This window comes from Thermobia domestica, chromosome 13 (genome assembly GCF_964235325.1).
Source record: "Thermobia domestica chromosome 13, izTheDome1.hap1.1, whole genome shotgun sequence".
Lineage (NCBI taxonomy): Eukaryota > Metazoa > Arthropoda > Insecta > Zygentoma > Lepismatidae > Thermobia > Thermobia domestica.
Genome location: NC_137466.1, coordinates 142511751 through 142579401, shown reverse-complemented (window position 1 = coordinate 142579401; position 67651 = coordinate 142511751). Strand labels below are relative to the sequence as shown.

At 35.7% G+C, this 67651-nt stretch overlaps 1 protein-coding gene across 1 annotated transcript; it reads right to left on the bottom strand.

Moving 5' to 3' along the window:
* Positions 1 to 6957: 6957 nt before the first annotated feature.
* Positions 6958 to 28501, bottom strand: LOC145667800 (cytochrome P450 6l1-like). Its single transcript, XM_081735233.1, has 6 exons — positions 28400 to 28501; positions 22192 to 23152; positions 21512 to 21724; positions 15498 to 15683; positions 8913 to 9082; positions 6958 to 7107 (listed from the first exon to the last, which is right to left on the bottom strand). The coding sequence occupies exons 1-6, from the start codon at positions 28499 to 28501 to the stop codon at positions 6958 to 6960; spliced, it is 1782 nt and encodes a 593-aa protein (XP_081591359.1).
* Between the last annotated feature and the right edge of the window lie 39150 nt (positions 28502 to 67651).

The window sequence follows — 67651 nt, the reverse complement described above, 5'->3', positions numbered from 1 at the left end:
TATTTTAAGAAATACACGGACTGTGGGCTGAAATTTAACGTAAAATATATGTATAATATAAATTGATCATTATATTTTAAATATACCTAGTGGTTCCAAAATACGTTATATTTTAGATGGTGTTTCTGCCCGGGACGTTACACACGTAATTGGAAATACTGCTGAATCACTTTAAAACCACCACACATTGTTAGACTGAAGAGCGACCTGAATAGGGTATGGTTCCGATTTTGACCTCTGCAGGATTCGCTGAACACGGGAAGAGTTTTCACTTCTTGTGGAATGTAGTTATCTATATAATTAATCAAAAAGCTGCAGACTTCATCAAGTCTTTTTCGACATTGGCCTTCGTGGTATGTATCAAATACAGCCTTATCATCTGTAAGATTGTGAATAGAAAACACTATGTACCATAACTTTCTACAATAGAACATTTCCTGAACAAGTATTGAGAAAAATGAGAGGTTCTGCCTGAAGTAGAAAACTATACCTCCAACATCCGTCCTCTCTTTGCATAGTGAATTGATTTCTTGAAGTTTAGAATAGAATTTTTTTGCTCGACGTTTGTGAATTAGAAGTTCAGCAGTGGCAGTTCTTTTGGCAACATCATTTAGAACAGGCGACTTTATTTCTTGATCTAGTTCTTCGCATTGTGAGCAGACATCAACTTGGGGCCGATCAAATCTGTAATCAAAGTTATCTTTAAAGAATCTCAAATAATACTTGTACTTTACTGTATCCTTAAGATTTGGATGCTCATTCAAAAAATGGTCATACATTTTCTTACACGTTAAACACACTCTCCAGGTAAGTTACAGGCGAGGATGTGTAATGAGCAACCGTAATGGAAAGAAGAAATATATAGTTGGATCTTGAAATTCATATCATCAGGTATATGTTTACGATTGTTATGCTTATCTCGTAAGTTAGTGGGGGAATTTTTTCTTCTCAACAAAATGTGCTGAACGAAATAATACTTTGCTTGAAACACCATGCAAACTGAGAAAGTCTTTTCTACATACTTCAAATAGTTTATTGCTGTTCTCATTTATAGCAAAATACTTTTAACTCTATGTTATTTGTCTGGATGATTCTTTTTCAGACCGATGTCTCTGAATGTCGTATCGCTCGATGAAACCCATTAAGTAGGTGTCTCTTTCGTTCTTACTTCTATCACTATAAACGCGCAGAATAATATTGTCTTTTTCTTCATGCGTAAATAGCAAAGTACAGTTTTTCCTACAACCACAACATTCACCTGTTGCCTTCCTTTCAACTAGCCTGCCTTTATCAGTAACAAATTCTTTCCCTTCATTCCTAGCTTTCTTCATTTTCCTCTAAGATTTCTATTGCTCCTACTCGTTTTCTTTACTGGCTGTCTACATCTGATTGCGCCATGATGTAAACTGTATTCTTTTTAACTCGTCAACAACTAACCGCTAGTTCATTTGCACACCAATGCACTGCAAAGAGGGAGAAAGGGAGGTGCAAGAAACACTAGTGCAGGCCTACCATCATACAAATAATCCTACAACATGCAGGCTTACCAACATGTGACAATCACACAGCAAAACATTCCCCTTTTACTTGGCTATTCTAAAGTAGATATAATCAGTGCAAGAAGGAAAATATTCTCGAAACTTTTCCTTTTGCATGTCATTGAAAATTAAACTCCTCAGTTTAACAGTAAAAAATAAAGGAATGTTTTCCTTCTTTGGGATACGTACAAAGAGAAAAATGGCTATCTCAGTTTGAAATGTCCAAATTATGGAATGTTTTCCTTTTGCATCTCACCGGTTCAATTTGGTTTAATATATATGATTTACTTTTGTATGTTACGGAAATGTGATATAATTTTCTTGCATCAATAAGTGATGCATAAATGTCCTTTGGAATACCAAACAGGATTCGAACTCATGCTAAAATAAGGAGCTCTGTATAGGCCCGTAGCGTTAACTATCAAATCGTTAAAGTATGACTTAGCATAAAGTAGTGCTCCTTCTGTTTGTATCAAAACTTTCTTAATGGTTCCGTCCCTTAGAGGTTTGAATCTCATGTCAGCTACTATACTACGTATTGACTTTTATCTATCTATATATCATTTATATATTTTTTCTTTTGTAAGGTGATATGACTGTATTCTGTATGTCTGTTATATAGAGGTTTATTTATCCTTGGCGGCAACGTGATTAGTCTTCCTTGTGAAGCTACGAATGTTACTGCCTGTAAGAATGAAGGAAAAATAAATTGCTATTCGAGCATCGATCGCGAGGGACGTATATACATAATGTATATACCAACCTGGGTGTAAAGAAAAACTTTCGGTGTTATTAGTATCCGAAAATTTGTTCGAGGAAGAGAAGAATAGCTATAGCTGCAAAATGAGATATCAAAGTCACGAAAAGGGAATATTCACAATGTTTAATTGTAGGTCCGGATTTAATTACTACTAGATAATCTCACTCATATGTACTTAAAGGAAAGAAAGAAATACATCAACATACTAAAAAGTAATTTCGTTAATCAGTTTAGTTTATTTGTGTACATAATGATGAAAAATTTTAGCAATACAATATAATAAATATGTGAACATTGTTTTCCATAGTGATATTTGAAAACAAAACACTGAAAAGATGTTTGTGGAAAGCCATATAAAAATGCTAAGCAACAATGCAAATACTCACGTCCGTATACAAGTATATATAACGGAAAGTACACATGTATGTATATTTGCTTATTAATGGTAAAGTAATACATAAAATATGAAGTATACGGTAGTTGGTGTATATGAGAGTAGTAAGTTAAAATAAAATCTCTAATTAGCAGCTAATAGGTACATTGTATTGGAACAAGTTATAATTTTGTACTTAGAAACGTAAACATGGAAAAGAATACATTTCTTGTATTACTAGCAAATAGAATATCTGGAAGAAAATAATAGTTTAGTTTAATTACTCTCAAATATTGTACTAATACAATTTAGAGATTTAGCGAATCGGTAGAGTAATTGAACTAAACATAATGGAATTTAGTTATAAAAAGATATTAATAAATTTAAGAAACAGAACTTGAGTAAAACAGAAGAATGAGTAACTCATTACATTTTAATAACAAAATCATCAGTATTTTATACTGATCATATCGTATATCTTCTAATGTTAAAAGTCCACACGTTAGGAACATCCCTTCATGTTTTGTACTCAAATACTGCTTTCTTGTTCACAAAATTAATCACTTTGAGCTTTCTGTTTTCATGTAAATGAAACATGTACACTTCTACAGGTTTATTAAGTAATACTAATGCCTACTTTACAAAATATTTTTACTGCTGTTAATATTTTACTAATAATTAAACACAGTTATCAGTTCAAGAAAAAAGTTTATTAAATAATATAAGCCTGTTTTTCACACACTTTGTTGTTTCAAAATGATATAATTTTGTTGTTATAACGTCTAAAGCTATTCAAAAAATTAGTCGTAACATGGTAAGGCAAATATGCACAAATCTATTGATAATTGTATTTTTCAGTGTGTAAATGTGATTAAAAATGATTTCAATCATAAACTCTTTAGTTTTAAGATGTAGGAGCCTGAACGTTCATTGACACAGATACAAAACCTTTCCATTTGATCATATCTGTGCCGACCCAATCAAATTTTTATTGTTATGATCGTATTTCTTTCAAGCTCTGCTACATATTATACTTCTACTTTCTTATTGAACTACCCAAAGGTCACTCTCTTCGCTGTTCCGACGAGAAATGGCTCACGTCTTGCACATAAAATGCGTCCTTCAAACTTCTCTTTTTAAATCAGAATGACATATAGTAACTTATGGCTACTATAAAACTCAGTTTTGGGTAGTTTTATACACTCACTCGTTTGTTAATCTTATCCCGTATCAAATAGCTTCGAGAAAGTGTTTAGTTTCTCCCCCACCCCAAAAAACTCTTTCTGTTTTCTTTTAAATTATTCAGTTTCCCTTCTTAGAAACAAATTTACAAAGTCAAATTTTAATGTTAATCAACATTTCGTTATGTTAATTATTTAACAATTGTAAACATTTTTACATAATCATTAGAATGCACCTTACAGCTTTAAACTAAATATCCGAAAATATAACAGGCAAACTGATGGATGCAGATTTTATTCGCGTTGGGAAGCTAAACTTTTAGGAAATGTAAGTCTACCATATATTTAGCTCAATAAGAGTAGGAAAATAATTTAATCACCTGGAAAAGTATTACATTATCAAGAGTTCGACATGACAATTAAACTTCTATATCACATATTTTAAGAACTACGATGTAGTAAGAACAAAGATTTTCCATACCGTGTTTGTTTTCTTTTCTATTATCACATATTCCATTGGCTAGTAGTAAATACATTTCGAATTTTTCAAAATAATAATAATAATAATAATAATAATAATAATAATAATAATAATAATAATAATAATAATAATAATAATAATAATAATAATTATAATATACTTATAATAAATTCAGAATACCAATACTTTTTTTTACACTCACTGTTTGGCTGTTAAGGTTGTTTGAAGTTTTTGACCCTTTGAGCTCCGGGGCTATACGAGACAAAGACCAGAACTGTTATTATTATTTTGACACAAGCTCTCAAGTTGTTGTCGAAAATAATGCATGAACAATGATGTTTATTCAAAGGAACGAAATAAACTGGAAACGGTGATACTTATATTTAAATCTAAAGGAAATATTTAGTTTAGTGTCTCACTCTTTCTCCTTTAGGCGAAATGATAAGGTTAATTAGTGAAAAGTGAATAATTAAGAAATTACTGGAGAAGTAAGACTCTAGCAGTAAAGCGGAAGAACATCATGAAAACTCACAGATACAATGTTGTACATCATAATCTCAATAGAAAGGAAACAGAAACACGTATTCTAGGGGTTTGCTTTATTATTGTACAACTGTAGTATGCCGCCTAATCTCTTACTTTATATGAGAATAACTTGATTGAAGTTTTAAATTTGAAATTAGAAACGTTGTTGTATATTTAACTACCTATCTGACGGACTTCTAACGTAATTACGAAAGGTTACTTGATTAGAAAGAGAGTTAGGATCGTTTTCTTGTTTACAATATGCAAGAAATTTGAACATACAGTAATTTTGAGATGAAGTATAATGCTTCATTTAATTTTGATAGATAAATAAAAATTAAGTAGAGCTATCAGTTTGTTAACTATAAATGCCTAATGAAATTTAAAAATTAAGTTTATAGGAAGGTGTAGATACTTCTGTTTGATATGTGAAGCAATGACTAGTGACTTGTACAGAGTGACTTGTCCTTGTAACTTTAAACAAGAACGAATGTAGTTTTGTTTTCTTACTCTACGTTAATACAACAACATTTCAATTTGTTATTGAAATCACCATCACTAAAGTCTCTTCTCATTGTCCTTATCCAAATATGATTTTTAATGATTCTAAATAGTTATTTCTTCAAATGCTATGTGTGAATAAGAACTACCTACTCCTTGTTAGAGAAGTTTACACAATTTTCTCACAATTAGTAATGGTTAATTAAGCTTTTATTTATTCTACACAATCATTTTCAATTCGCCTATGTATGACGCAGTGACGGTTAGAATAAAGCAGCCTGAATTTCAATTACTAAAGAGGGGAAAAGTTGAGGTTAGACAATGGAAGAAGCGAGTGTTTCAAATATATGCATAGAACTGGATCTGTCAGTACAGTGCTTCCAATTGTGACTCCTAAAGGTTTAATAACTTTTAGAATGTCATATTCTGTATAGAATTATTTGCATCAATAGTGTAACAAGTGGGAGTTTATAGACTTTGTACCGTACTGAAGCAGGTACACGTTTCAACGTAGAGGGAACTACAAGTATAAACAAGAACTTAATAATTATAATAATTGACCCTTCCTTCCACTACAAAGTGGCTTTAAACAAATTTCAACAAACTGGATTTTCATGTATGTGTACGATTCTGTGAGAAGATGTTCTCTACTTTATCTCTATATATTGTCAACTTTCTGTATCATAAACATGCATGGTTCCGTTTGGGAAATTATAGTGCTTAGGTATATGCCTCATCTCAGTTGTGGTTAAGAAAGTAGATATATGGGCTCCAATTTACACTGATTTTACTTATGGGTCCCATGTAATGAAATGTTTGGTCTGGTGACTTGAAACTGTTGTTTTTGGTTTAAGTATGAAGATAGTTGTTAACGTAACGTTTTCATTTAACACATTCGAGTCGGAGGCCCACTTTGCGCGGTTTCTCCCTCAGGACGGCGGTTTTACCATGCTTTTGGATTTTTATAAAAAATCTCCTACAAAGAATACAATTATAAAATCTTTTATTTCTGAGCATATACACTTAGAACTATTGAATACACAAATATCAAACCATTTGTTCATTTCTATATATCTTTATTTATTTGTTATAAATGAGCCTTTTTGCAATTATAAAAAAAGTCAGACGAACAATACAATTGAATATTAAGGTACATATAATAACTTTTGCAGGCAGTTACATCATTGATAAGGAAACACAAGAACCTTACAGTGATTGGATATCATGAAATTGCATAATAATTAGTATACATTAAGAATTTAGTGCAAGGCTGATTTGTACTACAAATCAATCAAACCGAACAACCAAGATATAGACGTTATATATGTTGATTAAGTCGAATCTCTATATGCCCTATTTTATGTTGATAAGATCCATTCTGTATATAAAATTTACGATGTTTTCCTTACAAAAAAGAAGTAATTCGCTTTCCACTAAAATATTACATTCATTGCATTTACAAATATAAGGGTAATTATTTATTTGGAGTATACTTATTTTTGTTCTATTAGTAAGCAATCAAAAGCGATACAAACTATATAAATCTGGAGGTTGAAAAGATTTCATGTACAAGGCATTTATTTTCAAAGTTTTAGTATTTAGCCTTGCACTTCATTGCCACACCATATCATGCACAAAAGTGGCTGTTTATAAACTGATGTCATTTTGCTTCTCATATCTGGTAATTGGAATGGAGAAAATATTTTCTGAGCTGCTTCCTCGATCAGATACATTTTGTAGGTCGTCATCTGAAAAAAAAAATGATAAAATAAACTAATAGTGAAATACAGGAAGCTAATCTTACTCGTATATACATTTCTAGACTTGAAACAATACAAAAAATCCCCGAATTCTCTAAAATAATATTTCCACTTGAAGCTCCCTAAAATATTTTTCTAGATAGGGCCACTAACTGTCTGGAGAAAATGCTATAAACAGCCAGATGCACGAAACTCTCCTATCTATGTCTGTAAATTTGAAACGATGGTGCGACAAAATATCCGTGCGGTATGACAAAATATCCGCGACTTCTATAAAATAACATTTCTAACCCACCCTCAAATATTTTTCTAAATACGCCACTGTCTATCCGTGTGGTTAGCTCTATATTTGAACACACCATTGCTGTATATTGTGGAATATTACAAAGAAAGACTTTTGTCCCTATTCCAAAATTTTACTGTTCCAATTATTGCCGAGTAAATAATAGAAAAAAGAACTTAATTCGCATATTATCATCGTCCACTAATCCGGGTCATTGTCCGAGTCATCATTTTCAGATCCAAAATCCAAATCCATCTGATGTAGTATGTTTCGTATCTCTTCTTCGCCCAAATTGTCCATTATGAAAGGAAACAAGCTACTATACAATAAGAGCATTCATTCACATTTGCTTCGGTTGAAGCACAATTTACAAATTCGCGCGGAAACAGTCTCTCAAGATCAACGAGCCTCCCTCATTCTGGACTGGTCACACTGTCATCTCGATTTTTTTACAAGTACTAGAGGCATCACAAAGTATGAGTGAGACGTCGAAACCCAGCTACGGACATGCGTTTGACATTCAAAGTGACGAAATCTTAGGCCCGCCGGGTAGGCGGGCTCCGTCCACTGAAGAAAAACAAATAGCCCGCCTATGTGGCGGGCTCCGTCTCGAATGTGTTAAATAAAATCTTGTATTTTATTTGGAATATATTTTCGAAAGCAATCGCTTTAAACAGGATGTAGCTTCTTAACATGCTAGCAAGGTAGTTTTCTCCGAATGAATGTTTATTAGTGCGATAGACTTCAGTTGCCCAATGCAAAATTTAAATGTCATCTATGAACGTCTATGTGTGATATAATTCTCTAGGATAAAGTAAAGAGACATTGATAAATATTTACTGTAAGAAATATGCAGACGCATAACATTGTGAGGAAAACTACTCAGTACCTGTTGGCTCAGGTGTCTTAGAACTTCGCATTTTCCCGTGTGATGAAAAGTTTTACAATTAAGAAAAACATATAACCATATTAAAAAGAATATTTGGCAATTTTGTATTGCAATACTTCAGCTCCATTTTACACTATCCTATTGATCATACATGAAACATATATTGCACTGTACATACATCTTTATAAATACGTAACTAAAATTGATATAATGTATTTGCATGATGTGAATTAAATTGACGTTATAATTAAACCTACAGTGTTGTGATATACAACGAATGCTTATTTCTCTTTAGTACACATACAAAATTACACATCAGATACGCAAACTCGTAAACAGTGATAGAGTGCTCACGTTTGTCGAATAGGACTCCTGGTTCGATTACAGCTCATTACAAGTGAACTTTGTGGTGTACAACCTCAGTGTAAATGGGACCCTTCGATTTGTACCACCTTCCTCATTCGGCTACTTTATTCATTATCATCATCACTGTCTTTGATAATCTCGGTGCATAATCATTAGCGGTTAAGCTTAAGAACAAAAATAAAAAGATACAGAACCAAACAATAAACGAAATGTGTAGTAGAAACAGTTTTAAAGCTTCTTGGGTCTTGGCTTTACATTCCCCGTTCTGTTGATAAGAGTCAGCCAAAGAGGTTTGTCTGGAGCAGCGAACAGGTGTTTGGGATGAAGACCCACATCCTTTGGAGTCTTATCACATGTCCGTAGCTCAAAGTGGCTCAACATGTAAATGATGCAGACTTTTAACTCCAATAGCGCGAGCTGCTGACCTGAAATATATTAAAATATATTTTAATAAGTACTATTTTACATAAATTCGCAAAATCTTTAATCAAAATACAAATTAAGTAGAAAAGAGAGGAAATTATAAATTGTTTCTAATATCTTATTGTTAGTAAGCGAATGTTCTTTCATCGGTTAATATCATGCAATGTACCGTCGTCGTCCGAAAAGAATTGAGAGGGCAACGCTATATATCATTCTTTAGATCACGCTTCACTCTCCTTTTATTTGCCTGCCCTCTCCGATGTAAATACCACTGCTGGACTCTAGGAATCCTTATGAGACACTTGAAATCGAAAGTGAACAATGGGCATTATTCCTCCGTCACAAGTGGATATGAAAAATCTAACCCTGCTATTTGTGTGTATGCGGTGTTTTATTTATTTTTGTACAGGAATTTTAACCCATTATCAGCCATTGTCCCTTTTTTGGGACAGTTTTTTTTATTATTTTTTGAAAGTGTTTGGAAAGATATTCTTCCAATATTTCATTTCCTTTCATTTGTTTACAGTCTCTTCTGCATGATACAGAAGTTACTTGCAAACTTTTAATAATTCAATGGCCAAGATATGGCGCCACGTTGTCAAATTTGCATTTTTCAGCTGTGCAAACTTTTTTTCCGTTTTAGCGTAATATTTGTACCGCATATTCAATAAAATAACGTTTGTTATATGACAACATATATCTCAAAGTGATATGATCGTCTGCTATGCAACATAAGTGCATTTAGTTAAATTTCTCATTTATTTATTTCAAGCGTCCCAAAATTGGGACATTGGCTTGATACGTCTATTTCGTATGTGAGTTATAGTTCAGTCAGTCTTATCCAATATTGGTAATTCTAAAGATATAATTAGATGCTGGTTGTAAGTAACGAAGGTTGCATTTCGTGAAACACTATGACTATGCCTGCCCTCACAGTGGGTGAAATTGTGAATTTATTAGAAAAGTAAGATAGTGATGAGATCAACCCCTGCCCTTTGATGAACAGCAATCAGATGGAGAAAGAAACAAAACGTGGTTTCATGGACCATAGATTGATAAAGAAAATGAAATTCTCATTGTGAAACGGAATCATAACGGAGATGAACTAACAAATGCATAAAGATAAGTCCAATATAAGTGTACAAACTCCTTTAGAATAACAATAAAGTAATTTAGAATTACATGTATGTAAAACAAATAAGTGTGCAAATGTGTATTCACTTGGAAAAAAATCATAAATTTCAAGAACATTTGTGAAATGCAAATATAAAATGCTTACTTATTCTGCCATTGTCCCAAAAATGGGACGGGTTGTATTTCCTGAACTATATCGGCTATTTCTATTTTAACACTAATTTTGCGTATTTATATCTCAAAAAGTTATGAATAAACACATTTTATGACATTAACAACGATACAAGAGTTTTGGCGGGTAATGGGTTAAAACACAAAAAGTGTATAAAAATATAAAGTGTTAAAAAGTCTAATCCCATTTGTTTGTTACTTGTTTTAAATCTGTAAGTATTGTGCTTGGTTACTTCGTTTGCCATTGTTTCTTCTTCTTCTTCTTCTTCTTCTTCTTATTATTATTATTATTATTATTATTATTATTATTATTAGTAGTAGTAGTAGTAGTAGTAGTAGTAGTAGTAGTAGTAGTAGTAGTAGCAGTAGTAGTAGTAGTAGTAGTAGCAGTAGTAGTAGTAGTGGGGGCAGTAGTAGTATTTAAGGATTATGTAATTTGCCGATTATCTTCTTGATCATCGTTAACCGCGCTGATAACTTCGGTGAAGAACGGTCTACAGCAGCGTTTCCCAACCTTTTTCAACTTGCGGCACACTACGGGTGTAACTTAAATTCTCGCGGCACACTCATAGATATTGTTATTTGTAAAAATAAAATACCGTGGTGTTTTTTTTTTCTGTGATTACTGATCTCCTCAGAGAAGAAAGCTCGATCACTGGTTTTCCCCCGTGGTAAATCATTATGCTTATTTTTCATTCTTATTTAAAAATAGAAAACAATTCAATGACATATTGGACTCAGGTTTGCAAAACTACGCTTTCTTTTTCGAAAACTGTATCCAACAATTCACTAAGAAGATAGATCACCAAATAACGAAGGACAAACAAATCTCTTTTACTCTTAAAACACAAATGTAATTTGTATGCATGTTTGCTTTGTCGAAAGTATTGAATAATATTTTAAAATTTCAAGTTACGAAATAGTCTGCAACAATAAAGGAGGAACAATAGTCACAACAATGATAAACACTTTTTTCAACATTAAAATTGTACACAAGAGTAACACGGTATGAAACTTAAAATTGTAGATTCATAGTAGAGGTTCATAGTAATGTGAAATACAAATATCCATTTTCCCTTATGTCTTGTAATTTGAATTTTATAGAATTAATAATTTTGTTTGGATTTCCCCGCGGCACACCAGCGCCCCATTCACGGCACACCAGTGTGCCGCGGCACACCGGTTGGGAAACGCTGGTCTACAGCATTGCTAGTGGAGAAGCGCTAGTTCTCATGAACGTCTCGTTGTGCTGTTAGAAATGGAGTTTTCATTTGTAATGTTAAAAAATAAAAATTTTATGAGTAAATAATCCTTACTTTCAGATTCGTACTCACCCTCTCCTAGAACTCCAAATCTGATATGATCCCAATGTAGATAATATGGAAAAATAAGTACCTGGATTCCTGAAGTCTAGTGTCTTGTGATAACAGAAAATAGTGAGGGAAATACAAGTGCTGAATCTAATTGTTCGAGTGATAATAATAGCCTGTCTCCTCTTATAATAAACAAAGTTATTACATATACAGTTGGGCAGATGAAAGCTGTTATTAAAATACGAAATGAAAAATTGTTGTTCGACACAAATCATCATCAACAAACAGAAAACTACTTAAGTTAGATAAACTTCAAACTTCCGTTGAGGCTCACCGACTACTGAATGTTAGTCGTGGAGTAATATCATATTGGAATCTCTTGAATGGAAAAGACGAAGAGATTAAACCTCAACTAGCACACCAGTGTGTAGTTACAGTGGCTCGAATGAAAGTAAATAGATAGGTGAACTAATTTTGACATACTACTGTATTTAACCTTCAGTTTATCAACGATTTAAGAATTTCTGAAAGCTGAGGGATAAAAGTGCGCCACTACATACTTACCAATCTCCATTACTTTAAGTGTAACATTTCGAAAGCAACAGAGCATCTTGTAATTTAACGTTGTTATGTGTGATTACTGTGCCTAAAAAAGCCATGGTGTATGTACTCTGCAGCTATCAAGTCCTACTAAACGAATCCGAGAGCAGTTTATAGTTGAAAAAATGCAAAGGGAAGAAAATTGTTGGAAATAGATTCTTTCCAATCTAGAAAAGTGGATGGTTTGCGTCGTTTGGGCACCACGTGGTGAGGCGTTCAACGTAACGTGAAAAAGCTATTTTGCTTGTTCAACAGTCTGTTCCCTTAAACCTTTACTGTATTACAGTGCGTTGTTGAAACGGATTTGAGGTATAATAGGTCCCCTCACAAAACAATTCACCGTGTCACTTTTGTTGTGCTGCAACGTTTATTAGAAAAATAGGCTGAAGAACTGGAAACATTACTCAGACACATGCAGATACACCCACTTTATAGTTTTTTTTTCATCCAGTGTATGTCGTTTTTTCTAAGTATGTAAGTTATACTCTCCTCAGGGATGAGATTTTCGAGTGTAATAATGTCTCTATAGATTAGTTCTTTGAGGGCAATGCCTCCATGAAAACAAAGTCTAGGCGACATTGCACTACATCCAATTTTGAGGTAATTCAATACTTTCTTTGCAAAATTGCTCAGCTACAGCTAGAGTTACCCTTCTTTAGTTCAGATGTCTGATTTGGAAAACATACCGTATTACTAATAACACAATGCAACAAATTGCAAGGTGACAAAAACGTTTTCAAAAATGTGGAAGTTCTTTATGTATTTCACCTCCTGAATTCGAAAATGACACTCAAATTATCGTATTACCCACAATTTTGGCAAAAATCGCTTCCATTTGCGATTGATGACAATGCAATATAATGATATTACAATATACACGAAAACATCATTGAAGCTCAGAAGAGAGCATCACTTTCAACTGTTCAACAGTTCGACCCCTAGTGGCATACAGCAAACTGTCATATTGGAAATGGCGCTTCCTGTTCGTCACAGTGTTGTTTGAGGAAGGAAGTACGTGTTAGCGTTAGTGTACAATGTATATTCAAGGCTGTGTAAACTCTGCTAACAGTTTTCGTTATATTTGTGGTGAAAAAGAGGGAAGAAACATTACTGATTTCGTGAAAAAGGTCTACGAAGTCTATTTCAAAGTAAAACTAGGCTTACATAAACAAACCATGGACTCCACAGGTCGTGTGTGTTGTGTGTGTAGAAGATTTACGACGGTGGGCGTCAGGAAAGAAGAGGAAATCATTACGATTTGGCATCGGTATGGTCTGGCGGGAGAAACAGATTCATATCGGCGGCTCCTACTTCTCCTCTTGTAAGATTACTGGTTTCAACAAGAGAAACAAAAAGACTATTGAGTATCCGAACAACATTCGCTCATCGATTCGTCCTGTTCAACATGGCTCGGATATACCTATACCACAACCTCCGCAGACATTAGATACGGACGACAGTGATGACATAGATACCGTGCAGGAGACGGATGATACCGAGTTTGAAATAGGCATAGATGAGGACTCTATTCTGTTTGAGGGGCATGAGATTCACACAATATTTTGCTCAAAAGGACTTGTTAGTATACTGCAGTGATGTACAAGCTCTGATGGGTCAGTTGAACATTCCGTACGGGCCAGGTGACTGGAGACTGTTTGTTGACTCATCTAAAAGAAGCCTTAAGGCAGTTCTGCTGCACATTGGTATTATGAATGCCTTAATACCTGTTCTCCAGTCTCTGGACCCGAAGGAAGCATATGACAACATGAAGGTGCATCTTACTACCATACATTATGAGGATTAAAATTGGATGGTGTGTGGTGATTTGAAAGTGTTCTCTATGCTTCTGAGACAACAATCAGGATATACCAGGTTCGCTTGTTTCACTTGTGAATGGGACAGTCAGACTCGTGACAAGCATTGAGAGCAAAAGCAGTGGCCCCGAAGATTGGAGGTGGTTCCAGCGACAAAAATATGAAGTGTGACCCTCTAGTGGAAAGAGACAGAATATTCTTGCCACCTCTGCATATCAAACGAACATTTTGCCAAGGCATTACCTCAGCGTGGCAAATATTTCAAATATCTATGTAACAAGTTCCTCAATCTGTCAGACGCTAAGTTGAAAAGTGTGTTTACTAGTTCCGATATTCGCAAACTAATGCTGGATGAAAGTTCCATCATTAAATGTATACCGTGGAGTGAGAAGCCTGGACTGCCTATAAGGTTGTGGTTCAAGATGTCCTGGGAAACAATCGTAGCCCAGATTATATGGACATAGTTGAGAACATGCTCACCAAAATGAAAATGCTGAGATGGTCAATGAATTTGAAGTTACACTTTTTACATTCGCATCTAGACTTTTTCCTTCCAAATCTCAGTGTTGTAAGTGAGGAATAGGGTGGAAGATTCCATCAGGATATCAAGGGCATGGTACGACAATACCAGGGCACATGGGATGTTCGAATGATGGACGACTACTTTTGGATGTTTCACCGTGAGCACCTGGAAATGCCACATAAAAGGAAAAGTAGGGCCACGCCATAACCACTAAGAAAGGACGGAATGAATGAGCTTAATGCACGTTTTGTACCACATCCTCTGTATACATCTGTTCACAGTGTGCCTATTTCAATATTTTGTTGTTTTAAACTTATATTCTACTTTAGCATGATTCGTGTTGCATATATATATATATATATATATATATATATATATATATATATATATATATATATATATATGTGTGTGTGTGTGTGTGTGTGTGTGTATCAATATGTGTTATCAATATTGGAAACGTATATGATTTGTGCCAAAACAGTGGGTGATAGGATGCTTTCAGTGTCGTTTTTGAATTCAGGAGGTCGAAATACATAAGAGAACCTACTTTTGCGAAGATTTCGCTGCTGCACTGTGTAACGAATCACTCTACTATAGGAAACTCCAGTATAAAATCTTATCACATGGTCACATAACTAGTTACATGATTTGTTCCTTTATATATACAAAAATAGACATTATGAACAACTGAAGGGAAACAGACAAGTTACCAAATATGTTCAACAAGTATTAAAACAACTAAAGAAGTATTTTAATCAATACTGCATTTGTATCAATATTTCGATTTCATACTTAACAATACACATCCTGGGTCCTCCTCCAAAAGGAAAATAAGTAAAATTCTGCATATCTTTCTTATTACTTTCAGCAAATCGTTCAGGATCAAACTTATCTGGTTCTGGATAGTATTCCGGGTCTCTCTGAATACCATGCAGTGCAATGTATACTTGTGATCCCTTTTCAATAGTTACGTTTTTTCCGGGAATTGTATAATCCTTCGTGCAAGTTCTTGATATAAAGTTAACGGATGGATACATTCTTAGAATCTCTGAGAAAAAAGAGTTGATACAATATGTTAGAAATCATTCAATCAATGACTCCATTATTTAAAAATATAATTCACTATACATTAAGTTACAAACAGACAAAAAAGTCATAGACTGAACCATGGAATGTATTTAAGAAAGCCTAACTCTGGAGAATGCATTTTACACACAAACCTCAAATCAGCTACTTATTCCACTTTCGCCTTTATATAGCTTCCCAAGGTGAGTGGCTTCTCCGAAGATCCACAGCTTACCAAGGTACATATAAAAGACATTTTGATCTGAACGATTATCACTATCATAAGCAGTCCATCATGTACATTTCCAAACACCTCACAACCCATTTGAAACCGTATATTCTAAATTCAGAACTTCACATCAGCAATCCACACTAATTTACAAAGATTCTTCAGGAAATAATCCTGATTCCGGAAGATGAATTTATCGGAGTGCAGCTAACTTCGCGACTACATACGAATACTAATGCCGTGGTATCAATCTTCATAAACTGTGCCGCAGTCGGCCACAAACTCGTGTTGAGAAAGAACGAGAACCTTCGTCCTCAAGGAGATACTATATCAGATTGTGTTCTGTTCGAACATACTCGGCGTATAGAAAATATGTTTTGATGATAAATAAGGTCTGCAACTCAAACACACGGTAACAAATCCTAAATGTGCTTAAGAAGAACGTCCTGAGTTTATAGTTATTTAACAAGGCCCACAAATTATTCATTTACTGGCTGCAACCGCCGGGCTATTGATGGAAGTAGCCTGGGACAGGCAGACTTCAGAACAAGACAGTCACCTGTTGTGCAAGCTATAGTGTAAATTGAAGTAGTTGGAGGCGTTTGAAGGCACAATTTATGCCGGCTTTCGTGCCAATTGCTTCCAGAGATTATATAATCTACAAACATGTCCCATTGTGAAGTAGATCACAAACTTCCACCGGACACTAACTCTTTTCAAGACCAGTAGTAGTTGGTGTGGTGATGTCCTTCTGGCGACGGAGTAGGTCTCCTGCCTAATTGTCTATACTTACCGACTTGTAGCCGGAGGGAATTTTGCTGACTGATGACTGTTGTGGTCTTCAACTACTTCGTGTGGTAGTATGATCGAAATCCTAGGAAAATGTTAACTTGCAAACACTTACACACTAACGGTGTACATTATAGCTTTCACCAACTTGAGAGTAAAGCGGTCCTATTAAGAACAAAAGAACCTGAAGGTTATATCTGATGCTTAAAAGACAAGGCTTGCTTGAGTAATTAAAAAATACTGCATGTGCACGGTGTAGTTCCTACCAATAGGAACTTATCTGACAACCTATCATTGTAACGCACCTTCTCCTGACTTCCAGCACTGGTTTTGACGTAGTCTCAGTGCTTGGCAAATCAACTTATATTCCTGTCCGGTAGTAGGTCCAATCGATGATCAATCTGAACTGCTAACAGTAGGGGATTAGTTCTTCTGGTTCGTTCTCCGACCTTCAAATATGCATCTCAGTGTTTTCTAAATATAGAATCTAAATGTGGGATGATAATCTCAGACTGGTGAGTTTTATCCATTTACACACTCCCAAAGGGTATCTCCTAGTAAGATAGTGAAATCGGTTATTGATCCAAATTCGGTCGCCATTGATCCAAAAGGTTACCCTTTACCTAAAACCACCTCAGATAAATGTTTTCCCTCTACCCCCTCTCCTTACCGAATTATGTTCAAAATAGCATATTTTTAAATTTTTATGCGGGTGCTAGAAAAAGTTTAAAATTTCCGCAGATTGTAGATACTATCTGAATGCAAATATGCATCTTTTTCCAAAACCATAGCTGCGTATTTTCTTTGCATTTTTGCGTGTTCAAAATTTCAAAAAAATGTAGAAAAAATATTTTTGGGGGGGGACACTTCACTGATTTTTTGGTTAAAAGGTTTGTTATACCCTTAAGTACAACATATGTTATTTCGGGGCCTGAAAGTGACGGTAACATTGTCAAAAGGAAATAAAACTGAAAACAAACGTGTTATTCGCACAGTTTTCCCATCATTTTAGGACCCTCAAGGGAGCCTTCAAACTATCCTTTACCGAAGATCATAATTTTCATTTCTCTTGTGTCCCTTACGCTCCTGTCGTTCTTCGGTTGTTTGGATTGTGTCCATTTCGGAACAGAAACATCAAATATATTTCCGTAACAGTGCTTCCACTGCAACAGACTCTTGCACAACGAAGTTACACACACCTCGCGTCGGCTCCTCGTATCTATCAGTGCTTGCTTCACTAGCCGCACACAATGGCGCTCTTTACCGGTAGCGCTCTCTACCGCGAACTGTTTAACTTTGTTGTGCAAGAAACGTTTGAAGTGGAAGCACTGTTACGGATATATATTTGGTTTTAGTGTTCCGAAATGGACACAATCGAAGCAGGCAGCCGAAGAACGACAGAAGCGTAAAGGACACAAGAGAAATGAAAATTGTGAACTTTGGTAAGGATTGTTTGAAGGGGCCCTCAACTTGAGAGTTCTAAAATGATGGGAAAACTGTGCAAATAACACGTTTGTTTTCAGTTTTGTTTCCTTTTGACAATTTTGCCATCACTTTTAGGCCCCGAAAATAATATATGTTGTACCTAAGGATATAACAAATTTTCTAACCAAAAAATCAGCGACGTGTGGCCCCCAATTTTTTTTTTTTTTTTTTGAAATTTTCAACACGCAAAAATTAAAGAAAATACGCATCGATGGTTTTGAAAAAACTGCACATTTACATCTAGATAGTATCTACAAACTGTGAAACTTTCAAAATTTGTTGACAACCCCCACTAAAATAATGAACATTTATTATAGGATAATTCGTTAAGGGAAGTCAAAATTTGTTGGAAGGTAGTTTTAAGTGAAGGGTAATCTTTTGGGTCAATAGCGACCCAATTTGGATCAAGGGCCGATTTCACTATCTTATCGGGAAAGACCCTTTACTATTGCTACTTGTCGCCGATTATTACCGTTTTATTTCAGAATTCTGGCAGATAGCTTCTTGCGAATGCTAGGAGGCAGAAATTAATAAATTACGACACTGTATGTTACTAGTAGACTAACTTAGTGAGTATAGGAACTGGAAAATAGATTGAGAAAAATAAATCGATAGACAGTACCAAAAATTAGATTCTGCTTCTCTTTCAACCTTCATACTGACAGTGAGGAGACTGGGAATGGAATCAGGAAAGCGACCGTCAATTGTAAAGTTTAAGCACACAATTGTTATGCAAACCATGCCAACCTTCGTAAGAAATAACCAAGATACTTTCAAAACTTTCCAACAAAAATAGAATAAAAAAAGTCTAGCGTTTGCTGGCAACTTACTAGTGATAGTCTGTTAATTTATGGTTTCCTGTTAAGATTTCTGTTAGCTCGCGCAGTCTATATAAATAGTGCTGTGTTGAACAGATAGAAATTTGAGTCTCTACAGCTCTAATTATAATCACCGAGTATTGTATAAAGAAATGTGGCTTTTGTTTTAGGTATACCATACTCGCTTTGATTATTGGAGATATCTACTTATACAGATAAATCGGACGTAGTAATGCTTATGGAACACGCTGCTTTATTATACCCTGCCACCCGGGAGAATGTACAACGACTTGATTTTAGATTTTGCTTTGATTGCTTGATTTCATATTATTTTGCAACTTCTTTATTAAAATATCTTTGTAGACAGGTAAAGTCATGATCGGTAGTTAAGTTAATGAAGCTTGTCGTTGAAAACAAAACGGATTGTATGTGGTCAGTAATGAATTCTCAAGTCCACTAAATACACAAACTTGAAAAGCAAGATGAATTTAAGTAGTGCACGAATGTAAATTCTGCATTTTGAGAAAAAATATGGTAATCTAAAATACACTACGGATATGTGATTTGTTGATGACCATTATCATTATTTATTTTTTAAATAGGTAAGAATAGTTTGAATTTTCTAAATACTTGTACGGATTATCCTGTTATACACTGCTCTTTATCTAGAGGTTAACTGATGTTAATCAAAATATATGGATTGTATATTTTCATATCTGAGACCATAATTCAATTATTTATATTAAATGTTCTACAACTCAACGAGCTTCTAACAGAAGGTTAAAGATTATCGTATCAAGTGTAGCCTAAATGTTTACATAAACAACTGTACGGAACAACAATATTATGAGGACAGTAAGAACACTTGAGTATGCACAGTACTAGTTTTTTTGTCTCGCTTCTAAACAGTTTAACAGAACATATGTTATTAACAATTCTTCTTTAGAAAGCTCAATCTTTATTTTTATTTTTTACTCGACATCCTGAAACTTATGTCGAAGGAAGCACGTTATAATAAGTTAGACTCAAGTCCTCTGGTTATTTCAAAAGTAGAAACGATTAATAGGATGTGTGCAGCTAAGAGCAGAAAGGGAGAAGAACAAGAATTAAAGGAAAATACATGCCAAGTTCCTTTTTTGGTGTGCATAAGAGACTGTAATATTTAATGTAAATTAGGGAGAACACAATATAGTTGACAACACAATCTAGTGGTTTCCTCACCAAGAACATTAAATTTAAACTCATATGTTCAATCGTCTCCAACATGTTAAATTAACCTATCTTCTATTAATCTGTCTTCTATTAACCAGTCTTAACTTACTACTTATCTCTTCACTCAGTATATCTATTAAGAAGACGGATTATTTTGTGACATTACTCATGATTAATTACAAGATGGGAGAGTTCGCAGGGATTTCCTACGACTCATGCTGCCTGTAAAACTAGGTTTTGAGTGGTAAATTGATAACATCACGATAATTGACAACAATATTATCACAATCAGGTTTCGGGTAGATGGCTCAGTAGTAGAGTGTTCACCTATGGAGCATGGGGTCCTTGCTTCGATCCCAGCTCGGGCCAAGTGAACTTTATGGTGGACAAACAACATGTGCGTGGGTTTTCCCGGTTTTCTCTCACTTGCTTCATTCTACCATTTCCTTCATTTCTTATTATCGTCGTCTTCTTTAGCATAGCTGGCAAAATTATTGGAAGTAAACATTAAACATTTCATTTCCATAATTAGGTTTGTTGTAAGTCCGAACAAAAATGAAATCGTGAACATAAGAGCAGAATAAATGTTGGTTAAACAAGAAACCCACGTTACATTACATTATAAGAAAAATCACGTTAGTACGTATATTTCGTTTTCTGATTATTACCTTTAAAGCATAGAAAATATGAAAAGTTTTCCCACTATAAGTGACAGTAACGTTATATGTGAATTAATCAAAATTTGATTTTTGACAAGGGGTGTTCCAACAGAAACTTGAGTAACTTCTATGAACGGTGTTCTAATACGCGGAGTTCCTTACCAAACCAAAGGGATATTACATAAAGTTTCGTAAATGATTTTGTTTGATTTTATAGAAACGTAGAAAGTAACATAAACAAGGACAGTTGTTTGAAATATACAATATGAAAGAGAATTCAACGGGCCATTTCTCTATAAGTCTACGTATCCATTGTAGTAGCCTTGAACAAGCTAAGTAGTGAATGTACATTGCAAAAGTGTAATTTATAAAATACAATATAACTAATATGGAAACCAAGCACGAAACAAATTTAAACGGTCATTTGTCGAAAACAAAAAAGTTATCCACATGTTGAAGAAAATATTATAGTCTTTATGTTAAATAGTACTCTCGCTTTTCTTATGAGCTTGACCTTTGAATCGAAAACGAATCAGAATACGATTGAGTCAAACGAGAGTGTTATCACAGCTACTAAAACTGATTTATGTGCTTTGAAACATCGCTATAAAATGTTTACCTGATATGACTTTCTCCAAACCCAGAAGATTGTTTACTCCTTCGAATGTAATACTCCCATCACATTCTTCTAGATAGTCGTCAATTTCTTGTCGCAGGTTGTCCTGAATCATATTGTTTTGTGCTAGTTCATAACAAGTAAAAGCTAAAGCATTTCCAGTTGTTTCGTATCCAGCTACCAGTATTCCACCTGAAAATCCTATTAGAACTGGGTCTGAAATATCCACAAAAAAATTGGAAAGAAACCTAAGAAATTAGCATTTGTTAGAGTTGTTCGTTATAATGCAATCACTACTCAAACCACGAAAATAGTTTTGTAAAGTTTGTACACCACATCAACTTGTAAGTGTAGTGTTATCTTTTAACGTAATTGTATAGAGTAATCAATCTATTTTTATAACTGAAAAGTTCAAATCATAAATTTTTAAATCTTACGAGACATGTATAGTCAGACGCGAGCAACCAACTGAAATTAAATTGACACAGATTATTATGCTCGGTGACTAAACGAAAAACAAAAACTACCGTAGTATGCGTGATGATTACTGTAGCTAATGCTTTCAGTGATGCAAAATCATTAACATAGCAACTCTAAGAGTAAGTTAAAGGAGTTGCTCGTAAAAATAATATTATATTATTTTCTTTTGATAATTTTAGGAAATAAAAAATACAGCAACTTACCAACTTCAACATCTAACATTTCTTCATATTCATAATTATTTCTCCTGTAATCATTATTTTTGTAATCTCTTTCCTTTCGTAGCTTACTCATCATAGCAGTAACGTCTTTACGAAATATCTTATTATTTTCTCTAATATTCAATGCCTTATTCAAAATTATAGTGAACACATTATACAAATATGCTTCAGCTATCGTAATTCTAAATATTCGTAAAATTTGCGGAATGAAAATCATACAAAAGAATGGCAAAATCCTCCTCCAAGATGTGTTTGTAGCATCTTTGGCCATTTCAAGGAGTTCAGAATTTGTGAAAAGTTTGAAATCAACTCCAAATGCGAACGTTACAATTCCATATAATGTATAGTTTTCGCAATGTTCTTTGATTTCAACATGATTTTTAGAACTTCTATTATTCACAATGTCGTCCATCGTGACTTCGGCACACTCACAAATTGAGGAAAACGAATCTTTAATTCTCGCCAGAGTAAAACATGTGGTGAAATATTTCCTGAAAAATCTCCATCGGTTTCCCTGCATCCAGAAAAGTGTGTTGGAAGCTATAGGATCTGCTATGGTATCCGGATGATAACTCCAATCTGTAAAATGTTCGAAATCTTTCACCAAAATATGTTTGATTAATTCAGGATCTCGCACTAACAGACATGGCCGAGAACCAAGGAAGAACCCACCATACCGATGTCCATTTAATTTAACATGAATTTCAGCAAATTGTTGACCCAAACTCATTTTTAACATCATCAAGTTCTTGAAATTACCGAATATCGGAAGTGGTTTTAAATAAGGGACGCCTTTGTTTTTCCAATGTTTAAAATGCCTCGTGACGTATAAATAGAAAATTATAAGAAGTATCACTAAAGTTGTAAGTGTCACCATTACACTTGCTGGTGGCGTATTCATTGTAGAACCGCTGTTGAAATCAGAATGATCTAGAATATAGCCCTGAAATGAGAGTAAAATATATAAAAGATTTACTACACAAGTGTTGTTACATAAAATAATTTAATTACCTATCTTAGTTAATTAAAACTAATATAACCAACAAGGATTTGACTTTTGTTAACTTTCATAGTGAGAAAAAATCTCTTAATATTCCACTTCTTTTGTTCTCCATTTAATACATTTGATTAGTTACTGGGAATGGTGTGTGTCTTTAGCAACGAGAATTAGAGTGAACCTACAGCTTATCTTGAGATGCAAACATCGAAAGGCCTCCCACAGCACCAACAATTAATCTACCAATTTGAAGTGTGAGATAAGTTAACTGATACCTAATACAGAAAGAAGAAAATCTGATCAATTAAGTGTGTTTAAATAACGGTTGCATAAAACATCGGTATTTCTTTGAACGAAATCAAGAAATTAAATTTTTATGAATTTCTTTTTGTTAATGAAATTATCATTACGAGAGATAGTAAGTATAAACTTAATTTTTATCTTTAATAGTGTATGTGTGTGTGCTTGTGTGTGTGTGTGTCTATGGAGAGATGTTCGATATATAGGATTTAACTACGTAAACTAAGTTGTACACAGATTGATCTTTACCACACACCTAGTGCCATGTGTTTCCCAGTTTTAGATTTTAGGCTTGGCAGATGTGGGTGTAAGAAATGTATGAAAACTTACGCGCGTTTCCCGCAGATTTAAAGAACATCTTACCTATAAACATTCCACAATACGTCGTGGTTGTGCAATCCCACATAACAACATAGGTTAAAGTAGAAATGGATAAGGACATTTAATCCTCTCTTTTAATCGTGGTAGTGAGTTAAGAGCAGTCAACGGCGGGTGTTTACTCTTCTTATGCGTGCTAGAAATTAAAACCGGCAATTACACATGTGGTATATGTATTCATCTCCGCTATATGTAGTAATCTCCGGTACAATTAGGTATTGAAATTTGAAATTTAATAAAAACGGTCTCTATATATCAGTTTTGTTTATAAGACTGACATTTATAATACCGGTCTCTGGCCAGGCAAAAACTCTGTTTCTAGCCGTTCGCGATATCTCCAAAATTATTAGCCGTAAAAAATTAACATAATGTAGGAATCGTCTTCATGTAATACTTATGACAGTGAAACAGAGCTCTAAGAAATGTGAAGCCAAAAAGGAAAAAGTGATCTTGCAAATATTATTTGGTGTTCATAACACCTCAGAAACAACTGAAAAAGAAAATTGAATTAGCGTATAGATGGTTACATTAGACACATATTGTAAAGAAATGCGAAACATGGTGGTTATATGACTGTTGAATGAGTTTATCATCAGTTCTTCGAATCTGGGTTATATCGGGTATTGCAAAATAAGTGTTACAACTCTTGGGAGGTGACTCCTGACACTGAGACAAAAAAAAAGTTCTCTTGAACTTTCGGCTATCGGACATAGTTTCAGATCTACAAGGTGCCGAAAGCGTGGGAAAATGACTTTCGGACGCCAATAGTTCGGAAATTATCCAACGTAAAGAGGGCGGGTAAAAAATTCACTGAAGAAGTCATACCTGCTGTATTGAATTTTGGATGTTTCACAATCCTACCATGCACGCGCAAGGGATTCCCCAAAGGAACATAGGGAGTCCCGTATGATCTGCCAAATGAAAATTGGTCTAAATGGATATGAATTGATAGGGTTTCTACCAGGTAACATTAATTCGTTTGTATTAAGTCGATATCTGGAACAAATACAAAATGGCGGACACCTTCATGCCCGTTGTGTGTGGTTGCATAATCGCCAGGTACGGATGCTGGCCAAGAGTGGCGTTCTGAGTATTAAGTGTAACGAATTTGTACTCAAATGCTCTAGAAAGACATCTGGAGTATCGGTAGAACACAACAGATGAAGCAGGGTGATTCACATGTGTGGAAACACGTAACGAAAAATGCCCAGAGATGCACTCATACTCAGTAAACGTGATTTCAAAGCGTCGGAAATGTAAGGAATAGCATCAAGAACATGAAAGCTATTGTCAATTCCCAATAATATTTCATCAATCCGATGCAATATGATCTGCACGGTTGCATACCAATAAGGATGCAACAACTGAGGCAAAGTTGAAATTGTGCAAGGGGACTCACTAAGAAACTGGGTAAACTCAAGGAATGTCAGTAGTGGGATCGCATGAGCGATATTGAAATGTGGCCAATGTGTGTTGATATCAACATGTAGCTAATGGACAAATGTCAACATGTCGCACCACTGTTGGGACACCGTCCCACGTGCAAAAATGAGGAAAATAACGTTGTAGATTCTGCTATTACATCTGGTGCACTTTTTGGTAGAACGTAATTAAAACCCGATTGTATCAATGTCCCTCTTTGTTTGGGACATTGTCCCACAGTCGACACATGAAAGATATCTCTTAACCCATTGATCAAAATCTGATAGACCGTGAATATAACAAACTTGTATCATGTCCCACGCCTTCTGGAACATATGACGTACTCGAAATATAGGAAAATACCTCCAGAAATTCATATCTTACATACAGTGCACATGCCAAGACAAAGACGAAAACGAACCAATTTGGCACATGTAACACTACTGCTGGAACACCATACATATGGAAAATAAAACGACATGAGAAATAGGAAGAAACGTCTTAAGGTTGGTTTAAAGGGACAAGTTTTGCCGATAGGTGTTACTACAGTTTTCGTATCTCTCTCGTGTATTTTTACCTTTCACGAAAATTTACAATTTCCCAAAATGTACAAATTTCAGCCTAGAGACTTGACCGGATTGTTGAAATGGCTGGATTGTTGAAATGTATATCCAAACCTTTAACAATATAACTATTTCAACAATGAACAAAGTTCTAAATGAAAAATCGGCACGGACTGTTGTATTTGATAGGGTATGAAGTTCCTTTTCTAAAAAAATTGAAGTCTCTAGGTTGAAATTTGCAAGAGAAATTGTAAAGTTTCGTGAAAGGTAAAAAATACACGAGAGAGATACGAAGACTGTAGTGACACCTATTGGCAAAACTTGTCGCTTTACACCACTCTGATTGTTTACAACTGTGCAGTAGGAGTAACAAAATGAAACACACAAGCATGTCGGAGGTTGTACAAGAGCACTTGCCAAATAAAGTGTGTAATCCTGAAAGAAATGAATACAGAAAAAGTGAGGCTCCGTCGAAGCCTCAGGGCTAGAGCGCTCGCTTTCGCTTCCGTGGTCGTGGTTTTCAATTCTACTTGGAGCCCACGACCTCAGATTCAAGACCTGAGTAGTTATTTTCCTATTTCTCGTACGTGGGACGGTGTCCCAGCAGTAGTGCGACATGTTGACATTTGTCCATTAGGTACCTGTCGATATCAACACACATATTGGCCACATTTCAACATCGCTAATGCGATCCCACTACTGACATTCCTTGAGTTTACCCAGTTTCTTAGTGAGTTCCCTTGCACAATTTCAACTTTGCCTCAGTTGTTGCATCCTTATTGGTATGCAACCGTGCAGATCTAATTGCATCGCATTGATGAAATATTATTGGTGAATTGGCAATGGCTTTCATGTTCTTGATGCCATTCCTTACATTTCCGACGCTTTGAAATCACGTTTACTGAGTATGAGTGCATCTCTGGGCATTTTTCGTCGTGCATCACCCTGCTTCATCTGTTGTGTTCTACCGATATTCCAGATGTCTTTCTAGAGCATTTGAGTACAAATTCGTTACACTTAATACTCAGAACGTCACTGTTGGCCAGCATCCGTACCTGGCGATTATGCAACCACACACAACGGGCATGAAGGTGTCCGCCATTTTGTATTTGTTCCAGATATCGACTTAATACAAAGGAATTAATGTTACCTGGTAGAAACCCTATCAATTCATATCCATTTAGACCAATTTTCATTTGGCAGATCATACGGGACTTCCTACGTTCCTTTGGGGAATCCCTTGCGCGTGCATGGTAGGATTGTGAAACATCCAAAATTCAATACAGCAGGTATGACTTCTTCAGTGAATTTTTTACCCGCCCTCTTTACGTTGGATAGTTTCCGAACTATTGGCGTCCGAAAGTCATTTTCCCACGCTTTCGGCACCTTGTAGATCTGAAACTATGTCCGATAGCCGAAAGTTCAAGAGAACTTTTTTTCTTGTCTCAGTGTCAGGAGTCACCTCCCAAGAGTTGTAACACTTATTTTGCCACACCCGATATAAACAGAACTGATTTCGAACCTCATGTAGCTAGGGCAACAGTGAACGCTGTGCACCAGATTGACTTAAACTTTTTGATTACCCTCGTGTATTAGTAAATATAATGCCATTCGGTTAACCTAGACTTTGAAAACGTTAGATAATAAGGAAAATGTTACATTCAACACAGTAAAATTTCTGAAATTTTACACCTTATACTCAAATTAACGTAGTAAACAATATCGAGAACTCAAAATATATATTTTATTAATTATTAAGTATTGTCATACTTACAATGATTAACATGTATCAGCACCAACAGCACCATTTACGGTAAAAAAATAGTATCAGAAATACAAAGAAAAGCGATTGAAAATATATCACAGACCATAATGAACTCAATTGTATTGCAGAATGCACCATATGAAGTTCTCCTACAAGTATTTGCTTGGAACAAAATTTCATGGTATTTTTTTTTTTATCCATAAGCTTAAATGTTACAAACGTGTTTTAAGGTAAATGTTCTAATCTGCGTATATGTACTGAGTAGACCATTTATCTTGAAACACCGTCGTAACTTTTAAACTATTAGAGCAAAAATTATTCAAGATCGTAGGATAGATATCTTCGAGAGCAGGTATTGTTGGAAACATTCTACAATACTACATGGTTAGCAGTGTTTCCGACCCCACATAATATTGTTCGGGTTTCAAGTTATCCATCGAGCTATTATGTAGTTCGAATCTACATATTCAGAAAAAAAAAACTTATAGTAAAATTCACAACATACAGTGCTTATAAAAATGGTATAGTATCACAAAATCCATAAACGTCCTAATTTTGAACGCCTCTACAACAGTAATAAGGCAATTGATATGTGCATGTCAAAGCGTATCTTATGTATCTTAACATGGCCATAGTATGATGGATTTTTAACAAGTACTAATAATGTTAGAAGGGATTGAAAATGTTACATTCTACAAAAGGTTCTAAGCTCGGGGTCTTAGATGAACGACTATTTTTCCTGGCAGAGGAAAGACTTTCCTCTACCTCCTGTAGCTTAGCAACCGCAAACTGCACTGGAGGTCGCGAAGGACTCAATGATGTCAGATTTCTAAACTGAATGAACTGGTTTCCATTCCAGATTGTCATATGAGAACAGCAGAAGTAAAAACTTATTTTTTATTCAACCTAGACCCAACTTGCATTACGTTAATATTCGAAAATTTTCGATAAAGTGATATGTTTATTTATTGCAATTAAAAGATCTGTGAGGAAAATGAGCTAAAGAGGAATCCCATTTTTTAAAAATGGATCATAATTTCTTCAGGATGACAGTTTTTCAAAGAGAAAGCATGGATACCGAAAAATGTATGCACTTAAAAGGTAGATATTTATTCTCAATTTCTGGAAGAGCCTAGCCTTTGGCGCTATAGTTTATAACTTCAAGTAGGTGGTAGGGTGATTTTCCTTTTTTCCTTTATAGTTTTCCGATTTTTCAAACCATAATAAAACGAATCATATATTTGAAAATTTAAGCATGAATCGTTTGAAATTTATATATAAAGAAAGTAAACAAAGACAGTACGACTTATGTCTTCATCCACGGTTGAATAGCAACACACACATAAAAGAGCTACAAGCTAAAACTTTTTTGTATCGTTTTGAAAATTGAAGAAACGAAAAGAAAGAAGTGAAAATCAGCTTTCTCAATAAATTTCGTTCCTTATAGAACGCTATAATTTATTGTTTATGACCAACAATGGTTTTCAACGGTTGTCATTCCGTAAGTTTGAGTCCTCTACTTTCGCTCGACATTTTGTTCGAAGATATTGTAGTATGCTGGTGGTGTCTACGTATTTTATCGCTGATTAGAACCGTGTAATTTCTTTCGGCGGTACCAGATGATAAGCACCCTGGTCCTTCTGACCAGAGAAGTTAAAGTAACAAAAAGAAGAATCGTGTACTTGGAAGTGGAGCAAAGCAGAGGAAACAAATCATGAAAGTTTCAGGGGCCTGAAGGGGCCGAAGGGGGCTCAACCCCTAGCTACTCCTAGCTAGGGTCTGGTTTCGATATGAACATTGGTTAAGAAATCCCGACGATATGTATCTTTTTAAATTAATGCTAATAATTCAACATTTATTCCCATAAATCATTTAATTTTCTTATTACCAAGTGCAAACATTGACGTACATTACTTTCAAAAGTCAAGGATAAAATTACTTAAAAATCGGGAAAAGTTTCGAAAGAAAGGATAAAGAATTATTTCAGAATCGAGACAAGACGAGACTTCTTCAAACTTATCAAGACGTCTCATGGACAACGCTAGTCAAGGCTGAATTAAATCGTTTTTGCGCGTCCCAAAACCAGTGCCTTACTTTAATCAAAGGAGATCACATATCGGAATAATATAAAATAATTCTAAACAACATTTATTTAATATCACCAGTTTAATGGCTTCCATGATGAAACCATAGACCCAGCCCAAGTCACTAACCTTACGATACGTTTTCGTGTAAGATTTTTGCACTCAATTGAATTACATTGATTTCAATACAAAAGTAAAGTATTTACAGATATTCTCAACAGCTAGTTTTCAATTTTATTTTAAGTTTCGGTACTGACAGATTTATCAACCGAGTGCTTATCAAATTTACAATTTTGCTGACATATTGCACTAATGTTTGTTTCTTATGACCTGTGGATATTTCTTTTATAAAACTAAAATTAGAATATTATAGAAATTGACCCCATTTCCCCTCTCAGGAACGGAATTTTAAAAAAAATCTGAGGGTCGCGTTTTCTAATTTTTAATGAGAAATGTATGTGCCGAATTTTACGTCTTCTTAAGCGAATCTTCACATTCGGTATTTTCTGAACAAATAATCGGAAATTTGAGTATTAATACAAACTCCCTCTTTTCTCCTATAGGAGCGAAGTTTTCGAAATCGTTGAAATGTATTTTCGGTTAATTTTAATGAAGAAATTATCTCCTAGTTCTATCTTCTTAACTTCGAGGATTTATCATATATTCCATTTCTAAAAGAGAAGTCTCTTAGAAAAAGAACTCTGTTTCACTCTCCTATAGGACTTATCCTTTTAAAAATCTTAGCCCTAGACAATCTTCTTGACAAAGAAATATACTGTACAAATCCATGTTTCTAACTATAATAGTTTGAGTAAGGTATTGATGAGTATGTCAGTTTAGATATAATCTTTTTTATTTTTTAAAAATATAATAGTGCATATATATTTTTAAAAACTCATAAGTAATTCATGTTCAGTTTTGGTATTTTCGCTTTATTTGAATTATCCTGTTGGCATTCGATGAATTAACATTTTTCTTAGATCACTCTTTGTTACACAATTCACGAGTCAATGCATTTCTACTACGGCTTTCTCAATGTATTTCTCCAGAAGAAAGAACATATGGTGTCCAGACATTTCCAAGAAAAAATGTGACAACCTTGTCCCTCAGCAACAGCAGAAAACACTTTTGTGGTCGGTCATTTGTGGTCATGTTTCTACCTAATGAAGAGACTCTAATTTTCAAGTCTACGTATTTTATTCCAGGTATTAAGAGAAAATACCATTTCCCACTCATACAACAACATCTGCTTGTTGTTCAACCGCATTGTACCGAACTCTGACAATTCCAGGGCAGCTTAAAGAAATACACAATACTAGAACACTTGTTACATACCTTAGTAGAGTTTCTGTGGAGAATGATGAACACGGCTTTCATTGGATGAATAAATTTTAATGTGGTGTAAACACACGTTAAGCACTGTACACTGAATTTACAGTAAAAGAAAAAAATACTTTTAGTTTTAGAATTTTCAAGTTGTTTCGCAGAAATGTTCCTATTTTTCTTTTAGGCCTGATTCACTTATTACGAGAGTCCGTGCACGATACGATGCGTCTCCTGTCCTAATCCTGGGTGTCTCCTATGATCTCATCTCCTCTTCTAGGCGTTGGCCCCACTATCTTCCCATTTAGTGGGACGTCAGTCCAACGTGGGGCTTGTTCCTCTTCCCAAATGAACAATACATTTTCCGCTGCACTCTTGTTTAGCCTACAGTTGTCAACTCAGGGAACAATTTACGATTCCCAGTGACTTGTGCCTGTAGTGAAGTAAGTTCTGGGCACCGTTTTTTCGCCTAACCTAGCGCGATCCAGCCTGTTAGGTGGTTATGGAGCGACTAGCTAACTTAATCACCCTAATAGCAAAGAGAAGATGACACTGAATGTAAAATAGCGTTCAGAAAAATAGCTCGTTGTCTCCTGCTCATTTCAAACTTTGACGCAAACCACTGTCCTGTACCTATATACACATTTGCGATGATCACTTATATAGGATTGACAAACGAAAGTTTATATTGTTCTCACGCTGAACATTCTAAACATCAAATATTTGTCAAGGTTGGTTGCAATAAAGGTAAAAGTCATAATGTCGTTTAATGGAATTTGATATCTGAAATGTTCCGAATATATGAGAAACACGGATAGAGATTCAACTTTGATCTGACCAGTAAGTAAATATTCTGATGAACAACCTCCGTAAGTACATTTTCTGGATAAGCACACATTATACTTGAAGGATGAACAATTTTTAAGTAACTGGTTCATACTAGCTTTTCTATCTTAGATAACTTACATTAAAAATAGAAATCGCTGAGCAAATCAAAGTTTACTTATAAAATAATAAATGTGTGACAGTTTCGATAACTAACAGAACTTATTAGCTTCATCAGACACTATCTGTGTCACACGTGGTGGATGAAGAGTTTTAAGAAAGGTCGAAGATTGTCTCATAACAAACACAAACTAACTCGAACACCGACAAGTTTGAACTACGTGTCCCTGAACTGCATAAAAGTGGTATTGAGTACCGTCAATTAGATGTGTTTAATATTATCCTAGGATTTAACACTTCCATGCGATTTGTTTTGACTGTTCTAAATGAAGATCTGAAAACGCGAAAGTTTCTTTAAGATGAATTCCCCGAAGGCACCCTGCGCAAATAACAATATGTCAATTAATGGCAACACATGATGACGGCATGAATTGCGCTTGCTTTTCATGAATTGTCAGAGATATTAAAACCACTACTCACTTTACAAACAACACTTCAGTGACACAACGCAAGCTTATAAACTTCTCCCTACTCAACAAATTTTAGATTACGGCTACAACGGAAATATGTTTGGGAACAGTGAAGACATATAATCCACACTGTTGTGTTCCAGAGACTTCTGGACTTGCTGCTACATCTTAGCACTATGTTTTGAAATATAAGTTATTCCAACTCATTGCAAGCAAAACGACCGAGAATTGACCATGGCTGGACCGTTTTATCATCAAGAAACCGTTCATGCTCATCGTACGCTCCAAATACGATTTTTTCTTCGTCGCAACAACTAAAGTGATCTCCCATGTTTCCTATCAACATACCACGACTCTAGCAATTCTTGTCTGTTTTTGACAATACTGTGAAGGATTTTCCGTGAACTTCACTGGCCAGTCGAGCCATTTTTAAGTCATCAATTTTCCAATGATCAACCTACCCCTAAACATGCGTCCTTTGTTTCCATATAATCATGGTGCCGCTGTGCTGATGCTAATCAATTGAAATTTCACTTTCAAGTGATAACATATTTCTGCTTTATGAGGCAAGGAATAAGTAAAATTAAAATTATGGGAACAGAAATTAAAAATAACGCTTATGATTTTACTGAGAAAAAATTTCAAATATATATTTTTGTATTATCACTTCCAAGGTCATGCACGATAAAATCAAGCATAGAATGCTTGTATAAATAACATAAATATCAACTTTTACAAAAAAGTCTTTAATTAGGAATGTTCTTATAAAATAAATTCAATTTCTTATTCTCTGTCTATTTTCAAATCTCTCTCATCATTTCTTAAATAATTATCTTTGTATAAAAGTTCATGATTGTTAAATGATAATAAAAATAGCCCACATTATCATTAGTAATTTCTGTAAAAGTAATCCAATACTAGACCTAGAACTTATACCTGCGAACAAGATCCTGGATCCAATGCAACTAAACAATTGTATTAAACGCTTCATACTATATGCAATGTATAATATACTTAGCTATTTCACGCAATGTTTTGCCTCTTTCATCATGTGTGGAACAAACAAATATAATAACTATGTATTTTTTCCTAATGTACTATTTTGGCTCATAACTATGCGAAAATCTTTTTATATTTTAGTTTTCTTTATGCTAATTACTAGAAAGTCACGTTACATAACATTTCCTTGAAATAACCTTGACACTGTATAATCATAAATACTCAGTCCATATACTGGTTGGAAAATATGGATATCTGATCTGCATTAAAAAATCGTTTTAAGAAAAGATAAACTACACAATATTAAATATCATTTTCCATTTGACTTAGCACTCTTCGAATGTATTAAACTTAGGTCTCGTTCTCGATATACTCAAACAATTATTCAAAGAAGAATGTGAAAAGTCGAAGTACAACATGTATGAATCAGTAGTGTAGAGTTTACGAGCATACAATGGTTTCTTTAATTGTATCCTCGTCGCCAGAAGTGCCTTTACATCGCAGTGACGGGTATGTGACCGCGCAGTACTCCAAGGAAGGGATGGTTGTATAAGAATTTTTGATTAATTTTGAAGAGTTTTTATTTTGACTAGGGAATTAACATAGGTATAGGGAGTAAAGACACAGATTTGAAGCATCAGTGCACGAAAAGATTCGTATTCTCAGTTTTCCTAATTATTGTTTTATATGTTAAGTTAAACACCACAATATGTATCACTCATATCGCAGATCGTATTATTTTGTAAAATCGTGTCTCTAATCTATTATCAAAATATTCATCTCCAGTCAAGATGTAGAGAGAAGAGAAAGAGATAAGACATCTGTAATATATGTATATGTGACTCACTAAGTAATTGTAGAAATTAGTTAAAGGACACGTAAGAGAGCGAAAAGGAGGTCTAGAAGTCTGAACTTTTTAGAAACGTCCTAGATAGGTGAAAATATAGTTAAAAATTGCAGAAGGTATCATGTAATTTATATTTCTTTTCTTATATCCTAGCATACTTTTTCTTTCACATCCAAACATCTCTATTCAGAATTACGAGATAAAGGTGAAGAGAGAAACGTTTCCATCTCAAGAAATGTATCAGAAAGAAAATCTTTTGACTTAGACTAGATTCGAACTCGCTACCCTTGAATCCAAGAGTCTGCGCTCTACCAATTGAGCTAACAATTACTATTGCAAAAGTCTCATTTCTACAACTACCGGTTGCTGAATGGTGTGTATTAACGAAATTGGCCGAGGTAATTGCTTCATATAGCTATTGCAATAATTATAATAATAATAATAATAATAATAATAATAATAATAATAATAAAGAAGAAGAAGAAGAAGAACAGAATTTAAAAAGTCGCATTGTTGAATGTTTGGTGTGCGATGTTAGTCCTAATATGAGATATTATTTATTATATATAATAAATGTAAGCGTGGTTTATTCGTGCGTGCTACTCAAAGTTGTACGCGTATGGTACAGTAGCCTTGTCTCCCACATCCATGAAGAAAGTTTCGGTTTGAACCTATGCGTGTCCTAAGAGTAAGGAGGAGATTCAAAGAAAGAAAAGTGGTTTAGAAATTACGCAAAAATATAATATCTCTCGAGGTGAGGTGATATAGAGTTCAGCGTGTCTTTCAGCTGTGACTCTATACAAAATGTTCATCTACGACTTAACGTGGAACCCGAACCATACGACTCCTGCCGGGAATCGAAACCCGTATTACCTCTAGCTCTATCATGGGAGACACAGGGACATGTAAAAATAATCGAAACTGAACGATGTTAATGTTAAATTCATAGCTTTTGAGGTCCTAAAAATTCCTAATTGAAAGATATGAGTGTTTATTCAATAGTTTTCCGGATCGCTGAAGTGAATAATGTCACCCCCGATACCATAAAAGCCCATGTTTTTATTCTTCGTTAGCGGCAAGTTGATTCTTTTGCTCCTGCTGGAAATGGATTCGTACTATTTCATTCCGATTCAAATATGTATTCTACTGGGAAAACTAATCTCAAATATATCTTTGAAATATAAACCTATTCTTCCCGTGCAACGCCGGGTATTTCAATTAGTAATAAATAATTTAAAAAACAATGAGTATATTTAATGGAAACAGATATATGTATTTTTGAATGTTGTATATGTATTGCTAATTCATACTTTATCTAGTAGAAAATGGTGCACCCATTATATATTCTGAAGCAATAGGGAGAACTATCGAAGGTATATTTTATTATATCTACTGTCGAATTTAGTGTGGAATAATTTCACACAATTTATTTCGAAACTATCGAGACGAGACTGAGACCGCTATTTGTCGGTTGAAAGGAGACTAGGTAATACTGTAAATAGTCTCGTATTGTCTCGTTTTGATACCACTCCTACTTCGGGGTTTGTTCTCTAGTAACTGGTTGCGTACTGCACCTACAGTATATAAGAAGTCGTATATTTAAATGTTTGAGAACTTACCCCACCTCCACTTGACGGATCGTTCTAACTAAAACTACCAGACCGTTTATGTAATTTTGCGATATTTTCTTGCAACAGAGAATGAAAAATATAACAGTTATAATGTTGATCGCGCATAATCCTGAATAGATAAAAGGTACTTTATAGAGTGTCGGACTCCGTGAAGTAAATACAGTAGTTACTGGCTTGGTAAGTTCATCACTGAACTTTTTCCGTCATACTCATGCAATGACATCACCTTTGACACATGCTCGGGAGAGGACCACAGGAGGAGTAACGCTGTTGTTTGCTTACTCGCTTGCTGCTGTCTATTCTCTTTGAAACCTGATGTGAAATTACTGCCTTATCCTTACTTTCAGCTGTCTTTGCTATTTCTAATTTAGTTATATTAGTGGAATTTTATTCCATCATGGAAATATATTTTATTTCTTTTTAAATGTAAATGAAAAGAAAAGTCTATTTGGACAAGTTTCTGCACAACTCTAGAGGTATTGTCTTGGGTGCGCTTTTCTTTTCTTTTCCTTTAGGGCCGCGGTGGCTCAGTGGCAGAGCTTTCACCTCTAGTGCTTGGGGCCTCGGGTTCGATCCCAGCCCCCACTAATTGAACTTTGTGGCGGACGTAAACCGTGTGGGAGGGTTTCCTCGGGGTTCTCCCATTTCCTCCCACTTTCGTCATTTCATTCATTACTCATCATCACCGTCTCCTTTAGCCTAACCGGCATAATCGTGGGACGTAAAACTTAAAGATTTCATTTCATTTCTTTAACACAAATGCAATTAAAACCTGACTCTGAGAGCGCAACAATGTTATCTTTTTCGAAGGGTCAGTGATTTTGTGTCGAAGGTAATGTCACGCGAAGAGACAGGCTGCGCGTGGGCTTATCTTATCTTACGTTTGGCAACATTGCTCTTGGTCAAGTGGCCTATTGCTTATGCCTTTAGGTATTTGCGCTAAAGCTATACAGCGTGCTGTGTGCGTTCTGTTCCTCCCTGTCCCTGGCTGTTTGCGAAAATATTATTTGCTTTTCATGCATTGGGATAAGGGGTAAGACACCTTGCATACCTTGGGGCAATGGAAGTAACATATAAAATGATCGAAAACGACAACCGATGTTAATGTAGAGTTCATAGTTTCGAGGTCGCTATAATATTTAGGCGTAAAGCTATCAGCTATTTTCTGTTAGTGGTTTCTTCATATACGTACGTCTACCAAGTTAACGAACCATGAATTATCTGCGTACAGTAGTTGGTTAGTGTGTCCTCGATGGCTATTTTTACTTTTTCCATGATCATCCCATACCATACAGTATTTTTTTATGTTTTGAAAAAGCTTGATTTTATCAATTCGTTAAACAACAATGTTTCTTTTTTTCTAACCATGTTTCTTAGTATTATCCTCTTCATTCTAACTAATTTAAATATTTTCAATAATTCAGAATTTTGACTAAAAAATGTTACAATGATCAAGATTTGTATAAGATGAGGAGCCTTCATTTCTAATCATTGTCTTAACCGGAAGGGAAAACTTATAAAAAATTGAAATAACTTAGTAGACGTAGAAAATCGATAGAAATAATGAACATCAACTATTAGTTGACTGTTAGAAGTATAGTAGATATGGTTCTCAACCCCAGTAGAAGATGCACTCTTTGCTTCATGAAAATAAACATTTTTAAAAAATAATTACAAAAAAGTAATTTGATGACATTTACTGAGCGAACGTAGGTTACTGGTTGGTGTTGACGCTTCGTAATTGAGAGTCTCCCGGTTCAGGGAGATGTCCCCCCTAAAAAATTCTTCGGGCCCCCATGCAAGCAAGTAGGCTTTTCTTATCCATTCGCCCAGGGAGTGGAGCGAATACTAAGAAAAGACGGGCGGTACAAATGGATTTTTTAAAAATCATTTCTGAGGGAAATTTTAATTTAAGTTCCTAATGGCTCAAATCGCTGTCCATTGCTTAATGCTAATTTTGTTAATATCTATTGGTTCATTTGTCATTCGTCAAGATTTTCATTTATATCCTAAGTCGTTTCGTTTTTGTTTTATTTTTTTAATTTATAATGATGTGCGCTTTCACTTTTTAATAGTACTTTGTTTTTCGTGTAATAATAATGAGCAACGATATAAAACCAAGTGACCATTTTATCGGAAAAGAAAGCTACAAAACATGAAAGAAGATAAGATGCAACCGAAGGCTCTAAAACGTTTTCTTCGCGTTCTGGACAAAATCATACAAATGTTGAGGTGGGGATTTGTCAATACTAGTCACTGTTAACGAAGCATTTGCAGGTCGACATTCTTTTGAAACTGTAAGGTTATTTTACCTGATTGCAGTAATTTAATTGTTGAATTAAAATGGAACGATACGGTCATTTCGGTTACAGGTCTGAATTAAGTTTCATGTATTTCAAAATATATTCGAATACAATTAGTTTTCACGCGGCATATAAGTATATAACTTGAAAGGATATAATTGAAAGCGATGAAAGGTCATTTGGATGACAAGTAGTTTTTTTCAGTACCCTCACTTCCAATCATAGCAGCGTATACAATGTTTTTTTAATTATAACAGTATAACAGTAATTATTAATCCATTCTCTGGTATTAAATTTAGACGGAGCGATATTTTAAATTAGTAATAATTCTAATGCAAAGTAGAGTTTTGATTATTAGTTACTTGTGTTCAGTAATGCGCCGACATAGGTGCTAGGGATGTGCACGAGACGAGTCGAGACAGGATTTTCCAGACAAAATTCGAGTCGAGACACGGTTCTTCCAATAGAGAAATATACATTTTCCGAGTCGAGACATCACTTTTATAGCACATTTTCGAGACGAGACAGCTACACATCTTGTCTCGTGGGCATCCCTAATAGGTGCAGTGTTCCTTTCAGAAAAAATCTTCCGGGGGGGTACACTTAGTATTCAGAGGGCCACTGCTGCTACTCTTTTATTTATTATTATATTACAGACGTATCATTTTGATCTCCTCCCGGGGGAAAGTGTCCCCCTAAAAATATGTGTGGACGAAACACTACACAGGTAGTCTGAGAGTCTGGATCCCCCAATTAGCACAATGTAAGGGGCAGATACACAAAATTATTTGCATTTATAGGCTATTCCGAAAAATCTTCGGACCCCAAAGATAAATCTTGGGTGCATCTTTGCTTGTGTTTACATTGTGTTTCTGCCTGATTTCGTACGTCTATGTTGGAGAAAACATGAAAGAATTGAATTGTTCTATAGGACTAAGGGGCCTTGAAAAGAATTTTTGCGAAAGAACCTGATTTTGAAGTTCTGCCACTGGATCGAGGACAAATTCAATATCAATTAAGACAGACACTTTTGTCATTTATTGTGTATTGAACTAGTTTAACTAAAATTAATAAAGAATTATTTGAAATCAAGTATATCTCAAGAACGATTAAATGGACTAGCTTTGATGGCCATTGAAAATTACATTCTGAATGAAATTTATATTGATGCAATAATAAGAGATTTTGCCAAATTGAAAACCAGAAAAGTGTCTTTATAGCATGAACTTTTCACTAACAAAGAAATCGAGAAATTAAGCTAATTACCATATCTGTATCACTAGAAAACACTATTTAAATATGCTTTTAATGAAGTGTAAGAGGATATCTCTTTGTCAAAATCAAACTTGTGATAATCTTAGACTTGAAACTGATGAGTTTTATTCTATTTCGACTTTTATGTTTCAACTATATTTGTCAAAATACATCTTAGGTATACATTTTAGTTGTTTCCTGTGCTTATTTAATAAAAAAATATATAAATTATTAAAATTGGAACTTTGGTCATGATTTATCCACAGTTAATTAGGTTTAATTTCGCCATTTTCCTTTAATACTTACAGGAAGACTGAATTATTGTAGATTGAAAAATTTGTAATTTTAACAATTAACTGAAAAATTTTTGACCATTCTATTCTTTTATCATCATTTAGGCGGGGGCGACTAAATATTGTTTATTTACACTTACAAAATGTCTACAACCGATCCTGTTACTGTTTATATATATATATATATATATATATATATATATATATATATTTAGAGAGAGAGAAAGTTTTGACTCAGAAAAAAGTACAGAGGGATTTCAAACGAATAATACGTATACATTATCCTCTGAACAATTTAACCCTAAAAATGCTTTCGATCACTGAAATAAATTCCTGCCTACGCTCCTGTAAAGCAGTAAGAATTTTAGGGACTGATCATGGGGTAATGCCTCCCTGGAGCAACGACAGTTCCCCAGAAATCATACCTCTGATAGATCCGGATGTGACACCAGTATTTGTGTATTACCACTCCTCACTCTCAGTGTATTGAATCTTAAGTCAAAGGAACTGTTCTGAAATCTTCACCGGTTCTCTCCTCTGAAACCTCATGCGAATGGGGCCAACCTTGGTCATATACCACATCTGGAATATTACCGTTTATGTCAGAGATCCCGAAAAATATATATTCGACACAATTAAAGGATGTTTTCGATTTAATTTAATTAATTAATTTATTTATTTAGCCTGTCAACCTCCCACTCTGACCTCCATGCCAACCAAGGCTTAACTTGAACTTAAGCAACATCGACAGCGTCACTATTCATCTGAAACCACGAAAACTAATACCATAACGATTTCGATATTAATATTGTTCATATTGAGTACTTTTACATGCCACTTCCCCTTTTATTACGGATGGCTTCAGTGTCTCGCACCCACAACTATGAAGCAATTTCAACAAACTTACGTATAGCTATAAACCACCATCTGTAAAATAAATGTGCTAGTGATCTTTTTCGGGGAGGAATTCATTAGCTACTTTTCTAATATCAATGTGGTGGATTTTTTCGCTTTCCATGCTAAAGATTGCCAAAGAGCTCAACATCATTTGCACCACTTTCCTATGAATATAAATTTTAATGGCATTTACTTTACTGAATGCTTGCTTAGGTGTTACTCTCGTCACAGGAAAAGTGAGATTCTGTTATAAATGAGTAGGGGTCTTAACAAATACGGAAAACTATTAGCAATGACACGACTCGAAATGAGTTCTCGCAATATAATGGAACAGTATTTTATTCGAATGTGAAGGAAACCATTGCATAAATTGACCCTTCCCTTCCTTAGAAGTCTAAGCTACAATACGTATATAATAATTTTGAATTAGAAATACATGCATCGAGTTTCATATCCTTAACTTTAAGGTCTCCTGAGTTAAGTAAATGAATAACCTTCCTGCTAACGAAAGAGTAAAGCTTTGCGCTTTAATGGTATCGGGAGTGTAATTATTAATTTCAGCAACCCCGAAAACTATAGAATAGACACTCCTATCTTTCAATTAAGAATTATTAAATTTTCACCCCTCCTATTAAACCTCCATGCCGATAATGCTAAGCTTTGATATGAACGATATAGAAGGTTTCATAATTCATGTACTCAAAAGCTATGGATTTAACATTAATATCGTTTATTTTCGATTATTTTTGCATGTCCCTGTGTCTCCAGGGGTGCCCATTAAGGGGTAAGAGGGGGCGCTTGCCCAATCTAAAGGAAATTATACTTTGCAAGATCGAAAACCAAATAAAATTGTTTGAATATTTACCCCAAAATTTGCAACTATATTTGAAATGTCGCTTATACTTGGCCCCTTTGAAAACCACAATATGGGCGCCCATGTGTGTCTCTCATGATTGAGCTAGAGATGATACGGGTTTCGATTCCCGGCAGGAGTCGTGTGGTTCGGGTTCCACGTTAAGTCGTAGATGCACACCTTGTATAGAGTCACAGCTGAAAGACACGCTGAACTCTATATCGCCTCACCTCGAGAGATATTATATTTTTGCATAATTTCTAAACCACTTTTCTTTCTTTGAATCTCCTCCTTCCTCTTAGGACACGCATAGGTTCAAACCGAAACTTTCTTCACGGTTGGGGGACACAAGGTTACTGTACCATATGCGTACAACCCTTATGAGACTACGGTAGTGAGTTACGCAGTTTGAGTAGCACGCATGAATAAACCACGCTTACATTTATTATATATAATAAATATAATCTCATATTAGGACTAACTTAGCACACCAAACTTTCAACAATGCGACTTTTTAAATTCTGTTCTTCTTCTTCTTCTTCTTCTTCTTCTTCTTTATTATTATTATTATTATTATTATTATTATTATTATTATTATTATTACTATTATTATTGCAATAGCTATATGAAGCTATTACCTCGGCCAATTTCGTTAATACACACCATTCAGCAACCGGTAGTTGTAGAAATGATACTTTTGTAATAGTAATTGTTAGCTCAATTGGTAGAGCGCAGACTTTTGGATTCAAGGGTAGCGAGTTCGAATCTAGTCTAAGTCAAAAGATTTTCTTTCTGATACATTTCTTGAGATGGAAAAGTTTCTCTCTTCACCTTTATCTCGTAATTCTGAATAGAGATGTTTGGATGTGAAAGAAAAAGTATACTAGGATATAAGAAAAGAAAGATAAATTACATGATACCTTCTGCAATTTTTAACTATATTTTCACCTATCTAGGACGTTTCTAAAAAGTTCAGACTTCTAGACCTCCTTTTCGCTCTCTTACGTGTCCTTTAACTAATTTCTACAATTACTTAGTGAGTCACATATACATATATTACAGATGTCTTATCTCTTTCTCTTCTCTCTACATCTTGACTGGAGATGAATATTTTGATAATAGATTAGAGACACGATTTTACAAAATAATACGATCTGCGATATGAGTGATACATATCGTGATGTTTAACTTAACATATAAAACAATAATTAGGAAAACTGAGAATACGAATCTTTTCGTGCACTGATGCTTCAAATCTGTGCCTTTACTACCTATACCTATGTTAATTCCCTAGTCAAAATAAAAACTCTTCAAAATTAATCAAAAATTCTTATACAACCATCCCTTCCTTGGAGTTCTGCGCGGTCACATACCCGTCGCTGCGATGTAAATGCACTTCTGGCGACGAGGATACATATAATAATCTAATATATATAGAAACAATGCAAATAGAAATATCGTACACCATTTTACTGGCATTTGTTAGCCAAAGGTGGAATGCTATTGACAGATTTTAGAATTTAAAAACTTCCCTTCCTCACAATATAAAATAAATTAATACTACCAACAGAATGAAAGAAATGCAGCAGCAGTGTATTCATATCTTAAAATTAATTATTACAAACCTATAAGTTTAGACTTCTAATTGTGCTATTAAATAAGATGAGAACTTTTATAGAATGCTAACTTCTGTGGCAGTCTTTCTCTATATATGGTTTGATCGTCAGAGTAATAGCTGTTATATATGTCCTTATTTCTGTTCTGATACCAGAAGTAACAGGAATCCCGGCTTCAAAGTGATTCCTATAATTTACAAGTATGTGTTTCACAATAGAAGTAACTAATTTGTACGATTATTAGAAGATTTGCATAGCATGACCCAAGTAACTAAGAATAGTAAAGAAATACAATATACAGGGTGGTCGTGCATCAATGACGGAAAATTCGGGAGATGAATCTACATGTAAAATCAAGCAAAATATGTCATATGAACATTGGGTGAATGCGGCTTCGTTTAAACTCTAGAGGCGTCTGAAATGTCACCTCCCGAGGCGGCAATTTGCAATATCAAAAGAACAGAGTTATACAACTCTCGGGTCAAAAGATATCAAAGGAAACCTCATCCGAAGAATCCAATTATGCATAAGTGATAGCGAAACAGTGACGGCGCTAGTGAAAGAAAGTGAATAAGACATGGACAAAAGTGAACAATTTACACTGAAAAATTGTAGGAGGGGATGTTACTTGGAACATGCAGCAACAAATGTTAATGAAGAAAGGCATTAATGACGACGCTGTGGGAACACTATGGGAGGCGGAATGTAGGAATACAGTATCTTTGTAATGGAAAGAAATGGGAATGTCGGGTCAAAAGGTATCAAAGGAAACCTCGTCCGAAGAATTCAATCATGCGTAAGTGATGGAGAAACAGTGGCAGCGCCAGGGGCACAAACGAAATGAATGCAGCGCGGAGAAAATGTGAATATTTTACACTGACAACCTTTAGGAAGGACCGTGCAGCAACAAATGTTAATGAACAAAGGCAACAATGGCTACGCTGTAGAGACACTATAGGAAGCGGGATGTAGGAGTACAGTATCTGTATAACGGAGAGAAAGAGGAATGTCGAGTAAGAAGATTTCAAAGGAACACCCATCCGAAGAATCCAATTATACATAAATGATGGCGAGACAGTCGCTGTTCAAGGGGCACAAAGAAAGTGAATGAAACTTGGAAAAGAGTTCTAGCACAGAGGTTGATCTCGGATGAGGTGTTCATAGGGGATGGCAACACAAATGTCCATAATGACTACCGATGGACACCTAACAACCCACATGCAATTGTAGAGACGAAGCATCATCAGTGTTTCCAATTACATATGTTGCCTGGTATTATTGATGACGACGTTGTGAAACAACTCTTCTTTTCCAGCGATTAAACGCAAGCAATATCGTATCTCCAGTTTCTGACCTAGGGCCTACCTATTCTATTTAAAAATGTACCACTGAGGACACGACAGTGTATGTGGTTTATGCATGATGACGTCCCTTAACACTCACGTCACGCTATTCGTGCATATCTGAACGAAACATTTCTAGGTAGATAGATCGTGGAAGCAAAGTAGCATGGCCGCCACGTTCACCCGATCTGATACTCTAAATGTTTTCATGTGGGGTTACGTGAAGAGTCTCGTGTATACACGGCCCGTGCATGGCATTGAAGATCTTCGCTAGCGCGTATGAGATGCATTTGCCAGACTACGGCAAACGCTGCGTTATTGCCAAAAGTCAGACAATTCTTACGCCATCTTGTAACTGTCTGTCTCCAAGAACAAGAGAATATATTGAACACCTTCTTTAAGACAGCATTATGTTGACCACGGTAAGTACAATACCTTTTTTTTACAGTACACAGGGCCTCATCTCCCGTACGTGGTTTGTACGATCTACACGTATTATCACTAATTGTGTTTAACAGATTCTTTGTAGCTCCCATGCGCAGCCAATGATCCACAGTGCGTGCGCAGAATTAAATTATTTGGATGGGGTTTCCCTTGATATGCTTTGAACCGATATTCCTATTTCTCTCCGTTACAAAGATACCTTCTTCCTACATTCCGTCTCCCATAGTGTCCCTACAGCGTAGCCATTGCTGACTTTGTTCATTAACATTTGTTGCTACATGTTTCAAGTAACATCCCCTCCTACAACTTTTCAGTGTAAATTGTTCGCTTTTGTCCATGTTTCAATCACTTTCTTTGTGGCCCCTTCTAGCACCGCCACAGTTTCGCCATCACTTATACATAATTGGATTCTTCGGATGAGATTTCCTATGATATCTTATGACCCGACAGTCGTATTTCTCTCCGTTCTTGCGATATTGCAAGTTGAAGCCTCGGAAGGTAACATTTCAGACGCCTCTAGCATCCAAGCGAAGCCGCATTAACCCAATGTTCATATGGTATTTTTTGCTTGATTTAACCTGTAGATTCATCTCCCGAATTTTCCGTCATTCATTCACGACCACCCTGTATATTTAGTGGTTGTATAATGAATGACGTCTTACAGAAAAATACACTCAGAAAAGTGTTATCCACACAGCGATATATTGTAAAATATATGATATCCTTATGTTTGCTACAGAACCAGTACGGATCATACGTTATCCATATGCTACATACGCACTGCCCTTAGATGTTACATCATGCCGCTGCAATATGTCTGACATCTAACAGTCTTCTATATATCACATACGTGTACGTATATTACATATTGTACTTCAGCAATATGCTACATACGTCTATCTGTATATGAGGTCCTGACAGCTTATATACAATTCTTTCGTTCATACGGAGAGTGACGACACTTATACGAAAAGTAGGTATAAAATATACTTTTTCAGTTATACGTTTATTGCACGTTAAATCCAAAAGCTGAGAATTTACACATGTAAGCTATGTTTCTAAGTACAGCACATACGTTCTTTTCTCAGTGTATACTCGTATATAACAGACGTTTCCCAACAACATAGTCAACTTTGGCTAAGCGACAAAATGTATATACAAACCTGGGTGAAGAAAACTTTCCTTTCGGTACTATTTCCAGCCGAAACTATTGAACAGAGAGAAATGATAAAACAGTTTGAGAACGAAATAGGATAACTCAGACGAATATATCTCCATCCATGTTAACAATATTGCCGCTAAAGCGCATAAATTTAATTTGAGAAGTTACTAACACTGTTGAAGAACTGTTTGTTTGTGGACATTTTATTGGTTGCCTGTTGGCACGCTGATGCGTTTCCGGGAATACGCATGAATAAGTAAAACAGTGTCAGTAGACAATATCTAATTTCAGTTACGAATTGCAGCCACTTTTTATGGGGTTCTATAAATATCTGAAAGTTTTCTGGAATTAATCCACAGATACATTTCGAAGAATATATTTTGGGAATCTTTAAACAAGCAAGGTTTGGGAAACATTTTTCTAGACCATAGTATAGGGCAGGAATTCGTCCCAAAATCTGTTTGCTGCTCCTTAATCTCCAAGAGATCAGAATATGCCATCAATGCTGTAACTGGAAAGAACTTACCGATTCCACTTTCCAGTAAAATAAAAGTTCAGCTGCTAAATATGTTTCCAGCTCAGAATCCTACCCATTATTATAAACATCAGAAATCATTACAAACTATCCAGGGTAACTTTTTCAGACAAAGGATTGTGACTAAGGTTTTGTCAGCACCAACGATTCAGTGTCTAATAGTTTGAAGAAAATTCGGGATTCGGGAACCGGAATTGGGGAAACATTCTATAATAAACCACAAACTTTAAAGAAATCAGGGAAATGTACTAGAAATGTTGGACTATCCAGACAAATCAAAAAAGGTGTTAGTTAAATAAAGTTCTGTCTGGATAAAAAACAGTCTATTACACAGAAGAAACATCAGCCAACCGTTTCTATTCTGTAGGTAGGTACCGTAGATTCATTACAAACAGGACATAATATCTGGAATTAAATGTTTGGAATATGAGATATTTTTTTCTTGAAAACTGTGGATCATGGATATATGTCTCAGTAGCTGGACTCTGCTAGGAGTATGAAGACTGCTATACATTGTAAGGCCATGAATAGTACTTGTTTCTACAATACACTTGAGTGAGGTTTGCTTATAGAGAACTTCTGGTGTTTTACGATTTCTTAGCATATATATTAAAGTTCATTGAATATTGCTACTTGCTGCGAACTTCTTTATTGTGTTTCCGTTTATGCTCTCCTGTAATAATGAGATGAAGACTACCATTCAAACGCATGTTTTTATTTTGAAAATCCCTAGGTTTGTGAGTGAGGACATTATTTTCAAATGCTTCTGATATTGACGTTTTGCTTACTGTAAGATGGTTGCGATATCTACATTGTTTACTATGTAGAACCGAAGTCGGGTAAGAGGAAATACTCTAATATTTTTGATCGAGTTTTCTGTAATGTATACTTCCATTTTTGAAAATTGCAACATCAGAGCGAGTGGCCCGAATGAATCCAACTTCTGAGAATATTTTTAATGATGTTCTAGGAAGAAGTCATTAAAATTTCAGACAGATGGCTCCAACGTATGGTCAGCACTGCCCTCTCGCCTGTGAGCGGAATGGCACCACACAAGGTCAGTGCTTGTTGCACGGAAGTAGTGGATATTGATAAATTAAAGTGGAAACACATGGGCAACTGCCAGTATGCCTCATTTACTGACAGCCAAAGGGCACAATCTCAACGAGGCAAGTTGAGTGGTTTCGAACAGGGCAGAATGATTTTTCAGCAGAAAGTGTTTTTTTCGAAATTGCTGCTCGTACAGGACGTGCCTATACGACACTGATGCGTGTTTGAAAGCAGTGGACAGAAAAGGTTCGTACAAAGCGATGAGTAGAAACTGGATCTCCCAATGTGGCCACATAACGAGATGGCACACACGTTGTCCGGATGTCCATAACGGAGAGGATAGCAGCATACACAGCGTTGGCTCAATTGTGGAGCACAGTCAGTGGTATTGCCATATCTACGTCGACTGTTCGACATCATTTGGTTAAGGCTGGACTGGTGACTCACATATCGTTACCATCTTGACAAGTGGTTCGGATTCCACGTTAATCGGTAGGTCCATGTCTTATATAGCGTACTAAATGAACTGGAACTACAGACTAACTAACTAACTAACTGTATGGTCTAAGGAACCCGGAGGTTCAATGTCGTGTTCACAAAAGCTCTCTTCTGACTTCTATCCTTAGCTAACTGCATTCAGTTTTTACTTTGAGTTCCGTTCTCTGCGAGATCCATCTTAATATTGTCCTCCCATCTGCGCCTAGGTCTTCCTAATGTTCGTTTTCCGATTGGTCTTCCAGTTAAGACTTTGAAAGCCTTTCTACTTTTTTCCATTCTAGCTACATGAATCGCCCATCTAAGGCTCCTAGACTTGACGACCCTAACAATGTTGGGTAAACCGTATAAATTATGTAGTTTCTCGTTATGAAGTTTCCGCCATTCCCCATTCGCGTTCCTCTCGGGTCCCAATATTCGTATCAGGATCTTGTTCTCAGATACTTTCAGTCTATGTTCTTCCCTCAGAGTAAGCGAACATGTTTCGCAACCATATAGAACAACATTCATGATTACCGTTTTGTATATTTTAAGCTTCAGAATGCTCGATAGAATTCGCGACAAGAGATTTTGAACCGAATAGTAACACGAATTCAATGCTTTTAGTCGACATTTAAATTCTTCGTGAATATGATTTTCCTATGTTAATACTGATCCTACATATTTGAAACTATCCATTTTATCAAAAGTATTTTTTAACATTTTGACGCATCCATAATTTGCCGTATTCCGGTCCCGAGGCACTTGCATGTATTTACTTTTCTCTGCATTTACTTCTAAACCCATGTCCCTGCAAGCATTTAATAAGATCTCTGCATTTCTTTCTATTGTTCTCCAATCATTCCCTCTTAAATTTACATCATCAGAATATGCCATAACTGGTGAATACCGTTCAACTCTAGGCCCTGGTTGCTGTTTTTGATTTTCTTTATAGCGTATTCCAGAACAAAGTTAAATAATAATGGCGACAACGCATCTCCTTGATTCAGGGCATTTTCGACATGAAAGCTCGTGGGCAAAAATTTTCCTACCTGGACTTTACTTTGGGATTCATTTAAACATATCTTAATTAATCTACTTAGCTTTCTCGGTATTCCAAGTTCTGTAAGAACATTGTATAATTTTTCTCTCCTAACCGAGTCGTACGCCTTTCTAAAATCAATAAATAGTTTATGTACCGGGGTATTGTATTCCCACTTGTTTTCGAGTATTTGGCGAATGGTAAATATTTGGTCGATAGTTGATCGATTTCGTCTAAATCCGCACTGATAATTTCCAATAATTTCATCTGCGTATGGGGTGAGTCTTGCTAATAGAATATTTGAAAGGATTTTATAGGATATTGAGAGAAGAGAAATGCCTCGATAATTATTACAGTCAGTTTTGTCCTCTTTCTTGTGAAATGGAACAATGATTGATTCTTTCCACTCTTGTGGCAATTCTTCCTTGTTTCAGATAAGGAGAATGGGACAGGAACTAGAGACATTATTTACAAAATTTATCTGCTTTGAAAAAAACACCAGCATTACGTAGAATGCCAATGTGTATTTAAAACATTCTTACAAAATTTGAAGCCACAGAATTAGGATTTCATGTTCGAAGTAATTCTACTTAAGGAAAGTATAAGTCTTTTTTTGTTTCTTTTAGTTTTATTAAAATTAAAATTTCCAAAGCTAGACATAAGAATAGAAACACGACTAAATTATAGAATGTTACTAACGTTGAACGGGAAATCAATTGTGTGCAACGATAAACATGAAATCTTTCAGTTTAACGGCCCACGAATATCTCTTTTAGGCTAAGATGAAAGGATGATTAAGGTAAATGAAATGACATAATGAGATGAAGCGGAAGTACCCCATGAGAATCAACGGACACGATGTTGTCCACCTCAAATTTATTTAATGTCCTACGATTATGAACATTATGCTAAGGGCACCATGAGCTAATATATTCGGTAGTCGAACTAGGGACCACATACACCAAATTTAAGCGCTCTCCCGCTGTACCATCTGGCCATCTTTCCGTTACTAAGTTCCTTTAGCATCCCCAGCTGGTCTAATAGCTAACACGGACATGTGGTGAACGTGGTCCTGAGTTCGATTACCGTCGGTGAGGAAGCATTAAATATTTTAAGGCATTAAGTTCATTCGATTCTTTCTGTCGTGAAAACGAAAACCAATGCGAAGTGCTCTATACGTGAAATTCTTTTTTTTTTCATTCAACGACTAGTTCAACTCTAAAATCATGAAGTACCAAATTCGATCCCAGCTCCCTAACAAAGTGGATTTTTCTGTACAGAACCTTTATATCGTAAGTTAGCGAAGCTACTGTCAAGGTTAGGTGTCTGCTTCACTTTCACTCTCCTCAAAATAATAATAATAATAATGTGATGCTGTATTTTTTAAATTAATTTTTATGTTTGTTATTTACGTTTTAATACCACTTTGGTCTGAATTCGATTCTCGTTGAAAGAGAGAGAAAGAGAGAGAGAGAGAGAAAGAGAGCATTGAACACTTGAAAGCATTATAGTACTTCGAAATGAAGAGCTTCGAACGATATATATCACATGCTACGCTACAGAGGGGCTAACGTCAATCGATATAGATATAAGCATATTCTTTACTAGAGGGCTAAGGGGGGGGTCAAAAATAGCTATTCAATACAATACAATACGAAAAGACGAAGACTAATCAATTGGGATGCTTCTATTACTGAATATAAAATCATTGGTAGTGAAGGTCTATGTTAGCAACTAAGACCAATTCCATATAATCTACTGAGAAGCTTCGATCATTTGAATATCACGCCTTCAGTTCGTAACCTACAGGCATTTCGTGGAAATAGGACCAAGGGGCTAAATCGCTTATGCTCTTCGGCTTCCTAGGAGTAACGGGGCGGGGAAGGACGAAGACCAATCAATTGGGATGCTTCGATCACTGAATATCAAAAGATTGGGGCGAAGGTCTAAAATAGTTACCAAATGCTATGCAAAATAGCTATTCAATACAAAACGAAAAGACGAAGACCAATCGATTGGGAAGCTTCGATCGTGATAACTGAAAAACTGTGATGAAAATCTGGTAGCCATCCAAGACTATGAGCATAGCAACAACGGGTTCCCAGGACCAAAATTTTCCCACGTGCTCTTCGCGGCAGTTGCGGGGCGTAGGGGTATCCAAACTAGCTATCCAATACAAGACGACTAGAAAAGGAAGACGAAAAGGCATGTTTTTTCATGAACATATAGCTGGTGGTAGCCCTAAAAGGCTATGACCATAACAACTAAAGGCCTGTTGAAATTTGTCTTCGAATTCTTGGGAAAATATCGAATTCTAGGAAAACAATATAATTTTTTGCTGACTCAGCCTCACCCCTACTGTGTGCACCTAATTTTATCAATCAAGCGGGAACGCCAGCTTACCCAGTGTTTGCGCTCAACTTGCCTCCTGAAGGGAGAGTGGCAACTCGCAATACCACTCCTTCCCCAGCGGTAAACATGACTGTGACTACTGGATTATTCGACGTTCGTCTCACTGATTGTTAAGCCGTCGGAAAAAATAGGAACCATTTGGGAACTGCATATCGCAGCCCTCATTGGGGGAGGGTGTGGACTGCGAGATGGATTCCTCAACTCCCCAGAAAGAGTGTGTTATCGGAAAATTGTAGATTGGAAGAAACATCTTTAGATTCTCACCCCGATCCTCTAAATCAAAATCAACGGTTTCGGCTATTCGGATGATAGAAGTAATAAATCGGGTAATAATAATAATGTGTTCTCGGTTCGTTTCGTCATGGACGAAGGGTAGTGTGATTCTAGTCCAGACAAAGTTGTTCTTCTGTCTTATCCTCCACCTAAGTTAACTTGTGCGGTTGGGGGATTAATGTTAATTTGTGTCTTGGATTCTGGAGCAGATATAAATTTGTTGTTAGGAAACGCTTGGAAGAGAATCAAGGAAAGTTATCCTTCGGCTAAGCTTCGCTCTAAGATCAATATCTCACTTAAAGGTTTTGCAGGAGATGAATCTTTCTAAGTGAAAGGGTTCCAGATATTAAATTTCACTATTCAGGATCATGTGTTTGAAGTTCCAGTATATGTTGTCCAGAAATTGAAAACTGATTGTATTTTAGGCTTTCCATTTTAAATCAGGTACAATGTTCTTTTGAATTGCAAATCTATATAAATTGCATTAGAACCAAATTTGTCTCAGAAAATTTTGATTAAGATAGATAGAGCAACAGCATTGTTGTTTAGTAGCTGTCTCGGAATCATCATCCGATACAATTGAAGATTCTATGCATTGTCCTTCAGTCAAGAAAGAGGAGATTCAGGATTATGTATCAAAACGGACAGGTCTCAGCGTGGAGGATCGAGATCGATTATTTTGTCTGCTATTTAAATATCGTGGTCTCTTCACCGAGAATCCAAGAGTTGTGAAGGTTGAACCGTATAGGAAACAGCTTTCTGACGACATTCCAGTGGAAGGAAAGTTGTATCATGTGCCGATTCATCTTCAAAAGCAGTTTGAGCAAGTGCTGGATAAATGGTTAAAGCTTGGGATTTTTATAGAAGGCCCTTCGCCATATCGATGCCCTGTGCATGTGGTGCAAAAGGTGTCTGGGGACTTCAGACCGGTTATGGACCTCCGTGGGATCAACGAGAAGGTGATAAGTCCAAATATTCAGGTCGAACCGATTGCTGATCTGGTCGCACGGGTCAGTGGTGCTGCCATCTTTTCTTCGTTAAACTGTACACAGTCCTATCACAGTGCACCAATTCATCCACACTCCTATAAGTACGTTAGTTTCATCTATAAAGAACGTCAGTATCAAATGATTCGTCTAACGATGGGTTTGAAATCTTCACCCGCAGTGTTTCAATCTGTTATGCACACTTTTTTCGGCTTAGAAACCTTCAAAAATCATCTCATTGTGTACTTAGATGACGTTCTATGATTTTCTTCATCAATTGATGAACATTTCCATCACCTCGAAAAGGTCTTTGAAATTCTTCGTTCGGCTAACCTTTCTCTAAAGTTTCAAAAGTGTAAATTTCTTCAGTTTGAAATTCCTTTTCTAGGACTCATCTCAATATCTTCCGTAAAAATTAATCCGAAAATAATGGGGCTATCCGTCACAATCCTCTTTCGCGGACCAACAAAGCTGTGCGAAGATTTCTCGGTCTCGTGGGATGGCGAAAGCGACTTTTTCCTGATTTTGCTGGTTCGACTACTCCATTCTATGATCTTTCAAAGAAGAATTGAAAGATTGAATACTCCCCTGAGTTACTTCAAAAATTCGATCATCTAAGAGAACTCTTAAGCAGTCTCCCCGCGCTTGTGCAACCGGATTTCAATCTCGATTTTCATTTATTCAGTGATGCTTCTGCGGAGTCATTGGCTGGTTATGCTGCGGAATATCCCCCGGGACAGGATGATCCGGAAGTTGTTGCGTATGCGAGTCAACGAATGAAACCTCACGAAGCTTCTCCGACACTTTTCCAACTAGAATTGCTAGCTGTTCTTTTTCTTTGTGAGAAATTCTCATATTTCACTTTGGGACTACGGTCCATTGCGACAATGCACCAGTTACGTATGTTTCAGTCTTCGTAATTTAGATGCCAGAACTACTCGACTTTTAATAAAATTACAGAGATTTGATCTTCAATTTGTACATATCCGAGGTTCCGACAATGAAATCGCAGACTTAGTGAGTCGTTATACTCCAGAGATTCCTCAATCAGAGGAAGGTCATTTCATTAATGTTTTGACTATGGAAGACACAGATTTCCTGGATATGACGGAAATGAGACGAGAACAGAGGAGAGATTGCAAAAAGTTGTATACCATTTGTAAGGGTTGTGAAAACAATAGTAGGATATGTGCGGATAATCATTTGGTTTATGTTAGAAATTCGCAAAATTATTTTTGGCTCCTGGTTATTCCTGCCAGTTTGGTAAAACCCATCGTCTCGACAATTCACAATAGAGGTCATTTCGGTATGAAACGATGTTTGTCTTTCGCTAAGAACATGTTTCGTTGGAAGGGGATGCGTGAATCATTTACAAGCTATATTCAGGAATGCCTTCTTTGTGCGGGTACTAAATATTCATATATGGTGATTAGAAAGGAGCCCTGCCATATTGAGGGGTCTTCTTGTTATTAGAAGCAATGTCTCGATCTGGTCGGACCTCTTCCCAAGAGCCAAGGTTATAAGTATATTTTGTCCATCTTGGACGTACGTAGTCGCTTTGTGTGTTTTTCCCTTTACGGACGGCACGGCAGTCCTGGAGAAAAGATATTATTATAACCTGCCATACCCTAAATATTTGGTGAGCGACCAAGGCCCACAGTTCATACCAAGAATCATAAGACTCTCAGATGCCAACATATTTCATTAGTCTTATCAGGAGTACTATTCATGAAAAAATATTCAATAACAAATTTTGATAAAATGAAACATTACTTACATGTTGTCAGAGTTTTCCTGTTCTACTGAAAAATCGAATATTATAGAAACATTGAAAGAAATGACTTCTTTTAAAAATCTTCGTATTGCTCAAGATGGATCTATAGCATGTGTGTAAACAAAACAATAGGTTTTATTTAATGAAATGTAGAAATTGTAATCTGAACTTTTTCTCTCGAGTAGAATTGGAAATTTGAAAAATGCAGTAATCTCGAATAACATTTATACTGAAATTTAGACATGTAGTCAAGCTACTAAATGCATGAGCAGTATTAAAAGTATTTTAGTGGAAGGTGAGATTTTACAAGTTTCGAGTAAAAGATTTCTTGGTGTGACAGACATAAGAGACGACCAAATACTGTGATTTTTTATGTTCATTCTACCTTTTTTTAAAAATTCTCAGTTTGGATGATTTTTTTTCTTTCCGCTGCGCAAAAAGAAATTCTGTTTTGGATGTTGTGTATTTTTTTCTGTGTACGGTATTTAAACACAAACATCAGGTTTTCCGTAGTCCTCACTGTCAGCATAACTTGGCAGGTTGACATCCTGGGAGGTTGCTAACGGGAGGTTGACATTCTGTGTCGGTAGTTTGCGGTTTGAAACCTTTTTCACGAGGGGTTGCGGATGACGCACTGCAGTCCTGGATACCGAGCTGTGAGTTGTGACTGAAGAGGCTCGGGAATTATCTTCTTTCCGCAAATTTGAGTTCCATTTACATGTGACTACGTTTTGGTGAATGGATCGGTGATTATTGGTAGCATACCTGCACCGGGCCCAGCAGGTTCGCGACCACCAGTCTGTGATACATTTACACAGTCCATGCTCCGAAGGAAAGTGAATATCATTTTTCACATACATTTATTATTATTTTATTTTATGAAAGTTACAGGTTTATGAAATGTGTTCTTAGAGGCTAACATGAAATTCGAACCACAAGTGCTCCATCGAGAATAAAATTCTAGGGTCTTGCGCCAAAAACGATTATGCTAACTATATAGCCGCGAGGGAGCTAGCTAGAAATGTATAATGTGACAGAATTTTTTTCGCAATAGTGCCTCCTTTATGGTTATTGATTAATTAATTGGTTAATTTATATTTATAACTAGCAGTGAGGAGAAGTGACACGGAACGAACCCTAAATTTTTAGGAGGGATCTAAAGGAGCGTAGTGCGATTGGTGCTCTCTCACTACGAATAGAGTTTTCTTGTGACTATATGGTTTGCATATGTACCTTTGTGCTAAAGTCTATAGTTCGACTCCCGGAGAAATTTTATTTGATTCGGATTACACTATAACCATACACATCGTATGGGTATTGTATACACGACTCCAAAAGTGCATTACCACCTGCAATTCTCGTTTTCCTGCAATAGCAGGCAACCCAAAAAGCTCGGCGGTTGGGTTGGTTCCGAATTCGAAAGGCGTTGGACCAAACCTCAATTTTGTTAAAAATATATCAGTGTGGCAAACTGAAAAATAAGGAAATAAAACAAATTGTTAAGAATGACAATTTTATTATCGTGACGGAGTTGGATGACATCAAAAGTTACAAAACGATCTTAATTAAGCTGTTCAAAAAAAGATGAATGGCAAAAGACACATATCAGAAAAAACATTTCTCTCCTTCTCCCCCCCAAAAAAAGATTTTTAAAAAAGAAAAAGTTACATAAAGTAAAGGTTTAATATAAAAGACTCACCCAAAATTTTGAAAGTTGACACGCGAAAGGCAAGAATAACTGAACCCAAGTGAATAAAATTGTGCACAGATATTGCAGACGTAAAATGTGGGAATACAGGCTTCATATTTTCCTAAAAAAAACGGTAGGGTGGGGCACGTACCCCTCCAAACCCTTGATCACGAGATATCAAAAATGCTTGTAACAGTATGTCAGATGTGTGTAAAGGACATGAAGAATTGTAACGAAACTTTTTCTATGGACAACACGTAAAAAATAAAGGAATACGAGGTTTTAATGTTCTGCGAAAAACAGTTTTAGGGGGCAAAAGCAACCACGAAAAATTTTGAAATTTGACGTCCGAAAGGTAAGAAGAAGTGAACCGAACTGAATGAAATTCTGCACAGATATTATAAACATAAAATGAGGGAATACGGGTTTCTTATTTTCCCTTAAAAAACGGCTGGGTAGGGCGCGGACTCCTCCAAACATTTGATCATGAAATATGAAAAGTACTAGTAACAAATGTCAGATGGGTGTAAAGGACATGAAGAATTACAACGAAACTTTTTGTATCGACAATACGCAGAAAATAAAGGAATACGTTTTTTTTTATTTTCTGCGGAAAGACAGTTTTTTAGGGTAAAAGAACCCACCCAAAATTTTAAAGTTGACGCGAGAAAGATAAGAAGAAGTGAACCGAAGTGAGTGAAATATTGCAAAGATGTCGTAGGTTTAAAATGAGGAAATACGGGTTTCGTATTTTCCTGCAAAAAAAGGTTCGGTGAGGCACGGACCCCTCCAAACATTTGATCACGAAATATGAAAAGTGCTAGTAACAGTATGTGAGATGTGTCTAAAGAACATGAAGAATTGCAACGAAACTTAATGTATGGATAATATGCGAAAAACATACGAATACTGTTTTTTTATTTTCTGCGTAAAAATGGTTTTACGGGGAAAAGCACCCACAAAAAATTTTGAAAGTTGACGAACGAAAAGCAAGGACAAGTGAATCGAAATGAATGAACTTGTGCACACATATTGTAAACGTAAAATGAGTGAATACGGGTTTCGTATTTTCATGGAAAAAACTGTTGGAAAGGGCAGAACCCTTCCAAAGTTTTGATCACGAAATATCAAAAGTACTAGTAACAGTGAGGTGTGTGTAAAGGAAATGAAGAATTGCAACGAAACATTTTGTATGGAAAATAACCATAAAATAAATCAATACGAGTTTCTTATTTCCTGCGGAAAAACTGTTTTAGGGGTCAAAGGATCCTACCCAAAATTTTGAAAGTTGACACCCAAAAGACAAGAAGAAATGAGCCGAAGTGAATGAAATTTGCACAAGTACTGGAGACGTAAAATGAGGATAAGGGTTTTATATTTTCTTAGAGAAAACAGTTAGGTGGGGCGCCGACCCTCCCAAACGTTTGATAACAAAAAATCAAAAATAATATTAATAGTATGTGAGATGTGTGTAAAGGAAATGAAGACTTTCAACGAAACTTTTTGTGTGGGAAATGTGCTGAAAACAAAAAAATACGGGTTTTTCATTTTTGCGGAAAAATGGTTTTATGGGGCAAAAGGCCCCACCCCAAAATTTTGAAATTTGGCACCGAAAGGGAAGAAAAAGTGAACCGAAGTGAATAAAATTTTGCGCAGATATTGTAGACATAAAACGAGGGTATACGGGTTTCGCATTTACCTAAAAAAAACCGGTTAAGTGTGGGACGGACTCCTCCGAATCTTTGATCACGAAATTTCATAAGCGCTAGTAACAGTATGTCAGATGTCTGTAAAGGACATGAAGAATTGCAACGAAACATTGTGTATGGAGAATACGCAAAAAGAAAATGAATACTTGTTTCTTATTTTATGCGGAAAAATTATTTTGTGGGCAAAAGAACCCACCCCAAAATTTTGAAAGTTGATGCCTGAAAGGTAAGAAGAATTGAGCCGAAGTGATCGAAATTGTGCACAGATATTGTAGGCATAAAATGGGGGAGTATGGGTTTCGTATTTTCCTTGAGAAAACGGAAGCGTGGGGTGCCGACCCCTCCAAAAATTTGATCACGAAATATCGAAAGTACTATTAATAGTATGTCAGATGTGTGTAAAGGACATGAAGAATTCCAAAGAAACATTTCGTATCGACAATACGCAAAAAATAAAGGAATACGGTTTTTTTATGTTCTGCGGGAAAACGGTTTTAAAGGCTATAGCCCCACCCAAACTTTTGAAAGTTGAAGCCCGAAAGGCAAAAAGAAGTGAGCCGAAGTGAATAAAATTGTGCACAGATTCTGCAGACGTAAAATGAGGATACGGGTTTCGTATTGTCCTGGGGAAAACGGTTCCGTAGTGCGCCAACCCCTCCAAACCTTTGATCACCAAATATCAAAAGCACTAGTAACAGTATCTGAGATGTGTGTAAAGGACATGAAGAATTGCAACATATCTTTTTGTATGGACAATACGCAAAAAATAAAGGAATACGGGTTTATTATTTTCTGCGGAAAGACTGTTTTATGGGGCAAAACAACCCACCCCAAAATTTTAAATTTGAAGCTGGAAAGGTCAGAACAAGTGAACCGAAGTGAGTGAAATATTGCACAGATATTGAAGGCTTAAAACGAGGGAATACGGGTTTCGTATTTTCCTGGAAAAAGAGGTTGGGTGAGGCACGGACTCCTTCAAACATTTTGATCACGAAATATCAAAAGTACTAGTAACAGTATTTGAGATATGTGTAAAGGACACGAAGAATTGCAACATAACTTTTTGTATGGACAATACGCAAAAAATAAAGGAATATGAGTTTCTAATGTTCTGCGAGAAACGGTTTTAGGGGGCAAAAGACCCCATCCAAAATTTTAAAAGTTGACGCCCGAAAGGTAAAAAGACATTAGCCGAGGTAAATGAAATTCTGCACAGATATTACAGACGTAAATGAGGATATGAGTTTCGTATTTTGCTGAAGAAAAAGGTTGGGTGAGGCACCGACCCCTCCAAACCTTTGATCACGAAATATCAAAAGCGCTAGTAACAGTATGTCAGATGTGTGTAAAGAACATGAAGAATTGCAACGAAACATTGTGTATGCAAAATAACCAAAAAATAAATGAATACTGGTTTCTTATTTTCTGCGGAAAAATGTTTTAGGGGTCAAAATCTCTCACCCAAAATTTTGAAGTTGACACCCGAAAGAAAAGAAGAAATGAGCCGAAGTAAATGAAATTTGCACAGATATTGCAGACAGAAAAGGAGGTTACGGGTTTTGTATTTTTCTAGAGAAAACAGTCGGGTGGAGCGCCGACCCGTCCAAACGTTTGATAACGAAAAATCAAAAGTGCTACTAACAGTATGTCAAATGAGTGTATAGGACATGAAGAATTGCACCGAAACTTTTGTATGGACAATGCACTGAAAACTAAGGAATACGTTTTTTTTTTATTTTTGCGGAAAAACGATTTTATGGGGCAAAAGACCCCATCCCAAAATTTTGAAATTTGACGCCAAAAAGTAAGAAAAAGTAAACGGAAGTGAATGAAATTTTGCATAAATATTGTAGACATAAAACGAGGGAATACGAGTTTCGTATTTACCTAAAAAAAAACGGTTAGTTGGGGCCCGGACTCTTCTGAACCTTTGATCACGAAATATCAAGGGTGCTAGTAACAGATTGTAAGGTGTGTGTGAAGCCCACCAAGAATTCCAAAGAAACTTTCTGTATGGACAATACGCAAAAAATAAAGGAATACGTTTTTTTATTTTCTGCGGAGAAACAGTTGTAGGGGGCAAAAGAACCCACCCAAAGTTTTGAAAGTTGATGCCCGAAAGGCAAGAAGAAGTGAGGCGAAGTGAATTAAATTGTGCACAGATATTGTAGACATAAAATGAGGGAATACGAGTTTCGTATTTTCCTGGGGAAAACGGAAGCGTGGGGCGCCGACCCCTCCAAACCTTTGATCACGAAATATGAAAAGTGCTAGTATGTCAGATGTGTGTAAAGGACATGAAGAATTGCAACACAACCTTTTGTATGGACAACACGCAAAAAATAAAGGAATACGGGTTTTTTATGATCTGCGGGAAAACGGTTTTAGGCGGCAAGAGACCCACCCAAAATTTTAAAAGTTGACGCCCGAAAGACGCGAAGAAGTGAACCAAATTGAATCGAATATTGCACAGATATTGTAGGTTTAAATTGAGGGCAAACGGGTTTCGTATTTTTCTGAGAAAAACGGTTAGGGGGCTCGGACCCCTCCAAACTTTTGATCACGAAATAAAAAAAATGCTGGTAACAGTATGTCATATGTGTGTAAAGGCCACGAAGAATTTCAACGAAACTTTTTGTATGGACAAATACGCAAAAAAATAAAGGAATGCTTTTTTATTTTCTGCAGAAAAACAGTTTTATGGGGCAAAAGAACCCACACCAAACTTTTGAAAGTTGACTCCCGAAAGGTACATGTTGTCTCAAAGGTCGAGGGCATTCTTTATTGCTATTTTAAGGAAAAAATTTTCTAAGTCCAGCTTCGGGTATCTTCGGGAAAAAGTAATCCAGGTTCGAACCTCGAAATCAAGCTTTGCAATCGGGAGAAATTTTGCAGATGTGTTTTTCTTCTTTTAAATATAGTAAGACTTGTTATTAATTGTATAAAAAAGCAACATTGATTGAAATACTTAATAATTCAATATTTCGAAGCTTTGTATTAATATCAGCACATGCCTGTTTGTCATTTAGCTCTCCATACGTAATGAAACATTTAGATACGTAAACGAATCTTTCCATATGTGAAAGAATGCAGAAAATTAAGACATAGAACACAATTCTCGTCTGAGTACTAAAATAAAAGTCAAAATGGAACAAAAACAGCGTTTGCAGTGGATATGAATCAGAGCCCTGCACGGGCCGGGCGCGCCCGATTCGGCCCGGTGCCCGGCCCGGCCCGACCCGTTTCAAGTAATGTTTTTGCCGTGTTTGTACGGTCTTACTGTCAGCCTATGTTAATCGTAATGTGTTTGGGAAACTGACTCTTTATTCAAGACTGTGATGTACTGGTAATACTATTACTATTACTACTTCTACTACTACTATTACTACTTCTACTATTACTACTACGACCACTGCTAATACTACTACAAGTGCTACGACTTCGCGTCAGAGTTGACATGTCTGATGGTACCGAATTTACCTTCTAAGTACAGAATAAAATTGAGAAATGCTAGTTATTATGGCCGGTCTGCGTAGAATGTGAACCGATGCTTGATCTACGAGGGAGAATAGTGGCTCAATAGAAAAACACTCACATCTGGTGCTAGAGGTCGTCGGATCAATCCCTGTTCATGCTATGTGAGCTTTGTTGTGGACAAACATAGTGTGCATGGGAGTTTCTGGGGTAGTCCCGCTTCCTCCCACTGTTTTCTTTCCACTAATTCATCCCATCATCATCCATTCAGCCTGAGCCGTAGTTACCTAAAGAACGTATGGTAAAGTCAAGTACTTGACCTAGTAAGTAGAATTTGGTACGCTACCATTGGACCAGGGAGGGCAAAACCATAAACTGGCGTGCTCATAAGATCAGTGCAATTTGTAGTAATGTTCAATTAGCAAGGCAAATATCGAATGGTGTTACATGTTCATGTATTGTTTATAGTATGATGCTACAAATATAACAAAATATAATGATCAAATAAATCACCAAATCGCCAGGGTCGATTAGGTGTTCCTGGAACGGTGGCTCAGCGGTTGAGCGTTCACCTCTGGTGTATGGGGTCCCTGGTTTGATCCGAGCTCTCGCCAAGTGAACTTTGTGGTGGACAAACACCGTGTGGGGGGTTCGCGGCGTTCTTCTGTTTCCTTCCACTTTATTTACTCCACTATTTCATTTATTTCTCACCATCGTCTCCTTTAGGCTAGTTGGCATAACTTGGAACCACTTACCAAGAAGAATAAACTAATGGATTGGGAAGATAGACATTCAGTCTCTGGTGAATTTGATGATGAAGTAGACATCTACCTCAACATGTCATCATGTGTAAGAGAATTAGATATACTGCAGTGGTGGAAGCAACAAGAACAAACATTACCAAAATTGTGTAAATTAACGCGTCAGTATCTCGTCATCCCTGCTTCTAGTGCGTCTACTGAAAGAGATTTTAGTACTCAGGAACGGAGAAATGCTCTAAAGCCTGAAACTGTTGAATCTGTTTCCGTGCTATTCGATGCGTACAAGGACATACAGTAAAGCGATGTTCATTTTGAACTATTGGTTTCTTAGGAAAACTTATATTTTCATTTTCTTAATATCAACTATCCCTTCTATTATATGTGATGTTAAGAGGCATTTTTGATAGCTGATATCTATATATTTTTCATTCAGGGGACTTTTGAGGTATTTTTTGATCAACAATGATATGTGTGGATTTTGTTTTGATTTACTGCCTCGCATTCCGTCATATAGCTCTGTTATTTACTTGTTACACACCGTTCCAGGAACACTTCATCGATCCTGGGGTCTGGGTGATTTATTTGATCATTGTTTTTTGTTATTATTATTGTAGCATCGAATTATAAAGAATACAGGAACATGTAATATGATTTGGAATCTGCCGTGCTAATTGAACATTACTACAAATTGCGCTAATCTTATGAACACGCCAGTTCATGGTTTCGGCCTCCGTGGTCTAATGTAGCGGAACAAATTCTAATTATTCTCTGTTTCACATAAAAGGATAGGAAAAAGAAGAAGTTTTTCCCCCCACCACGCTCAAGTACAGGTGAATGTTGGTGTTCCGTCTTCCACCATCAGCCCCCGCACACGGAGGTATAGAGTGTATTTAAATATGTCTAGGCCTAAATAATAAATTACAACTTTCATAATAACATTGAGTATTTTAAAACACTTAATGACATTTACCTGTATTAGTGAGTAAGTAGCACATGTGTCATTTTAATGGAAATTTTATTGAACAGTTGTATTGTTTATTTTCCTTCTTTTTTGGCAGTCGGGGTTATGACATAATGTTGGAATGGCAAGGGATGTCAGGGTTGGTAATTGAATTGGTATTTACTGCTTTGATACATTAATTTCATAATATAAAATCGGAAACCAAGTACAATACGTATGTATGGGTAAATTATCAGTGCGTTAAGATAATAACAATAGAACCTGAAATAATAATAATAATAATAATAATAATAATAATAATAATAATAATAATAATAATAATAATAATAATAATAATACACTTCTTGTTTCCTCTCTTATATATGTGTTCTTACATTAAAAAGAACCAGAAGAAAAATAACCATATGTATACACACTGATAATAGTGAATAAATGCGTCTCGCCCCGGGCGCCTCAACTCAGGCAAATGCCCTGGTTTCTATTGATTATTTTTCAATGAAATCATTTTCCTACGTTTTTCTCTTCGTACGTACACCTGATGTGATGGTGGCAAAGTATCCTTTTTTTGTTTGTTGTTTATTAATACGCGGCGATAAATTTACGGTAAAGCATCATACATACAAGATTCATCAACATTGAAGTCTTCTGAGTTTATTAAGGGGGAAAATTTGTTATGGTGGACTTAGAAAAACAATCCCAGATTGATTGAAGCCTGACACGAAATAGTAACTACAGATGCTACGTAATTTGAACAGGCCCATGTCTGAGTCTGTCGTTTCAAGCAAAATTATAATATTGGAGCTTAACCATCATAGTGAATTTGACGCCCCTAAAATCCCCTAAAATTTGGCGCCTTGTGTGGTTGCAATCCTCACCCGGCCCTTTCGTTGGCCTTGAGTTTAGCCAATTGATAATAGAGGAAACTGACTTTTGAATTGTTACTTGACTATTTTAATAAAAACGGAGTTGTCAACAGTCCTGACGACCGTTGAGGGGGAGGGAGAGTAACAGATGTTTGGAAATGAAATTAAATCTTTGAGTTTTACGTATCGCAGTTATGCCGGGTAGGCTAATGGAGACTGTGATGAGAATGAATGAAACAGTGCAAAGAAAAAAGTAGGAGGAAACAGGAGAACTCCGAGAAAATCTGCATAAACAGTGCTTGTCCACCACAAAGCCCACTAAGCACGAGCTGGGATCGAACCAGGGCCTTATGCCCCAGAGGTGAACGCTCTACCACAAAGCCACCACGGCCCCAACAAAACTTTTTAGTTCTCACAAAACTCTTGTCTGGAGGTCAATGCAATTAATGGGTGCTATACATACTTGAATTTCATTATTTTCAACAGTCTATGGAGAGTTGAGTGAGAAAAGCAGGGCAGTTCATCATCGGTATTTATAGCTATCAGAATTTTATTTAACGTTGGCAATTCATTACGGGAAAAGACCTGATGAACCTTTGATCGAATTGCCGATTTCGTGAAGTCGTCATAGTTTTCCGAGAGGGGAAATACTTGTACGCGTATTTTTGGGACTTCTTAATTTATTTTCAATAAATTTAGCCTCCCGCCTACTTCTATAAACAGTTGCCTTTCCTACACTTGTCTGTTTCCTAGTCATGTTGGCGAATTCTTCAACAGTTGTTCTCCTTAAGCATGGAAGATATTCAAAATGCAACGCTTCTCACCACTTCGTAACGCTGTCCCGGGCTCATGTTTTATCGCAGAACTACTGCAAGCATCATGAATTGTCGCTTCACAAAGCACTAAATACGCAATTATTTACAATTTAATATGCACTAAAATTTGTTTCAGATAATATAAATTATACAAAACATAATGGATACAGAATACAATTTAATATGCACTAATTTCACACGACACTATATATAATATAGTTACCACACACGCTAAATTCATACAATATTTGCACAGGTCGATAGTCTGCGCACTCGATACTCAGACAGTCAGAAGATTACCTTCCTTGAAATTGTAAATAAAGACAGAATGTCGACAGGATTGGTTTGCTTTCTCTCCCGATTCTTAAGTGAAACAATGATGGAAATTAACTTTATAACGAATTAGTTCTTATTTCTAGAAATGCAATTTAATAAATAGGACTAAAGCCAAAACTTTAATACATAAATAGTAAAAAATACTTTTCTTAAAGACAACAATTAAAAACAGTAATTGTTTGTTTTTCGGGGTTGACAGGTAAAAACAGCAGTCAGTGCTTTCTCACCATCAGGTGCGAGCGAATTGACGTACGGATTTAGTGTGTACACGATTTTGTTTATTAGAATAGCTTCCCTCCCTGTAAAGGTCAACGGCTTGATTTCCCCTCCGTACTGGACAGTGGTGGGAGGAAGGGGAGTTTCCTATCAGGTTGCCTGGAATAGATCTTAGTAGGTCAAGGACTTGACTTTCTCATATGTTCTTTAGGCAATTACGGCTCAAGACGTATGAATGATGATGGATGAATTGGTGGAATGAAGACAGTGGACGAAAACGGTCTAATCCAAAAACTCCCACGCTCACTATTTTTGTCCACAACAAAGCTCACATAACACGAGGAGGGATCGATCCGACGACCTCTAGCACCAGATGTGAATGCATTCTACTGGCCAGACTACGCAGACTGGCCATAATAACTAGTATTTCTTCGATTTTTTCTGTTCTTAGATTGTAAAGTATGTACCACCAGACATGTCAACTCTGACGCTCGTAGCAGTTGTAGTAGTAGAAGTAATAATAATAATAATAATAATAATAATAATAATAATAATAATAATAATAATAATAATAATAATAGCAGTAGCAGTAGTAGTAGTAATAAGAGTAGTAGAAGTAAAGTACTTTACAGTCTTGAATAAAGAGTTAATTTCCCAAACACCAGTGGCGGCGGTTGGACGTTAAAAGTGAGGGGGCAAGACATGATCTGAATATTTGTATATAAATGTTAGTTTTCCTGGTTGTTTCTAACATTTTGTTTGACGAAAGGTTGTATAACTAATAGGATACTATATTTTCAGTTAAAATACCGTATATCGTATATAATAGTTTATTAAGTAAATTGAGAAGAACAACGCAAGTAGATACTAGCCCTTTGTACTCTTAAACAACGAAAGTGTAAGAAGAGATTTGATTCCTTGCTCATGAACATCTTAAAATTCTGTCTGGAAAATTGTGTGATCAGATTATTTAATAAATTTGCAAAACAAATAAATAGAAAGGATAATATTAATCATAGTATCGAATAATGATGCTTGTTTTGCAAAAGTTATATTGAAACTGAGGATTAATGAAAAACTTAATATTTAATTCCACACATGATATTAAATGTATGTTATTACTCTTAGAAAATGAAAGACAGTAAATACTACAAGCATATGCTACGACATTTAAAGAAATATTTGCTTTTGCAACTTCTTGAAATATGTTCGTTGCCATTAGGTGCAGATTTCACTTTCTTGGAACACATCAAAACACAACAATACTTACAATCCACACTTCAGTTATACAAAATAAACTTAAAACCTAGAATTATGTTCAATTTACTAAATTTTATTGTATATACACTCGTACATCCTTAAACACAACACTTCACTCGTATATTACACTACAAAACAATGGAAAAGGTAGAAGTTCTTTCTTATCACGCTCTTTTTAATCGATATTCCTTACTTTAGAAAGAAGAAAAGACATTTAAGGAACTGTCAATTTTTGTGCAATTAAAGAATAACTTGTGAAATAGGCCCTACTTTTTTGCATAATGTTCTTTCGATTTTATAACAAGACTTGTCAAACAGGGTGAAATATCCCTATTTTCATTTTCCAACCATTTTTGACCATAAATCGACTTTTGCGAGGTGAGAAAGGAAGATACGACAGAAGGAAAACAAAGTTATTGTAGAAGCATTATCATCAATATTTTGCATTCCAAAATACGGAATGTTACTTAAAAAACATAACTTTAAAAGAAATATCTACTAAAATGAAAGAACAATCATGGCATTTTAGGCGTGTGCGTAACAGTAATATACAAAATAAATATTACAATACTCTTGAGGGTCTAGATCATTTTGATTAGATATTGGTATTCCAAAGGTAAACAAATGAAATATTTTTTTTCTTTTGACTGAAAACGTGATTTTGAAATATATATACAAAGGCGCAAATCTGTCTTCAACATTGGGGGGGACAGGTAAGACGTTCCCATATATATATATATATATATATATATATACGATGTTCAAAATATTTATGAAGTTGAAAAACAATGCTCTGACGGATCAGGGGAGCAGAATTGTTTTCAGTGACGTATTTAGGAGGCTATCGGGCTCATTCTCCCCTCGAAATAATTTGTTAGTTTTACGCATTCCACGTACAACAATAATCCTTACCATTTTTAAG

Bases quoted from the DNA above. Each gene is read 5' to 3' on its own strand.
- LOC145667800 (XM_081735233.1), bottom strand. From the start codon at position 28,501: ATGACAATCTGGAATGGAAACCAGTTCATTCAGTTTAGAAATCTGACA. The intron at 23,153-28,399 runs GTAGAGGAAAGT...CTCTCATTTCAG, and splicing joins CGGTTGCTAAGCTACAGGAG to GGCTATATTCTAGATCATTC. The intron at 9,083-15,497 runs GTAATAAGAAAG...AATATATTTCAG, and splicing joins TCCTGAACGATTTGCTGAAA to GTCAGCAGCTCGCGCTATTG.